The following is a 71367-nucleotide window of genomic DNA, read 5'->3' on the forward strand; positions in this document are numbered from 1 at the left end:
CTGCAGATGTTGAAGCATGGTGGCTCGGAAAAACTCCCTAGAAAGTCCAGAACTTAGGAAGAAACGTAGAGAGGAACTAGGCTCCGAGTCCAGGCTCTGGTCAGTCCTCTTCTGGCTGTGCAAAATGGAGATAATAACAGAACAGCCAAGATGTTCAAATGTTCATAGATGACCAGCGGGATCAAATAATACAAATCACAGTGGTTGTAGAGGGTGCAACAGGTCAGCACCTCAGAAGTAAATGTCAGTTGGCTTTTCATAGCCTCTCATTCAGAGTTAGAGACAGCAGGTGCGGTAGAGAGAGAGTCCAAACAGCAGGTCCGGGACAAGGTAGCACATCCAGTGAACAGGTCAGGATTCCATAGCTGCAGACAGAACAGTTGAAACTGGAGCAGCAGCATGACCAGTTGGACTGGGGACAGCAAGGAGTCATCAGGACAGGTAGTCCTGAGCCATGGTCCGATGGCTCAGGTCTTCTGAGAAAAGAGAGAGAGAAAGAGAGAGAATTAGAGGGAAGCATACTTAAATTCACACAGGACACCGGATAAGACAGGAGAAATACTCCAGATATAACAGACCTACCCTAGCCCCCAGACACATAAACTACTGCAGCATAAATACTGGAGGCTGAGACAGGAGAAATACTCCAGATATAACAGACCTACCCTAGCCCCCAGACACATAAACTACTGCAGCATAAATACAGGAGGCTGAAACCGGAGGGGTCGGGAGACACTGTGGCCCTGTCCGATAACCCCGGACAGGGCCAAACAGGCAGGATATAATCCCACCCACTTTGCCAAAGCACAGTCCCCACACCACTAGAGGGATATCTTCAACCACCAACCTACTACGCTGAGACAAGGCAGAGTATAGCCCAAGAAGATCTTCAAGTCTGCTTCTCTCACATGGATAGGCAGACCATTCCATAAAAATGTAGCTCTATAGGAGAAAGCCCTGCCTCCAGCTGTTTGCTTAGAAATTCAAGGGTCAAAAAGCAGGCCTGCATCTTGTGACCATAGCATACGTGTTGGTATGTACGGCAGGACCAAATCGGAAAGATAGGTAGGAGCAAGCCCATGTAATGCTTTATAGGTCAGCAGTTAAAACCTTGAAATCAGCCCTAGCCTTAATAACAGGAACCCAGTGTACAGAGGCTAGCACTGGAGTAATATGATAAAATTTTGGGGTTGGTTCTAGTCAAGATTCTAGCAGCCGTGTTTAGCACTAACTGAAGTTTATTTAGTGCTTTATCTGGCTAGCCAGAAAGCGGAGCATTGCAGTAGTCTAATCTAGAAATGACAAAAGCATGGATGATTTTTGCAATGTTACGTGGATGGAAAGCCCTTGAAACAGTCTTGAGATGTTCGTCAAAAGAGATATCAGGGTCCAGAGGTCCTTCACAGTTTTATTTGAGACGACTGTACAACCATCAAGATTAATTGTCAGATCCAACAGAAGATCTCTTTGATTCTTGGGACCTAAAACTAGTATCTCTGTTTTGTCCGAGTTTAAAAGTTAAACATTTTCCGCTATCCACTTCCTTATGTCTGAAACACATGCTTCCAGGAAGGGACATTTTGGGACTTCACCATGTTTTATCGAAATGTACACCTGTGTATCGTCCACATAGCAATGAAAGTTAACATTATGTTTCCGAATGACATTACCAAGAGGTAAAATATATAGTGTAAACAATTTGATGATTCTTGGTTGGGGTCTGAGCAGATTATTTGTTGCAATTGCAAACTTAATACAATGGTGGTCCGATAGTTCAGGATTATGAGGAAAAACATTAAGATCCACAATATTTATTCCACTTGACAAAACTAGGTATAGAGTATAATTGTGGCAGTGAGTAGGTCCGGAGACATATTGGACAAAACCCACTGAATCGACGATGGTTCCGAAAGCCTTTTGGAGTGGGTTTGTGGACTTTTCCATGTGAATGTTAAAGTCACCGAAAATGTGAATATTATCTGCCATGACTACAAGGTCCGATAGAATTCAGGGAACTCAGTGAGGAACGCCGTATACAGCCCAGGAGGTCTGTAAACAGTAGCTATAAAAAGTGATTGAGTAGGTTGCATAGATTTCATGACTAGAAGCTCAAAAGACAAAAACCTCTGCCTTTGCAGGATACACTGGGGAAATGGTCACTAGGGTAACCAGGAGGAGAGGCCTCATTTATCACAGAAAATGCATCAGGCTTAAGCCATGTTCCAGTCAGGCCAATCACATCAAGATTATGATCAGTGGTTCATTGACTATAACTGCCTTGGAAGTGAGGGATCTAACATAAACTAGCCCTATTTTGAGATGTGAGATATCACAATCTCTTTCAATAATAAGAGGAATGGAGGAGGTCTTAAGGTGAACACCGCCATGTTTAGTTTTGCCCAACCCAGGTCGAGGCACAGACACGGTCTCAATGGGGATAGCTGAGCTGACTACACTGACTGTGCTAGTGGCAGACTCAGAACCCAGGTTGGTTGTCTTCTGGGTTAATCAAGCCTCAGGTTGGTTGTCTTCTGGGTTAATCAAGCCTCAGGTTGGTTGTCTTCTGGAGGCGTCAGGCCTCAGGTTGGTTGTCTTCTGGAGGTATCAGGCCTCAGGTTGGTTGTCTTCTGGAAGTATTAGGCCTCAGGTTGGTTGTCTTCTGGAAGTATCAGGCCTCAGGTTGGTTGTCTTCTGGAGGTATCAGGCCTCAGGTTGGTTGTCTTCTGGAAGTATCAGGCCTCAGGTTGGTTGTCTTCTGGAGGTATCAGGCCTCAGGTTGTCTTCCGGAGGTGTCAGAACCCAGGTTTGTTGTCTACTGGAAGTATCAGAACCCAGGTTGGTTGTTTTCTGGAGGTGTCAGAACCCAGGTTGGTTGTCTTCTGGAAGTATCAGGTCTCAGGATGCTTGTCTTCCAGAGGTATCAGGTCTCAGGTTGGTTGTCTTCTGGAGGTATCGGAACCCAGGCTAGTTGTCTACTGGAAGTATCAGAACCCAGGTTGGTTGTTTTCTGGAGGTGTCAGAACCCAGGTTGGTTGTTTTCTGGAGGTGTCAGAACTCAGGTTGGTTGTCTTCTGGAAGTATCAGGCATCAGGTTATCTTCTGGAAGTATCAGGCCTCAGGTTGGTTGTCTTCTGGAAGTATCAAGCCTCAGGTTGGTTGTCTTCTGGAAGTATCAGGCATCAGGTTGGTTGTCTTCCAGAGGTATCAGAACCCAGGTTGGTTGTCTTCTGGAAGTATCAGGCCTCAGGTTGTCTTCTGGAGGTACAGTATCAGGCCTCAGGGCAAAGTGATATAGGATACCTGACAGAATGACAAAGTGAGGAAAGATCAGAGGCTTGTCACTAACACCACATTAAACACACATGGAACTCCAAAATATGTTTTCACAGTAACATGTAGGCTACTCCTGTTTTCTATTGAAGCCAGCTGCTCAGTTTCAGGCCACAGCCAATCACAGCTAATGTCAGTGACAAGTGAGCAACATGTGAGATTGTTTGATCTACAGTGTATTGGCATATGTGTTTGGGGGGTTATAGCAACCAGATGATTGATAGTTGTCGCTGTAGTGTGTGGCATCGCTATGGTCCCCACCCACAGTCTGTCATCAGTCCGCCAGGCTCTCCCTCTTCTTCTTTCCATCTGGAAGTTTCTAGGTCTCCATGTCGCTCAAGCAAATACACACCCTCTCCAACCTCAAACACACACCCATACACATACATGTACATGTAACTACCCATACACGCATGCACATGCACACGCACACGCACACGCACACACACACACACACACACACACACACACACACACACACACACACACACACACACACACACACACACACACACACACACACACACACACACACACACACACACACACGAACACACCCTTGACACAGACCCATCCAAACAGTAGGCCTACCCTACAGCACTGAGTCACCTTGCTCTAGTCTTTCAATGTCACTGAAGCATATCACCACACACACCCACACACCTCTCAGTGTGTCCTGGCCCCCGGCCAGGTGTTCTGTCAGTCTGTCACAGAGCTGATCACCGCAAATATAGACACAGCCTGGTACTGTGGCACGCCACTGTTTGACCTGATCTGCAAACACTGATACACATTGGGCAACGGCATAACCAACACTGTTGTCCTATTGGAGCGGGGGCTTATCCAAGCAGGAATGTCAACATGTTGTACTGTTGCCTGTTGTATGTTTGTCTAGAGGGTTCTTTGGATACAGGTGGAGGATTTGTTAGGGATCTACATGGACTGTGTTTGTACACTCACCTACCGTTTAGAAATTCAAAGATCTGCGTTCTATTGCTCAGCTGTAATCTATCAGAGTTGTTCCATTGATCTAGTCTCATGGACCCTACCCATGTATGAGTCATGAGTAGGATCCATGACCAACTGAACTGACCAGAAAAAAGGTCCTAGGTATAGGCATCACCGGAGGTTGGTGGCACCTTAAATGGGGGGGGCGGGCTCATCGTAATGCCTGGAACAGAATAAATTGAATGGTATCGAATGTGTTTGATGCCGTTTCATTTGCTCCATTCCAGCCATTATAATGAGCCGTCCTTCCGTCAGAAGCCTCCTGTGGTAGGCCTAGTTTTCCCTGGCTCACACACATCTAAGAGCTTTCCCACACACACATTTCTCTCATAAACACACAGACTCCACAAGCACACACACACCCTCTCACTCTCCTAGGTAGTGATGACGCTAGCGCCACCCCCCAACCACCATCCCAGCTGTGAGCTGGCCACAGGAGGAGATGTAATAGGGGGGACACAGACAGACAGGCAATCCAGTATAAAGCATTCCACAGGCCCACTAGTCCTCTTGGTGGGTGGTCCAGGCCCCTGTATTGGACCAATCGCCATAGAGACAGCTCAGCTACCTTTACAAGAGGCCCGGCTCTTCTGCATTTGTCTCTACCCATGCAGATCTTCAGTGGATGTCGACGACACTCAACAGGGCCTGCTATTCAAAACCGTGACGAGAGATGAGATATAACAGCTTGTGGTATTTAAATGTCAGACAATATGTTACAATTACTGAACACATTTCATTGGTTCTTCAGACATGACTTTCACAAGAGCCTCATTAAATATTTACAGGCCACCTACTCGTTCAAATAATGATGATTTACCTCAAAAGACCATGGGGAACCAGGAAACTCATTCAAGTGTTTAATGCATCCCTTGATGTATATGGAGTGTCAGACATTTTGTAAAAGAAAGTTCAAACTGCCAAACAACCACAGAATTTACTTTACTGTTGAACTCACTTAAATATTACACTGAACAAAAATATAAGTGCAACATGTAAAGTGTTGGTCCCATGTTTCATGAGCTGAAATAAATGTTCCATACTAAAAAAAACATATTTCTCTCAAATTTTATGCACAAACTTGCTTACATCCCTGTTAGTGAGAATTTCTTATTTGCCAAGATAATCCATCCACCTGACAGGTGTGGCATATCAAGAAGCTGATTAAACAGCATGATCATTACACAGATGCACCTTGTGCTGGGGAGAATAAAAGACCCATTTAAAATGTGCAGTTTTGTCACACCACATAATGCCAAAGTTTTGAGGGAGCATGCAATTGGAATGCTGAATGCAGGAATGTCCACCAGAGCTGTTGCCAGAGAACTTAATTGTTCATTTCTCTACCATAAACTGCCTCGAATATCATTTTAGAGAATTTGGCAATACGTCTAACCGGCCTCACAACCGCAGACCCCATGTAACCACGCCAGCTCAGGACCTCCACATCCGGCCCACCCACTGAGGAGTATTTCTGATTGACTGTGCCTGGCTCATCAATAGGTGGGCCTGGCTGCCAAGTTAGTGGGCTTATGCCCTCCAAGGCCCAACCATGGCTGCGCCCCTGCCCAGTTATGTGAAATCCATAGATTTGCGCCTTTCCTTATATGAACTTATATTTACTGTAACTCAGTAAAATCTTTGAAATTGTTGCATTTATATTTTTGTTCAGTATAAATCACAGAAATGATAGTTTGCTGACTCTACTCTTGCATCCAGAAATGAGGCGTTTTGATTTAAATGGAATTCATAAAACAGTTGAAGTTGGAAAAACAACCAGGAGCAATGGCTGTGTTTTGCAATGACTATGAAACTACAGACGAGGAAGCTGCCTGTCACTTTGTCTGTATTAAAGGCCTACTCCATTTGAAAAACAACAATAATAATGTATCTAGCTTTCTGCATTAAAGGCCTACTCCTTCATTTAAAAACAAACAGCATTCATTTGGATGATCAAAAACGACTGCAAAATAACGGACTGGGCCTTTAAGAGACAATATTATGCGGTGGCCCAGCCAGCTACGGCAAGCAGAGGCACGGCGGTGGCGCTATAACACTTCATCATATTTGGCATCTGAATCACACATGGTGGCAGCCTGCTTTTCACACTGTGCAACCCCAGATCACAGTAGACCGCAACACTGCCGTCCAAACCACCTGCAGACATGTCCAACATTTTTCTACATGCTCAATAATGCCCACCCATCAGCCATACACATGCACACCGCGTACACACACAAGCACACACACCAGTATAAATCAAAGGCCATTCTCTTGTTCTAGTGAAGTAAAATGAGGCGGGAGGGGCCCCAAGACAGGAGAGGTAGTCAGATAAAAGGGAAGTAAGTGTAAGAGAGAGAGACAGAGACAGAGACAGAGCGAGAGAAAGAGTGAGAGAGAGATGTACAGACTCAGTGAGCATAGCCTTGCTATTGAGAGAGGCCGCCATTGGCAGACCTGGCTCTCAAGAGAAGACAGGCTATGTGCAGGCTGCCCACAAAATGAGGTGGAAACTGCGTTGCACTTCCTAACCTCCTGCCAAATGTATAAATAACCATATTAGAGACACATATTTCCCTCAGATTAAACAGACCCAAAAATAATTTGAAAACAAATCCAATTATGATAAACTACCATATCTGTTTATTTATTTTCCCTTTTGCACTTTAACTATTTGCACATCTTTACAACACTGTATATTGCCATAATATGACATTTGAAATGTCTCTATTCCATTGTAACTTTTGTGAGTGTAATGTTTACTGTTCATTTTATATTGTTTGTTTCACTTTTGTTTATCTCTTTCACTTGCTTTGGCAATGTTAACATATGTTTCCCATGCCAATAAAGCCCTTGAATTGAATTGAGAGAGAAAAAGAGAGAGAAAGAGAGAGAGAGCGAGCTAGACTACCCAATATAGAGAGAAAAAGACTAAGGCAGCTCTCAGTGGGGGAGTGTGCCAGTGTGTGTCGTTACATGCTTCCCTCCGGCGTTGGTGCATAGTTTCTCTATTCAGCGTGGAAAGCCCGGCTCTCAACACCAGACAGGCTTATACCCCGTCTGTCAGCTACCGCTCACACAGCCAGCGAAGGGAGATGACAAACGAGGCAGTAAGACGGGTCAGACGGCTACAGGGAAGAGAGAAGAAGAGAGAAAGGGAGAGAGAGAGAGACCGTGGGTGTTATAGGAGGCCTTGGCAGCTGGTTCTCAGGAAAGTTGATGTGTGTGTGTGCGTGTCTTGGCACGTGTACATGCTCCGTGGCTGTGTGTGTTCACACGTGTGTTCAATGTCTGTATGTGTGTGTGCTAACAACACCATGGGGGTGCAGCATGCAGGGTGTCTGACACCACACTACGTCTGGCAGCCCTTCAAGATAGTGGACGTTCCCTGGCTGGTGTTTCCGGATCGGGATTCAGATCTCAACATGTGTCCTGTCTCCCTGTGATGCCGTCTGTCAGGCTTACACAGGAATCTGGCAGGGGGAGGTAGGAGGATGGGGGAGGGGGACAGAAGGAAAGAGGCACCCTGGGGTGCTGTCCTATAGAGGACTCAAGAAAACACAAAAACCTCATACTATGCTGTGGTTGTAATATGAATACAAATATACATCCATACGAATTAGATTTCCATTGGCAGTTAGTCCCCTTATTAGGACGACTTATTTTAAAATGGTAGGTCCTTCAGTTTACATATCTGGCCTGTAAAAAGGTGATGTAAAAAGAGCTTTAGAAATACATTTGATTTATTGAAATGTGTTTAAATACAATAAAAGCTACACATTTCCAAGCTCACACAAGTTAGATGTGTACTTGGTGGAAGGGCAGGACAAACAGAGCATCAAACAGAGCTCTCCTGGTGCTGCTGGGTTAAGGGCCACCGCACAGCATGCAAAGTAGCTCAGTGGGAGAGCATCTGGAGTGCAAATACAAACTCAATTCAAATACAGTCAGTAGCAAACACACATAAAGTGGACAGCCACATAAAGTGGACAGCCTAAAGTGGACAGCCTCACAGAGAATCAGGTGTACCAACCATCCTTCTATATAGAGTCTTGTCTAATATGCTAAGTAGCCACACCTGGGGTCAATCAAGCTAATTCACCTAATTAACCAATCAGCTGAGGGGTGTGGTGGAAGACCAATTCAGGGCTGCATTCAGCAGGGCACAACGTGAAATATATAATGTAGAATGGACATGCCTATCTTCCATTGATATTGTACTGTACAGAACACACATGGGCCGTTCGTACAAACTCTAGTCTTAAGGCCTATAATGATCGCTCATCTTAGGTCTTTGAAGATTTGAAAATGTCAACATTTCAGTTTTACAAACATAGTCATCATGTTCATATTTGAAAATGTATTACTACTTACTTTCCCTCTGATCTTTCTGTTTATATGTATCTACCTCCAAACAGGTCGACAGATCACCCATAGAGGGGTTGGAATGGGGCCAGAAGCTGTGCGTTGTTATGATTCTGAACGGTCAGATAGCTAGCAGCAATGACAAGCTGCCACGTAGGGAATCGTAGGTGGATCGTTTGTTTCAGCTAGTTTTGTCTTGTTCCTGATGCCATGTCTTGTTTTGAGGTGTTTTGACTGATTTCATGTCAATGCTAATATGGCTCAAATTAGCTAGCTAGCTAACCAACAACTGTAACAATGTATTTGAGACAACAAATGCTCATTGTGCAAATATATGTATGTTTTCAATAAACTTTTGGAGACTAAATATAGTTTACATGTTGTCAACAATCTAAGCCAAGCCTGTTTTTCCCCATAGTTGTGCAAGCATGGGTTTTGTTGCTAACCAATCAACCGGTCGGTCTGTAAGGCCCTTGGCTTGAATAACGAGTTTAGACCAGATTTCAATGGCACAGTTAGTCAGTGACTCAACTAAGTCATCTTTTGCTGATGGCAAAGACCTTGACATTGGCCTAATTTGTCAAGCTACTGTGAAATGTCACTAAAGGCTTGTTCAAATTGGCAGTTTGAAGTAACTCAAATCCTATTTATTTGCCTCTCTTATTCGAATCTGTTCTTTTTTCTGCAGTCTGAAAAGCCAAAAAGCACATAGAATTAGATATTTCAAGCCACACTTCAAACCACCTTCGTAGGTGGTTTGTAGTCACATTCATATAGCTACTCTGTTGACATTTTGACAAGAACATGTGGTAGCTAACTAGCTTGTTAATGGTTTACAAACAAATTTGTGAATGTGTACTCCTTGTTCACTCATGACTGCATGGCCACGACTCCAACACCATCATCAAGTTTGCCGCACAACAGTGGTAGGCCTGATCACCGACAACGATGACACATCCAATAGGGAGAAAATTTGGTGCCAGGACAACAACCTCTCCCTCAACATGATCAAGACAAAGGAGATGATTGTGGACTACAGGAAGAGGAGGACCGAGCACGCCCCTATTCTCATCAACAGGGCTGTAGTGGAGCAGGTTGAGAGCTTCGTGTTCCTTGGTGTCCACATCAACAACAAACTAGAATGGTCCAAACACACCAAGACAGTTGTGAAGAGGGCACGACAAAGCCAATTCCCCCTCAGGAGACTGACTGGTTGCATCACTGCCTGGTATGGCAACTGCTCGGACTCTGACCCCAAGGCACTACAGAGGGTAGTGTGTACGGCCCAGAACATCACTGGGGCCAAGCTTCCTGCCATCCAGGACCTCTATACCAGGCGGTGTCAGAGGAAGGCCCTAAAATTGGTCAAAGACTACAGCCACCCTAGTCATAGACTGTTCTCTCCAGTATTGCAAAGCAAGCGGTACCCGAGCGCCAAGTCTAGGTCCAAAAAGCTTCTTAACAGCTTCTACCTCCAAGCCATAAGACTCCTGAATAGCAAATCAAAGGGCTACTCAGACCCCTCTTTTACGCTGCTGCTACTCTGTTTATTATCTATGCATAGTCACTTTAACTCTACCTACATGTACATATTACCTCATTTACCTCAACTAACTGGTGCCCCGCACATTGACTCTGTACCGATACCCCCTGTACATAGCCTCGCTATTGTTATTTTACTGCTGCTGTTTAATTATGTGTTACTTTTATTTTATATTTTTTACTTATCAATTTTTTTACTTAACACTTATTTTTCTTAAAACTGCATTGTTGGTTAAGGGCTTGTAAGTAAGCATTTCACTGTATGGTCTACACCTGTTGTATTCGGCGCATGTGACAAATACAATTTGATTTGATTTGATTAGAAAGCTAAACATCTACCTAGCTAGCTAGTTGACTGCTGTGGCTAGCCAAAAGGGACTTGTTTTGAAAGTTGGATCATGTAATCCTTTTGGGCTCCTGAGTGGTGCAGCGGTCTAAGGCACTGCATCCCAGTGCAAGAGGTGTCACTATAGTCCATGGTTCAATTCCTGTCTAGTACCTGGCTGTGATTGAGTCCCATAGGGCGGTGCACAATTGGCCAAGTGTTTAGCTGTGGTAGGCTGTCATTGTAAATAAGAATTTGGTCTTAACTGGCTTTCCTAGTTAAATAAATGTAAAAATCCTTTGAGGCTTTAAACATGATCTTACCCTACAATTTTGAAAGTTCAAAGGAACTGGGAAATGTCCATGGCATTGTTGTCACCTTAGCTTGTTACATAACTTCCTAGTGATAGGAACCACGAGCACCACCACCAATCAGCCTACACCACTGCACACACACCCATCATTACTATAACAACTAGCGTAGCCATGTCAGAAAATTACTGCTGTCTGTACACACACAAATCTGATCTGGTCACTTGTAACTTGCTGTTTGGACAGTCAGTAGTCCAAAATGGATTTGAAAAGCAAAACTGATTTTAACATTAAGGCCTGCAGTTTGAACAAGGCTTTAGTGTTTCGGGGCTGAGCCCAGCAATGAGTTTCGGTGAGAAAGTACAGGGACGTTTCCCCTCAGAGCTAGCTAGTGGAACCAGTCCTCTGCTGGGTCTCATTCTCCTACAGTAATCCAACTGGGAGTCACACCCATAGAGAAGCATTGTGCTGTGCTGAAAACTCCCTCTACGCATGACCGATCCGTCGGATCGAACACACACACATCCAGACTATCAGACACGCACATACACACACTCACACATGGTTTCGCCCGGCCCTTTATGTCTAACACAACCATAGGAACCAGAGAAAGGAAAGGTTACTTTAATTGTCAGGTTATTCAAATACAGCAGGTCGAGCATCTAAGTACATACCTCAAGCCCCCTACCAACCAAAACACCACCACATCTTAGCAGGCGGTGCCACATGTAAAGCTGGAGGTGAGTCCTTCCTGGGTCAGAGGTCAGCATTGTGACATGTGGAGTGGTGATCCATAATGACATGTTGACCGACAAGACGGGAACTCCTCAGTCGTTCATTTTGTGTCAAAACAGTGATGATTATGTTTGTAACATCATCCACCTTACCTGAGTCCTGAATACCTGCATCAGCTCCCTGAACTAAGGCTTAGGCTTTAGCTCAGCAGGCTAACACAGTGTTATGGTGTGCAGAAGACCCAGGTTTGAAACCCAGTTGGTCACAGTTGCACTCCTGTGGTTTACATTTTTGGCAAGAGTTTGATTATATAAGTCATATAAAGGAAACCGCAATCTAAATAGTCCATAAACTCCCATATAAAACCACACAAAGACCTGGAAGGTAACAAATGGAGTAGCCAGACAATTCAACTATGTATCAATAGAAAAAGGATAATACACCTGCACCTGCAAGCAAAGAGTAATGAGTCGGTGCCTGTTGAGGGAGATTATCCACATTGTTGGGTCACTTCCTACTGTATGTGTGTTTCCTTCACAATGGGCTCACCTTTTCACCCCTGGTGCAGATATCCTTGCCACAAGCCCAAGGCACCTCCGACCACTTAGGAAGGCCCCATAGTAGTCGTCTTACAAAGTGCCTGAGGAATCCGCAATCATGTCATGTATATATGATGTTAATGTAACAGTTATCAATGAAACAATATACGTTCTATCTGTCTGTTTTAAATGGGTTAATCTATGTTTGGAAAGAGTCACATTAAATGAATTCAAAACAACACAGGATCCAAATTGTGGTATAATTAGCCACGTTATGCCTCCAGCAGTGATCTTTAGGGAAACCTACCCACAATGAGAATAAAATGCAGCATACGAGTACCTGAATGCCTGCACACAAGATGTGGCTTGTGTTGGCTCTTTGCCTTGAGTACAGATAATCCACAAGTGTCAGTGATTGAGGAGGTTCAAATCCCACAGCAACAGACTTTGCAGGAGGCACGGGAAAGAAACGTCATGCCAGGAGCTTTGTTTAAGACCTCTTTCCCTTCAAATACTTACCATTCAGAATGCAGAGCTGCAGACCAGAGCGAGCTCCCCCCTGACAAACTGAGCTACAGAGGAATTTGAGACTGACAAGCTGCTAATGCATAACACACACATTTGAAGACACAGGCACGCAAATACACACATACACAGGTCATGTTTTTGCCACAGTAGACTGTTTTGCAGTGCATCCTGTTTGAATGGTCATGGCGAACTCCCAGCCACGTCACAGAGACCAGGTCACCCGGGATACAAGTCAGTATTCGACGTCCATCCATGTCTGAGGACGTCAAGAGATGACGTGGAAACCTGCCACTAGGGGGCGACAGTGAGCGCTGTTACCTTCAAGTAGGTTTCGGTTTTGCTCAGGAGTTGTGGATGGGCATTAAAGAAAAGAAACCTTTATGTAACTAGGGAAGTCAGTTAGGAACAATTTCATATTTACAATGACAGCCTACCAGGGAAAAGTGGGTTAACTGCCTTGTTCAGGAGCAGAACACCAGATTTTTACCTTGACAGCTCAGGGATTTGATCCAGCAACCTTTTGGTCACTAGCCCAACGCTCTAACCACTAGGGTACCTGCCACCCCAGTAGCATAAGCATCTGCCTCTGAATCCAAAGGTTGTTTTAAGCTTATCCCAAACCTTAAGCCTTACCTTAACCATTCAGAGTTAATGCCTAACCTTAAGATTTCAGAGTTAATGCCAAACCTTAACCATTCAGAGTTAATGCCTAACCTTAACCATTCAGAGTTAATGCCTAACCTTAAGATTTCGGAGTTAATGCCTAACCTTAAGATTTCAGAGTTAATGCCAAACCTTAAGATTTCAGAGTTAATGCCAAACCTTAATAATTTGGAGTTAATGCCTAAACTTAACCTTAAACCCTTTGAAATTTGACGTTTGCAACAACATCGAAATGAGACGTTTGAGAAACATGGATGAACGTCTAATTCGGACGTGACACTGTGAGAGCTAGTTGCAGAGATAGCTGCATCAGTCCTGTTGAGAGTTTGAGGATGTATCTAGTCTATACATTATGACTCACAACAAGTCTCCCCCCCAAAAAAACGTGTTTTATTGGTCACAGACACCAGATAGGTGCAGTGAAACATACAACAATGCCTGACATTAGATCAGATTATAATCATGTTTATTACGACAATAAATTGCTTTATGTAACCTCAGGCTACCTTTGAGTCCGTTCTGAGATCAGTATAAAGATGCAGTAGATATCATACACCGATGGTTGATCTTGAGGAACTGAAACCTCAAAAGCTACAGTAAATATTTTGACAGTGTGTCTTGTCAAGTGTGTTGCTATCAAAACACAAGTCTTGCTGTGAGGAAGCATCTGAAGTAATGACAGACAACAACAGCAAACCTACTCAGGTCCCTACTTTGGCAAAGTCAAAGAAAGAAAGGCTAGAAGAAGCCATTGCGAGAGCAATAAACTACAGGTGTAGGATCTTAATTTGAATAGTATTGTCGCAGCAAAATAATCCTGCAGCAACAGGATTTGAACATTTAGTCCATAATGTTGCTTGATCGGTGGCCAAAATTAGGCTACATGAAAAGTGCAATACTGTCAATATGACCATGGGTTATTGCGAGTTTTCAGTGAATTTGTGTAAATCAAGCTCATCTGCGTTTCCTGTGGTGCAGGAAATTTCTCAGCAACAAAATAGTGATCAAATTAGGATCCTACATTTGCATAGCCTACCTGTAATGTGAATAAACATAGAGGTTTGTTATCACACAAGATAATTATGAGGGGCTTACTGTGACTGGGAATTGGCATTAGTTTGCACATAAACACCTGTTGATTAACAGTTTACATATCATTGAAAGAGTGTTAAATTTCTCATAGCACCTATCTGTTTTTCTAAGCAATACTTACCAGTGAGGCTTATTATACAAACATGTTGTGATATCAAATAATTGAACAATTTCAACATCGGATCATCATGACAGATGTGTGAGTACGGAGCCAGAGTCCTTTCCCCAGTCTGTAGGGCTTTAAAGACATGTCAAGGTTTGACAGCTGTGAAAACACAGCACTGTGTTCACAGATCTAAATGGAAACCTGTTGAATACCTGTATCTTCCTGTTTAGGAATTGTGGGGATTTAAGTAGCGGTTGAAAAGCTTGTCAGGAACTGACAAACAAAGATGTAATTGTACACAACCAGAGAGTTGCAACACTTTTGACCAAAGAACCAATTACGGGTTGTATTAGTAGTTTATACCATTGTAATAAAAATGTTCACATACAGTACAAGTCAAAAGTTTATACACACCGACTGATTCAAGAGTTTTCCTTTATTTAACTATTTATGACTCCATATGTGTTATTTCATAGTTTTGATGTCTTCACTATTATTCTACAATGTAGAAAATAGTACAAATAAAGAAATCCCCTTGAATGAGCAGGTGTGTCTGAACTTTGACAGGTACTGTATGTTAAGTTGTGGTGATAAGAGATGATGTCTTATCACCAAGCAGCTGAAATATTTGTGTGGTTACATCTTATTAAACATTGAGCATATCATATCAGGTGTTTGAAGGACCCATGTATTGCCAACTCACTGGGCAAAAACTGGTTGGAATCAACGTGGTTAATTGTACTTCCACGAAAAATAAGGCAGAGACTCAATTTGATGGGAAGCCACTCTTCCTCTCCTTCCCCCCCCCGCTCACCCCTCCCTCCATCCCCTCCGTCTGCTCTGCCCTGTCAGAAACCCAGACGACGAAGAGATAAATCCGTCCTAATGAACTAGAACAAAATAAGGAGTGCGTTACAGCTTCTCCGGTGCTGAACATTTACATGTGTCTCTATTGTGGAACATGAGCCTCCATTCAGGAGCAGGTCAGGGGACAACTGCTGCTGTGAGGGTGGGGAGCCCGAGCCAGTCACTGTGGTTGTGGCAAGAGGAGGCATTAACAAGGTGTTGACACACATGGATCCAAACAGAGGCGTCAGTGAAGCACGGACTGACATCTGCAATCAGGCATGGACTTAATTGTGGGCTACACCACGAGATAGTTAAAGAGAGCTGGATATACTGTCTCTATAGGGTCGGAGTTGAACTCAGAGAGAGAGAGAGAGGGAGAGGAGAGAGAGAGATCGAGAGAGAGAGAGGGAGAGAGATAGAGACCAACAAAGAGAAAGGCAAGAAGGAATGTATGTTTTTTGTATTGTTAGGACGGTGACAGAGTGCAAGCAGAGCTTTAAAAACTCCAGCGATGCAGAAATGTAATCACACTACAATCACAAATTGTCATGGGAGAGCAACATGGCATAAAACTCATATTCATATTATATTCATATTCATATTAGGTGAGACTGTCAAAGTGACAATGGCCTCTATCCCTGGCTGTATTTTCTGTCCAAGGGATACTCACACAGTGAATTAACGGCGGTGGCGGGCCCTGGGCTGCACGCAGCTTCAGTTATGTAAACCGATCCAGGCTGGGAGCCAGTCAACCGTCCACGGGACTTTGCATCAAGACCAGGCCCCATCCAGCTGCAATGCAAACAAGACTGAAGCCCTACTGCTCCTGGGTGTACTGGTTGTGTCAGCACACTAACACACACAGGGTGAACAACAGACACATGTGGGCAAACACACACTGTATGCGGAGTATGCGAACATAATTTGATCAAATACACACACTAATACACATAAGCACAGAGATAACAGATACAAATAGTTACCTCATACGAAAAGTAGAACCAACACAATATCAATTCTGATATCTAAACAAACAAGATAGCCATAAGTGGAATAAGTGGAATAAATGGCCTAGTCAGGAATTAGCCTAATATTTAAATCTAAACTTTTAAAATATTTTTAGATTTAAAAAGTTTAGATTTAAATATTAGGCTAATTCCTGAATAAAAAATGTATTAAATGTATGTATTACATTTTAATGAAGTAACATCAGAACTGGTGTCTGCTAATGTATAGTTAGTTATCTTGTTTTTTATTGTGCATAATATGCTGCGACCCTAATCAAAAAGTATTTAATAACTCAAAATAACAAAACGTATGTTGTTGCAACATTTCAACTTAAAAAACGTTTTCATTTTTTTTGTTGCACCGCATGGATCACCGGTGCGCTTGAATGCAGCATTGCTGTATGGTGCACTTAAAATGTATTGTAATAGGCCCACATCTATCTCCGTTGCGTCGTGTTTTGTTGCAGGTTTTGTTTTTTAGTTATTCATTGTCGAGCTTTAAAAACCGAAGCCAGACTGCAACATTTTAGTAGCCTAGCTAGGATTGTGGCATGTGTCTGTACACTTTCCTTACGCTGCGCGCCGTAAATGGGACACACGAAAGCATTCAGTTAAAATTAATTAAGTAGATGACTCAACGGTTGACTCGTTTATTCTCGCTTGTCTGTACTATTTGGCCCGCGGCGACTTGTGTTTGACACATGTGTGCTAGCCACGTTATGACTGATTTGTGATCATTGCCCTTGCTAGTTTGATGGAATTGACATTCCCAGACGTAGTTACAGTCATCCGCTTTTGTTAAACATATTGAAGTAGTGCATCCCGAAATGAGTGGAGGCTGCAAACAATGTACCAGGCCAGCTGTGATAGCAATATTTTTGGGACTACCTAGAAATGTATTGGTGAATTATATTAATACTGCATCCATCTATTCTGCCAACAATGCCTGACTGTACGACATGTACTTTTTTTTGTAAAATATAAACTATTTTTAAAACCTCTTATAAAGTTGGTTTTGAAGCATAAACTGGGATTTTTATATTTTTTGACTGATTTGACTGTTTCATATCTGCAAAGTAGGTTTTACAACACTGTCAGTTGCACTTTAAACTGTGGCATATCTTACAGAAACTTCACCTCAGTGATCACATGAGAACTCTCTCCTCCAACCTCAGGGACCCTAACCACCATGGAGACCAGACTGAAGAGGTCCTCACCCAGTCCCTGACCATGGCCATTGTTCCCAACCATCAGCGTGGCAAACACCAACCCCAAATAACCCACCTGTACACGGCCAGCAAATGGTTAAAGCAAAGCGCTGACATTCAAATAGCTTGATTTGTTTCTCTTTGTTTGCAGAGAGCCGTTTGTCCCTGTCAACCGGAGTGGTAGTATAGAGACTGGGCCTTGCGCTCTTCATTTGCGTTGGATGGTTACTGCGACGCGGCACAGCTGGACAGATTCCTTCCACGACCAGACAGTGGTCATATTCCTCTCTGGGTTGCAGTGATGCGCTAACTGGACGCAGATGGCGGCCACATCCTCTCGAAGTTGCACCAATGCGTAGCTACAGGCCTCTTTGCTGTGGGGTCCTTTATGTGTCCACTCATGCTGAACTAAAGCACCCTTCAAATTTGACATGAGGAATAGGTTTGAAACTAAAGTTTGTTTTTAAAATAGCTATTTTTGCATAGAAATAAACGTTAATTATAATTGACATAACAATTCACATTTCCTGTTGCTGCAGGATTATTTTCCTGCTGTAGCAAACTGCAAAAATCTGTAAACCACCTTGAGAAACAAGTTCCTATCTAAATACACTTCACTTCTGTAACAATAACTTGAAAGCAGACCGAAAACCACTTGGTCTAGTTTTGATATTGTCAATTGAGAATCACTCTTGCCCACTAAAACCTCACCTTTCCTTTCCTTGTCATGTCCCTATCATTTAGTTGAATCATTAAAACATGAGTAGCCAAGGTTTCAGCTTTCAGATTTAGTAGAAAATGTTGATACTACTAAGTCCTATCATAATTCTCAATCATAAACAAAATTTGAATCAAATATTAAAACAACTGGGGCTATTGTGCGTGAGGGCCATGTGATGAGGCGTTCATAAACTATGGAAAATATGAGCTTGTGCTCATCCCCCACAGTGAATGTCTCTTAAATGAGTCGATCCTATTGTTCATGACCGTGGAGCATGAGGTACAGGCTTATGTGGAAAAAGGTGAGGTCCAATGTAGATACTGTTTAACTTGTTCACCTGTCATCAGTATGTGTCATTAACCATGTACAATAACAAGGCATCTTGTTAGATCTATATATACTGGCTCATACATCTAACATATCCATTAGGAATGAAAATCGACCTTTTGGAATTTCTAAAATATAAAGATCTTTAAACTAAATGCAACACTATAGAAAGTTAGTGCTGGGCAAACCCATACTGTCATCCATGTTTGAATCTATTTTCAAAATGTTAAAGGTCCATTAAAATTCAAAATAGTCCATTATGCATAGAGTACAGAATTAATTTGCATCATTAAAAACACCTGATCTTTCCAGAATTTGCATCACATGATCAAACTATTCTCTCCCTATCTATGAATGGCTATGACTGACACACACAAACAGCCCAACAGGCAGTGAGTGGATGGTGTATTTGCATGTCACCATCTCCTCTCAATGGGTATCCAGACGGGGGTGTCAACCGGCTTTGCATGCACTAAACACACACCCCCCCGTTTTACATACAGCTTCAATGGAGGACCCTGGGGGCCAGTGTGTGGCATCTCACAACGTGCCTTAGATTATCACTAAACGTGCAGTGCTTTTTATCATCTAAATTCTATTTCTATCATTGTAGACAATGACAACAATAAGCTATGTTGATCAGATGATCATGGAATATTTATGACACCAGCTGGCCTATTTTCTTTTACCCATAAAGCATCACTCACATATGGTAGATACATAAACAGTCGTTGTTAACTGACACAGCTTTTGAATATTGAATTAAACATTGTACCATGTACCATGTACAGTCCATTCTCCATATAAATAGAAAAGGGACAAATACGTTCTTCCATAGACCAGTCATTTCACTTGAGGCTCACTAGGACTTACTTGAAAAATGTGACATCAATATCTCTGACTTCCCTAGTGAAATAAAATACAAATATTGTATATTCAGTAGAATTATATAATATTGACCCCATCAATACGCAGGTTATGAATGTCTGTCATCACAGGAGCCTTGCCTCAATGCTGACAAGGGGCCAAGAAGCGGACATTGTGAGATGCCCCGGATAATTCCTTCGGGCGCTAGGGATTACCTGGAAATGACAGCTATGTGGAGTCTTACGGGAACCCAGGGCGTATTCACCTCTGTGGTGATGACACCTCATGGTGTAAGGCCCTTAGCTCCAGAGCCTACAGACCAGGGGACCCACAGCCCCAGCCCACCCCAGGAGGCAGGGCCTTTCATCGGCTGTTGTCTGGGGGCTCCCTCCCCCCACCCCTCTGGATCTGAAACTAGCACTTTGTGTAACTCTGTTAGTGTTGAGTGCTGGGAGAGTGCAGCAGGGGTTTCCCCATTCTGTTTGCTTAAAGGATTGAGTTAGTTAACTCCAGCACTCTGGAGTAGACTGTGACTCATCATCACATACCAAACGGGCTGTTGAGAGGAGTGAGTGAGGTACTGTTGTTGGCGCTGGTCAAATGGCAAAATGTTTTTGTTCATCAAGTTGATGACAAGCGTATCTAATAGCACGTGTATTTCAGTGAAGTAAAATGCCAATCAATATTATGGTCACATGGTCATATGGTCACATGGTCATATGGTCACATGGTCATATGGTCACATGGTCATATGGTCACATGGTCATATGGTCACATGGTCATATGGTCACATGGTCATATGGTCACATGGTCATATGGTCACATGGTCATATGGTCACATGGTCATATGGTCACATGGTCATATTGTACAAACACAAAAATACTTGTAAAAGCTCTACCATACAAACAAAGGAAGAATAGTGAAATGATCTTCAAATAATGATGCTGCCATATATTCACGACAATGAATTAGCAACATTATACATTTTTAAAAATGACTTGTAATTCTGATTTTATGTTTGTCCCTCATTCTCAGCTAATGTCCAGGAGCGTGTTGCCTGCATGGCCTTGCTTTGCATGCATAAAATCACAGGGCAGGTTCAATCTGGACAACATTTACATCTCTTAACACAGCTGGGCCCGGCTCACCACTGGGCCAAAACAAACAAGGAAACACAGAAGAACAACAATCCCTAGGTTAAATCACCACTAAAGAGGCCTTTCAGTGTTCAACATCAAAACAACAAGGCTCCATTTTGGACCTTTTCAAATCAACTTGAGGTGTAACTTTAGAGCTGTATTTGAATGGTTGGAAAGAAAGACAGTTCATTGGTCACAGGGTTTGAAAAGTACCTTAATAGAACCTATTGGAAAGCTGTAGTGCAGTACTGAGATCATCAGATTCATTTATTTACTGGAATCTGGTTCAATTGGAATGAACTAAAAACAGAGAATATACTTTTTATATGTTTTCGTAATTTCAATCGTTTACTGTCTTGTACATGTTACTAAAAAGTCAGTGCTACTCTACATCCAATATTTACAGCAAAAATGATGAAAAAATCCTAAATATACACTTTTAAAAAACTGCCAGTGGCATTACATACATTTTAAAACACATGAACAATAAACCCTTATCCATTTTACTGAGGTGAGTCAGTCCCTGGGAGGGGGTGTGGCTCAGGTGTGCTGCAGAGGTGGTAGTCGAGACCTCAGGTAACTCACTGATACTCTCACACACACAACTGGAAGAACGTGTTTACAGTCACTGTATTCTCTCCTCTCTACCTGACGAGACTATCCTGGATATATAGAAAACTGGGAATGCAAACCATCTTTATTTGTTTGAACTGCTGTTTTTTTGGACTCAAGGACTGAGTTTTTGAGGACTGTGAGTTTTTGAGGACTGTGAGTTTTTGAAGAAGGAATGTTGAAACTTTCCTTTCTAGTAAATATTTTATTGCTCTTCTCTCCCTGCGTCTGCTACTGTTCCTGTCGATGACATACTGCACTTTTGGACAACCTTAGAACGACCTAGACCATTAACTTTGCAAGTTAGTCCGTTCTGTTTTTGGACATTTACAAACTACACTCAACCATGCCGGTGGTCAAAGTGGAGAAAGACAGTCCTTCTGAGATCTCCCTGCCTGCTCCCAACCCCCCTCATACGACCACGACAGTATCGGATGAACCGTCACGGGGCCGTCGCAGGAAGAGACCCCTCCAGCGAGGAAAGCCCCCCTACAGCTACATCGCCCTCATCTCCATGGCGATAGCCAACTCGCCCAACCATAAGCTGACCCTGGGCGGCATCTACAAGTTCATCACGGAGCGGTTCCCCTTCTACCAAGACAACTCCAAGAAGTGGCAGAACTCCATCCGCCACAACCTCACCCTCAACGACTGCTTCATCAAGATCCCTAGGGAGCCAGGGAGGCCCGGGAAGGGTAACTACTGGGCCCTGGACCCCAACGCAGAGGACATGTTCGATAGCGGCAGCTTCCTCCGGCGCAGGAAGAGGTTCAAGCGCTGTGACTTTACGACCTACACGTCATATGTACATGAGTCCCCTGTCTTCTCGCCTGTCCAGATCGCTCGCTCGACCTACTCCAGCTCCGTCTACGGCTCCAATATGGCGGTGAGTCCCCCGTACGGCCAGCATGGTCAGCTACCCTCTGCCTACTACCCATCCTCCTCGCCCCCCGGGTTTGGTCCTCACTGCCAGTCCCACTCCCGCATGTTCAGCATCAACACAATCATAGGGCACCCCTCTGGGGGTCAGGGGCCCGAGATGATGCAGCAGCCCAGCCGGAGCTTCAGTCCGGAGGGAGGCCCCGCTGGGGGCCCCAGCCACTGTAACCTTGGAGCCCCAGCCTTCCAGGCCCAGTCATGTGGAGGGGCCATGCTGTCCCGCTCCTCGGCCCATGTGGGGTTTCCCTACTCGGGCCCCAATGGACACCACCACCACCCACACCACCACCCACCTCAGGGCTCCTACAGCCAGGGACACAGCCAGGGGTATGGAGGTTCAGGGCGCCTCCACTCCCACTCCTCACCCCACATGGCTGGAGATGCTGTGGAGCATTATGGGAGAGTGTCCCCGGGTCAGTTGGGCTCTTTGGTCCAGTATAATGGTGCAGGTACCACCAGCACTGGAGCCTACCTAAGACACCCCACGTACTCGGGGAACATGGATAGGTTCGTGTCTGCCATCTGAGGAACTGTCTTCAAAGAATTATGCATTGGGTTGGTTTTTAGGACAGAACAGTTTCAGTGGACTTTTCCGTTTCAGTCGGCGGCTGTGAGAGACACTGGTGATAATGGGATGGCATGACTCAAAAGGAAAAGACTAAAGGACATAAGATGAACAGGATTCTTCCGTCATGTTTTGGTGTGTTATTTTGACTTGAATCAATGTGCATGTTTTGAGATATAAAATGTCCTTAATTCAGTGGCTGTGACAAATATGATATGGACTGCAATACAATGTAAACACGCTCAAGTATCAAGTGCAATGCTCAGGACACTACATTGTTAAATATACATTGTTTAAATCCATATCATGATGCACCATAATGTGTGTACAGTTGAGATTTGAGTTTAAAGGTTAAAGTATGTGTCTGGACTTGTATCACTTTGTAGCTTCATCGAGTGTATCTCAAAAGCTTGAATGAGGTTTTGCCGTTCGTTTTCTTTACTGTGGTGAAAATCTGTGGTTGCAAAAGCTCAATTTTCATGAGTTGAATGTGTGCAGGGTCTTTTTTATGTAAATGTCTAAATATATTTGTAATGAAATTTAAACTGTGTAAATTATTGTTTCATGTTGTGCATTTGATAAAGATTTTTTTGAAAAAAATGCTTAAGAAGTATTTTGTGCCTTTTTTAAAATAAGGACTCAGAGTTGAATTACATTCATTTAAGCAAAACAACATAATTACTTAAAAGGTAAATGTATCATTGAATAAAATATGCAGATGCCTGTAGTGCAAGTTGTGACAAAAGGAGTTTCAATGGTAGAAATCAAAACCCTTGATTTGGATCCACTTAACACTTTAATAATTGTTGTAATTAAAGTGCAACAATTGGAAATGGTCACACAAGGAGTTATGGGAATGTTTCATGTTTTTATTATTCGCATCTACAGGTCAGGATGCACAAAATGAAATGCTTACTTGCAGGTTCCTTCTCGACAATGCAACAACTATAAGAAACAAAAGATAAGAACACGAATATAAAGTAAATGGCTCAGTAGAATAGAATAAACATGTTAGCAGAAGCATAGTAATAGAATGTGTCACTGAAAAGTCCATAATTCTGTAGATTTACAGCTAAAGGAATGTAGTAGAAATGCATACAGCTTAGAGAAGAGCTAAAGTAAAAGAGCTCTTCAACATATACACTTCAGGCTTCATGACATTAACAAAAAGCCTGCTTCCTTCATTCCTTGCCAGAAACAGACACTTAAGACATTTCAGACTGCATCTTTTGTGCAGCCCATTCCTCCCCTCCAACATTTCAGCTCAGTTGGACATGAAGTGTGTCTGGAGCCATAGAATTATCAGTCACTGTGAACGGCAGGCACAAGTGTCATGTCCAGACATCAGTGTACAGATGTAGGATCTTAATTTGATCACCCTGTTGCAGGAGATCTAAAACTTGTGGTGTATTTGAGGTTTTAAAATGCTTCTGAAGTCTGACATTTCAAAGCGGATATTACAGACTTGCAAAAAATGTCTTATTAACCCCTACAAACATATCCATGAATTACAATCCACATAATAATTCACATTTCCTGTTGCTGCAAGATTATTTTCCTGCTCTAGCAACCTGGCTCAAATTAGGATCCTACATCTGTAGCGCACACTCAGACAGAAAGCCTGGCCTAATCTTTGCTAAGGAACCAGCAATCAGCAAATTAATTCACTTGGAACCTGATATTTTAACTCAGTACACTACGTGTTCAGTGGTGTCAGGTTAAACGTGTGTGGCTCAAAAGGACTTAAAAAGACTTAAAAGGGAGGAAGAGAAGGAAAAAACAGTTTTATGCCATCTTTATGAGGTCGTTTCAGATCAGCTACATTTGAAGTCGGAAGTTTACTTACACCTTAGCCAAATACATTTAAACTCAGTTTTTCACAATTCCTGACATTTAATCCTAGTAAAAATGTCCTGTCTTAGGTCAGTTAAGATCACCAATTTATTTTAGGATTGTAAAATGTTAGAATAATAGTAGAGAGAGTGATTTATTTAAGCTTTTATTTCTTTCATCACATTCCCAGTGGGTCAAAAGTTTACATACACTCAATTATTATTTGGTAGCATTGCCTTTAAATTGTTTAACTTGGGTCAAAAGTTTTGGGTAGCCTTCCACAAGCTTCCCACAATAAGTTGGGTGAATTTTGGCCCATTCCTCCTGACAGCTGGTGTAAATGAGTCAGGTTTGGAGGCTTCCTTGCTCACACACGCTTTTTCAGTTCTGCCCACAAATGTTCTGTAGGATTGAGGTCAGGGCTTTGTGATGGCCACTCCAATACCTTGACTTTGTTGTCCTTAATTAAGCCATTTTGCCACAACTTTGGAAGTATGCTTGGGGTCATCGTCCATTTGGAAGACCCATTTGCGACCAAGCTTTAACTCCTGACTGATGTCTTGAGATGTTGCTTCAATATATCCCCATAATTTTCTTTCCTCATGATTCCATCTATTTAGTAAAGTGCACCAGTCCCTCCTGCAGCAAAGCACCCCCACAACATGAGGCTGCCACCCCCGTGCTTCACAGTTAGGGTGGTGTTCTTCAGCTTGCAAGCCTCGCCCGTTTTCCTCCAAACATAACGATGGTCATTATGGCCAAACAGTTATATTTTTGTTTTATCAGAACAGAGGACATTTCACAAAAAGTACAATCTTTGTCCCCATGTGCAGTTGCAAACCGTAGTCTGGCATTTTTTGGCGGTTTTGGAGCAGTGGCTTCTTCCTTGCTGAGCGGCCTTTCAGGTTATGTCGATATAGGACTCGTTTGACTGTGGATATAGATACTTTTGTACCTGTTTCCTCCAGCATCCTCACAAGGTCCTTTGCTGTTGTTAAACACTATTACTGCACACAGTTTGAGTCCATGCAACTTAAGACTTGTTAAGCAAATATTTACTCCTGAACGTATTTAAGCTTGCCCTAACAAAGGTCTTGAATACTTATTGACTCAAGACATTTCAGCTTGTCATTTTAATTTGTAAACATTTCTAAAAACATAATTCCACTTTGCCATTATGGGGTATTGTGTGTAGGCCAGTGAAACATCGCAACGTAATCCATTTTAAATTCAGACTAACACAACAAAATGTGGAAAATGTCAAGGGGTGCGAATACTTTGAAGGCTCTGTACCGACATGTAGTTGTTGATAGACACATTGACTATATTCGTCATGCATTAAGTGAATCTAAATGGGTGAAGTTAGTCAAAATAAATCTGCAGATAACTTAAATTAGTGAAACTTATCAAAGATCAAGTCCTTTTGACAATACAAATTCTAATATCCTACTGGTTATCAAATATAAAGTGAATATCACAAATCCATACGTTCCTTGGAGCCGACAGCAACTCACGTCTTAGGTATTTGTTACATCTAATTGAGAACAGTGTCCGACAGCACGTGGTTTGGAGACGGTGTATATAAAAGGAAATTAGTCGCATTGAAAAGCAGCCAAGCAGAAACGACGAGGAGCAAAAGGCAGACAGAAATGATTTAGATGACATTTCACAGAACATTTCAGAGTGCAACATCAAGAAATGACCTAATTGTCAAATATGATTTTACTTGTCGAAAGATATATGAAACTGTTGTAATACATCATCGATTTTGCCAACCACCAATTAGGCTATAACTGCATGCTCTGTCAACACTTAACAAGGAGGCCTCTGTCGTTGTCAGCGGGCTAACAAATTATAAAGCATTGAAAAGTAGATCTTTGGAGATGTTCGTTTTTTTAACACCCAAAATGAATTCCACTTTACATCATTGTAATGTCAATCCATCAATCCAGTAATGTATAAAAGTGAGAGTAACATATTGATGTAGCCATACTTGTAAATTTTACATAATAAATACAATGTGTGAATGTACTTTCATGGAAAACCCAGAAACATTTCAAACCAACTCCATTCTGTTCAAGTTTTGATAAAAAAATAAATAATGTAAACTTAGTGGAGAGCAGTTGGAATCATTTCATTGAGTGTTCCAAGTCTATCAAACCAGAACGCTCTGTAATATTAAGATGACTAAATTTGATACCGTTTGCAATTGCAGAAGTGTATATTGTAATGCTGTAAACGTTTACAATACAGTTAACATAAATCAATTCCATCAAAACTACTCAGACGTGTTATCAGACGTGTTACCAGATTTTTTTATTTGTACAAATAGGTTTATTTAAAAAAACATATCAAAAAACTGATTAAAACTACAGTTTATAATACGACATTAACCAAGATATTCGACTAGAGTCTTGAGTTCTTTGCAGTGCTTGACAACGTCAGGAACAGAAGACAAAGTCTGTAGAGAAAGAAAAGGAAAAAGTGTCAAGTCTAATGCCAAACTATCAATATACACCAAGTAACACATATGAATATGACCATTTCTATTAAAGGTAGACTCGGCAAAATGACGTTGCCACAAGCAGCACTGCAGATACTGAGATGAGCAAATTGCAAGACTTCACTCTCACACAGTATTTGCACATGTGCACGGAATCGCATCAGGCTTTTACAACTTGGCAGCCACAGGACCAAAACAGGGGAGAAGTGGAGCCTCGCGCTTCAGTGCTCTTAGTTACTGTGGAAATGGACCCACTATGCTGTTTACTTTCAACATCTGCCATATCGCTGAGTCTACCTTTAAATTTCAAACAGAAAAATGTATATCCCTGTACTCACCTTTCTGACCGTCTCAATCATATCGTCAAGGACTCGAAGTTCCTTCTCCACTTTCTTCTGGTTGGTGTCGTGGATCATTTGCTGCAGAGACAGAGAAGAACATTGAAGATGGCGACTTGTGCATTGGATACCACTTACAGTTGAAGTCGGAAGTTTACCATACACCTTAGGCAAATACATTTAAACTCAGTTCTTCACAATACCTGACATTTAATCAGAGTAAAAATTCCCTGTCTTATGTCAATTAGGATCACCACTTTATTTTAAGAATGTGAAATGTCAGAATAATAGTAGAGAGAATGATTTATTTCAGCTTATATTTCTTTTGTCACATTCCCAGTGGGTGAAATAATCTGTCTGTAAACAATTGTTGGAAACATTACTTGGTGTCATGCACAAAGTAGATGTCCTAACAGACTTGCCAAAACTATAGTTTGTTCACAAGAAATTTATGGAGTGGTTGAAAAATGAGTTTTAAATGACTCCAACCTAAGTGTAAGTAAACTTCTGACTTGAAGTGCTTTCCTTAAAGCTGGAATCCTTAGTTGCAACATCCATTTTTGGACTTATAAATTAATTATTGAAGAATATAACTTATATAAATGACTCATGAGCTTAGTTCAACTGTCATACCCAATCAGAACCCAGAATATAAGCTTGTTTTACTCCAATGTTTGTAAACATTGTAAATGTAAAACAGTTTATAGCCTCATAACATGGTTAAAACTATAATGTTGATATCATAGATGGAGATGCATCCATAGCTCTGCATAGGAATTTGAGAGTGGTTACATTTCTCTAGGCCCATCCCTCAAATGTTCACCAAACCAGAGGCGGGGTGACACACTTGTGTATAGATCGTATAGACACTTACATGTCTCTTGGCTCTCTCCAGAAGCTTTGCTCTTCCTTCCTCAGCTTCCAACAGAGTCCTCTTTAGTCTTTCCACCTGTGGTGGAGACAGTGTTTAAGGTCCTACTGCCTGTCAAATACAACTAGTGTTGGAGGGAGAGGATTGCCTGGTATTTCAAGGCTGCAGGGTTGGTGTGAGGGGATGTATTTGAGATGTAATTGTGGCCAATTTAAAACAACCCAAGGTTGGGTCATGTAGGGCGCTGTGGCGCGTTCAGATCTAAATATTCTGCGCAGAATGCCCAGTGTCTAGCTGTGGGGACAGCAGAGACATGGACACCGTAGGGTAGCCCTAGCAGTTCTTACAGGGATAACAGGCAACCTATGGTCTGGATTGTACCTCTTTCAGTAGGCGGATCTTGTCGTCCATGGAATGCATGCTGTGTGCTGATTGGTTGCCGGTCTTTCTTAGCTCGTCCCTTAGAGCCTGGGACTCCACCTGTGATTGGTGCAGTGAACGGCGCAGGTCTGCCACCTCCCTACGCAGCTCCTACAGAACACAGCAGCAATAACAATAGGCTAAATGGAAGCACATCATGACATATAGGTGACAATTCACACGAGGATAAAATGTTGCCTAAGAACTTTTAGGAAGACGAAATAAAGTGAATGTAGACAGTATTTTTTGGTCGAAAAAGTGATTTACTTTGTTCTCAGATTTGTGCTTGTAAAGAAACTCCCTGGCCTCATTCACTTCACTGCAGATCCTCTTCATAGTGTCTACCTCCTGGTAAAACAGAACAAATGACCTGGGTTCAGCCTCAGTCACACAGACCACTATTCACCAAAATACCATGTCAGTCAAGTAATCAGACATGTCTCATGTCCTGTAGCCAAGAAAGTAATAAAAAATGTGTAGATTGCTCAGTAAAATAATCTATAATGCGCAAGTATTGGCAGCACTTTGCCAATATGCTCATAAATACAGGGGTTAACACAGGTAAGAAGTTAAGTGTAACTAAAACTGGTGTTTTTAGTTGTACGGTCTGATCTGAGAGCAGTGTAGTGTCTCACCTGGGCTTTGTTCTGTAGAGCCACCTGGTCCCGGCCTAGCTGGGTCTGGAGATGGCTCAGCTGGCCCCTCAGCTCGGATACCTCAGCCCTGTGTCTGTGGGCCTGGGCCTGCTGCTCCCTCTGCAGCCCACAGCTGGTATCGCAACACAATCATTGGTTAGGTTTACTCAGCGTATCCCAAACCCTGTGCACCAAAGTGTGATGATTAGTTGATTATTTGAATCAGCTGTGTAGTGTTAGGGCAAAAACCAAAACGTGCCCCCCTTAGGGTCCCGAGGACAGAGTTTGGGAAACCCTGGGTTTAACCCTAATATGATGGAACTTGACATAGGGCAGGCAGTGTTTCACACACTGGATTCAACTTCAACTAATCATCAAGCCCTCAACGAGTTCAGGTGCGTTTGCCCCGGGGCTACAACAATGTGTGGTGTTGGGGTTACTGGAGGGCTGGAGTTGGGAAACACTGACTTATGGTGACCAGAAAGGTAAATAAAACAGTAAATAATTGAATGCTTAAAGGAGAAATTGTAAGCTTCACATCTCAACACAAAATAAATGCCACACACGTCACAGTGCTTACATGGTGTTGTTCAGTGCCTCCTGCTCGGTGTCCTTGCTCTGTCGTAGCTGTGTGATGGTGGAGCTGAGCTCAGAGACTGTGTTAGCCAGGTCTGCTAGCAGCTCCACCACGCTACTCTGCTCCTCCTCTGGAGGCACCACTGGAGACCAGGAAGGGAGGGCATTTAGTGACTGGGCCCAGGACACATCAATACAGACAAACAAATGGGTTGTGTCCAGTAGGTACTAAACGTTTTGAAACAGTGAAAAGGGGGAGGTGCTACGAAATTGTCCAATAAGAACACAGACTTTAGTTTTTCGTTGTAAGGTTTGCTACAGGGTACCCTGCTGAACAGAACCCAGATACCCCCTGGGGCTACCAGCAACCCCCCTGGGGAGATGCGATGGAGGCCTCACCCTGACACTTCTTAGGAGTGATGGGTGCGAGGCGAGTGAAGGCGCTGGTCTCGCTGCCCAACCCTTCAGCTTGTGGTTCCTCTGTCATGTCTAAGGGGGGATGTGTGTCATTGACCTGGGCCAGGTCAGTGGTGATGGCCACCATGATGCTGTCCACGAAGGAGGTGGAGGGATGACGCTCAACATGGAGGGAGGGCTGGGACACCTCGTCTTTACCACAGACCTCTGGCTTCTGAAATAACGCCACACATCACAACAGACTGAGTCTTCTATGGACTGGTAAAGGGTGTGTGCAGTGTGTGTGATTACCTTGGTGGTCAGAGCAGTGTGAACATCATTGGTCAGTGGTCTCAGTGTGTGGTGTAACAGGGTGTGTGTGATTACCTTGGTGGTCAGAGCAGTGTGAACATCGTTGGTCAGTGGTCTCAGTGTGTGGTGTAACAGGGTGTGTGTGATTACCTTGGTGGTCAGAGCAGTGTGAACATCGTTGGTCAGTGGTCTCAGTGTGTGGTGTAACAGGGTGTGTGTGATTACCTTGGTGGTCAGAGCAGTGTGAACATCAGTTGGTCACAGGGTGTGTGTGATTACCTTGGTGGTCAGAGCAGTGTGAACATCGTTGGTCAGTGGTCTCAGTGTGTGGTGTAACAGGGTGTGTGTGATTACCTTGGTGGTCAGAGCAGTGTGAACATCGTTGGTCAGTGGTCTCAGTGTGTGGTGTAACAGGGTGTGTGTGATTACCTTGGTGGTCAGAGCAGTGTGAACATTGTTGGTCAGTGGTCTCAGTGTGTGGTGTAACAGGGTGTGTGTGATTACCTTGGTGGTCAGAGCAGTGTGAACATCGTTGGTCAGTGGTCTCAGTGTGTGGTGTAACAGGGTGTGTGTGATTACCTTGGTGGTCAGAGCAGTGTGAACATCGTTGGTCAGTGGTCTCAGTGTGTGGTGTAACAGGGTGTGTGTGATTACCTTGGTGGTCAGAGCAGTGTGAACATCGTTGGTCAGTGGTCTCAGTGTGTGGTGTAACAGGTGTGTGTGATTACCTTGGTGGTCAGAGCAGTGTGAACATCGTTGGTCAGTGGTCTCAGTGTGTGGTGTAACAGGGTGTGTGTGATTACCTTGGTGGTCAGAGCAGTGTGAACATCGTTGGTCAGTGGTCTCAGTGTGTGGTGTAACAGGGTGTGTGTGATTACCTTGGTGGTCAGAGCAGTGTGAACATCGTTGGTCAGTGGTCTCAGTGTGTGGTGTAACAGGGTGTGTGTGATTACCTTGGTGGTCAGAGCAGTGTGAACATCGTTGGTCAGTGGTCTCAGTGTGTGGTGTAACAGGGTGTGTGTGATTACCTTGGTGGTCAGAGCAGTGTGAACATCGTTGGTCAGTGGTCTCAGTGTGTGGTGTAACAGGGTGTGTGTGATTACCTTGGTGGTCAGAGCAGTGTGAACATTGTTGGTCAGTCGTCTCAGTGTGTGGTGTAACAGGGTGTGTGTGATTACCTTGGTGGTCAGAGCAGTGTGAACATCGTTGGTCAGTCGTCTCAGTGTGTGATGTAGCAGGGTGACGTCAGTAACAGCCTGGGCTAGCTGCTCTACCAGGTCCAATTGGACTGACTGGGCTCTGGCCTGACTGTCCTCCAGCTCTGCCTGCAAAGCCTCCCTCTCAGCCCTGACACACACACACACACACAAAATCAGCTAAAGACAATTGTTAAATTGCTTGTAATAACCACGTCCCATGTAGTCATATGAGACAACCCCACTCCCACCCCCCAGAACTCATCACAGCTCAACACTTTAAAAATAAATAATGTCTAATAACTAAATGTACTATGACTCCACAGTGAGTGGTACTGGGTCTTACTGGAGGTGGCTGAGGGCTCCTTTCAGGTCCTCACACTGGATGTTCCTCTCCCTGAGCCCCTGTAGATTAGCCCGGAGTGTCCTCTCGCTCTCCACCACCTGCTCCCTGGCCATATCATTCTCCATCTGTAGGAACTACACAGGGGAGGAGGAACAGAGCTGTTACACACAGCACTCACCACAGCTGAGTTTAGGATCAGCACACAGGAAGAGAGGGAGCTCTACAGAGTAAAAGAAGGAGAGAGAGACTGGTAAGGAACAGAGAAAGAGACAAAAAGGTAGAGGAACTCAAAACAAGAGAGAGCACCACCACATACAGTACTGTAGAGAGATATCCAGAGGTCCACCTACCTCGTTCATCTCCATCATGCTGTTGAGCTGCACGTGCACTTCATGGAGCTTCTGCAGCTGCAGGCTCTGACTGTGGGAGTGGCTCTGCAGCTGGCTCAGCTGCTCCTCGCTGTGGGCCAGAGCCTGGGACAGCTCACATACACGCTGCTCTGACTGGACCAACGCACCCTCCAACCTGGACACAGGAGGGGTTCAATGAAATGTTATAAAACAGGTTGTTTGGATCCTGGATGCTGATTGGTTGCTATGCGGGAGTTGTGGGACAACTCCTCCCACAAAATAGCCTGTGCTAATTCCACTGTCTTGCAGCCCAGGCAGGAAATCCATAGACTTTATATCCCTCGGGGTAAAAAAAAGCATCTCCACATTAGTTTTCCATGCTACTATTTGGTTTGCAACAGTTAGGGTTTGTATAAAACAACCTGTCTGCCTCTATGACCTTGCAACAATGTATCATTTTACACATGGATTTCTCCTGTGCCAGTAGGCTTGAACACAAAACTAATAATTCACCATGGAAACCGTAAACAGTCAGAATTCCATTCATTCCTTTAACCAGTGCAGTGCTGCCTATGTAGGCCTATTGGATATTTAATAAATCATTATTTATTACAGTTCTTGTATCTCATCATTGAATCTCTACTAGCTAGCTACATGCCAATGATTTGTTTAGCATAGCATCGCGGAATGAAAAGAATGATTCTAATTAACGACTGGGTCAAAACATGAGAAAATAACTAATGACCAGAACACAAAAACAAATTTACCCATTCAAAATAATGTTTAATGAAAATAAATATTTTTTATTTATTAATATGCTGGCAACTGTTTTATAAAAGCAATAAGGCAATGAGAATCCGGGGATTCTCATGTGATAACTCCCTCCTAAGGGCTGTTCCCTCTGCCTTGATTCAGGCCTAAGAACATCCCATAGTCAGGAGTAATCCCTGGGTTCTCATGCCTTATTGCTTAATTAAACTCAATGGCTAAACATGCCTCAGTAGTTAAACCAATGTGCATTATTGATTACAAATAGCAAAAGGTCTGCGTGTCTTAGTTCATGTTAAATCATCTTTATAGCTGCAATGTGATGGGGCTAAACAGAAAAATACATCCGAATAGCCCATTTCAATGGTAAAATACAGATTTAAATAGTAGTGATGATAAGAGAAATGAGGTAACTGAGTTCACTTACTGGTTGGCCCTGTCGGTAGCTTGCTGGACTTCTTGCCATGACTGTTGCAACCTGAAATAAGAAAGTTAAGGTTATTTTTCTCTATATATAAAAATATGTTTAATTGACAACTGCCATAGTTGAAGCACCATAACAGCTTAGAGTGAACTTTGAACTGACTTGGTGGACTCTGCAGCCAGGGCCTGCTCTAGGAAGGCATAGGAGGCCAGGGTAGATGAGACGGTGGCAGACAGCTCCGTGACCTTCCTCTCCAGCTGAACTCGCTCCTCTTCTCCCTCACTCAGCTTCTGACGCAGAACACCCAACTCTGAGAGAGGGAGAAGGCGGGAGAGCAAGAGGGAGAGAGAATGACAATGCTAGAAAATAAACACATCAGCACTTATTTTTAAACTTACCACAATAACACTTTAAACTCAAATGCTATCTTCAACTGTTTGTTTAAATCCCTACCTGAATTGATGATGGTGGCCTGCAGATTCAAGTCCCCAACCTCCTGCCTGGCAACTTGGAGACTCACGTTGGTTTGGTCCAGTTCCTCCTGGATCTATCATGTAGAAGTGAGCCATTAGAATGAAGCCATAACATTGTGGAGAGACGAGTTGCAGAAGATAACAGAGAACAGAGCAAATAGAACAGGCAGTAGAGACATTGTGAGTTGTGGGAGATGAGGGAGATGATAGAGAATACGGAGGTCAGACCTGCTCTCTCTCCTCCACAGCTTGGTCTCTCTCTGAGAGGTGCTGGTCTCTCTCTCCTATAGCGTTGGCTGCCTTCTCATTCAGCTTCACCAGTATAGGAGTTGTCCTCTGGAGGAGACGCCTGGCTGTTTTCAGCTGGGGAGAATATGACATCTTACACACGCGTCGTACAGAACAAAACGACACATTGCAACCTTTTGGATGTCTTTTCTTTCCTGACAAGACAATGTAGCCTCCAGGTTAAGACATACCTCTTGATGCAGACTGTCGTGACCGCTCATGGTTCCTCTCAAGAGCTCAGATGCAGAGTTGAGGGATTCCACGTAGGCCTTGTTCAATGCAACCTGAGTAAGGACACACACATGAGCATGGGAAAACAAATACACAGCACCAAAATAAGCATAAGCCGGGAACCAGGCGATTGCCTCTAGCCCTGACCTCAGACTGTGTGGGGTACCTGTTCTGGGTAGGTCTTGTTCAGGGCAGCCATCAGCTCCTGGTGAGATCCCACACTCTCCTCCAGCTCAGAGATACGCACGGCACAGTGTGCCCTCAGCTGCTCAGTTACACTGAAGGCTGCGTCCTTGGCGGTGAAAGCCTCCTCCATCCGTCTCCTCATGTCCTCTCTCTGCTGCAGGGTGTCTCTGACCTTCTGCACCATCCTGCCCTGGGTCTCCTTGCACTTCTCATAAAGGGACTTCATCTGACCATACTGTGTAACCAGGCTCTGCTGGTCCTCTTTAACCAGGTCTCTTATCTGCCTCATGCTGCTGAGAGCAGCCTCAGTGTCTCCACTCAGGGCTGTCATGGTGCTCCTGGTGTCCTGCATGCTGTGGAGCAGGTTCTGTAGAGTGGTCGGGTCCAGTTCTAGCTCCTTGATCCTCTCCAGGGCCGTCACATACAGGTCTTTGTAGGTTACCGTCTGGCTGAGTTCAGTGTGGTCGGTCTGGACCAGCTTGTCCCTGAATTCTGAGGGCCCGGGGCCCTAGAGTGGCCCTGTTCCCTGGCTGTGCACAGCTGCTGCACCAGGGCCTCCACCATGATGAGGGTGGAGGTCAGCCTCTGCTCCAGCTCCTGTCTGGGGACCCCACACAGGCTCCCAGGGGCCAGACTGACACAGAGAGAAAATAGTCAGTTCTCATACCACACACGGGAAATACTTGTGAACACTTCTCTCAGACAAACACCAAAAAACAATATTTACATGGTTCATATTACATAAACACAGAACATTTGACAGAGTTCTCACTCACAAAAACACACAGGCCATTACTCACTTCCAGAGCAGAGTCTCGGTGCTGGTGCAGGCGTCAGACACAGAGAACTCCCTCTTCCTCTCAAACTGACCAGAGGTGTTGGCACTGCGGTCTGCCTGCCTCACTGGAGTGGTGCCAACACACATGCTGTGGCACTCCACAGCCACGGTCCCCGCTGTAGTTTCCACTACAGGAGGGGCGGGAGCGGGTGTAGGGGCTAGGGCAGGGTTGCTAACAGGGTCCATCTTGCCCGATGCCAGGATGAGAAATTGGGCCATCTGGATGAGTTGCTGCTGAAAGGGCTCCTCACAAACCAACCTTGGTAAATGATCAAAAAGACCCATCTTTACATTCTCCACCTTGGGTTGGGATTTTACATGAGGTACATCCACTTCTGGCCTCGTCTCCACAGTCTCTGTGACTGGGTCTGGAGGAGGAGGGGGCTTGCAGGTCGATGCGGCACCCACTGCCGTCGAGTTGAACTTGGGCAGAGGCATGGGGCTCTCCAGGACGGCCCCCCAGAGTCGGCTGTCTGGGTTGGCGGGGACAACGGAGCTACCCTCAGCAGAGTTGAGGACACAACTCCTACCGTTTTCCAGAGCGGATTCCTCCATTTGGGCGAAAGACGATTTCTGAATGCCCCTTCTTCTGGTCATGGGGGTAGTGCTAAGAACGGGGCTGAAGATCTCAAACTGTAAAGCATCACCAACGCCGGCCCACGTCGCTACAGAGGGGATCTTGGGTAGCTCAGTCAACATGTCAGCAATGTTCTCAGAGCTCGCTTTGTCTGTAGTGTTGGAGAGAAGAGGAGCGTTACTGCTTGAACCCAGCACACTGTCTGTGGCCCCATTGGACTCCTGCATTGAACCATGAGAATGGGAGTGAGAGGCTATCGATGAGTTGTCCTCATCTACAGGTGTGGAGCTCCTGGCCGAGGCTCCAAACTCATTGCAATGGGAGCGGTCAGTTTCCAACTGTATAGCTGGAACCACGGCGCTGTCTTCATCATGAGAATAACCCTGTTTGGGGCCTTCAGGGAAAAGCTGACAGGCGACATCTTCCAGGTCCTTCAATGACCTTAAGGATTCATTTCCCATTGAGGGTTCACTTATGGCAGCGGCGTCCGCTTTCCACACGGCACCTTCACTTTCCACATGGCTGTAAGGGTGTTTTGCATGATCGGAGGACTGCTCCTCTATGATGTTTGGGTTGACCCTGTCGTTGTACGGTAGATGACTTGTCACAGTCTGATTCTCAGGTAGGAGAATAGTGTCTTTGGACACTCTGGTGGACTCTGAGACTTCAACCTCAAGCCCAGTGCAGATGAAGGATTTGAATGTCACATGTCCTTGTCCGCCAGTGGCATTTTGAACACCAATTGACTCTTCATTGGTATGTACCATCTCTATGGATTTCATAGTACTACAATGTGTAGGTTCTTTGAAGGAAAGGTGTGCACTAGAGGCCACATTACAATAGAGGTGATCTGCGTGGTCATCGATGGACTGCATGTCCAACTCATCTACTATAACACTTTGATATATACTGTCGTTGTATGGCTGATGGTGGTTTGCAGGCTGATCCGTTGGTAGGAGTATAGTCTCAAGTGCCACCCTGGAAGCCTCTGAAACTTCCACCTCTCCTCCGGTGCAGATGAAAGACTTAAACGTTACATCTCCCTGTCTGCCAGTAACAGTCTCAGTGATGTGGGCTATATCAGTGAACTGTGGAACACTAAGACTGGCGTTTGAACCCCCATTAAAGGACAGGTCAGCTTTAGTTGTGGACAAATCTCTTTCCAAATCACAATAGACGTGATCCACATGGTTGTCACAGCATTGAGTAACCATACTGTCAGAGAGACATGTGTTTTCATCATCATAGCCAGGAAGAGAAGAGATGTTCAGTTGATTCTCGGGTAGCCGGATGGTTTCGTCTACAACCCTTGAGGGCTCTGAAACCTCAACCTCACCCCCAGCACAGATGAAGGACTTGAAGGTAATGTCTCCAAGTCCACTGCTTGTATCAACAGCTCTGTCCTCAGTGGTAGGAGCTGTATCACTGGTAGTAGTTTTATCACTGGGCTTTGGAACACTAGGAGAGCATAAGACCTCAGCTGGTGGAGTGTAATGTGTTAACGGGTCTGTGTAGATGAACACAGCATCATTCTGTAGGGAGAATGGGAGAAGTATAAGGTAAAGTTTAAATGTCAAACAACAGTTCAGTGAACAGGATCCATAGGCCCATAGCTTGGCTGTTCGTCATACCTTGGGTGTTTTGAGGATATTGCTGCCCGACCCTGATCTCGATTTGAGTCTAGAAGATGGGGTTGAGACATGGCGCATTTCATTCTGGACACACCTCAATGGGGTGCGTTCTCCAGATCTTGTTGAAGGCTGGGTGCATTGAGAGAAGCCAACATCCAGTTATTGATAAACAACTTAGCTAGTTAATGTTAGTGACTGCTATCCACAATTATGGTCGAAAGTTCTGTTCAGTAACTTCATAATACATGTGTGAAATGCAAATCTTATACCATGGTCTCTCCAAATGTATGCGATCTTCTCGTGGACATGAGGGCTTGCGTGGCTGGGCTACTGTCAGAATACAAACAACCTGGCATTATTGTTGGAGCCATATCAGACCTGTTACCAACTTGCCTGGCTAGTTAGCGTTCAGATAAAAGTGATGGGGTGTATTCATTGGTCGGATTCAGTTGCAAAACGTCTATTGGACTAATTCAAGTAAGTCCCTCCCCGTTTCGTTCCGTTTAATAAACGTTTTTCAACAGAATCGCCGGAATTAATACACCCCTGATGTAGGTAGCTATGTAACGTTAACTATGGAAAATATAACGTTATTAACGTTGACTGAAATTAGCTAATAGGCCTACCATTGAGCATATTATCCATTGTGTTAAATGACAGAGCTCATGCAGAATTTGAGTTTCACGGGGACATTTGTGTAACGTTCGTTAGCTAGAGTTATCCCATAACGTTAGCTGGCTAACGTTATGAGTTGTGACCCGATTTAAAATATTCGGCTACAAAGCGCTGTAAATAAAAGTCAGAGCTATTTCATATGGTTATTATTAACAGCTACTTAAACTATTTGCTAAAGAAAATGTTTTTGAATGAAGTAAACAAACCTGCTATTGGAGTAAACGTCAACCGCCTGTTCTTCATTCAAACATGAGTAGGTTCGCTGCTATTGGCTATAAACCGTAAACGTAAACTCTCCAACGCCTTCACGTAAATCTATGGGTCGCCTTTTACTCATTACTGACACCTGCTGTTGTGTTTGTTTATTGTATGGTATTATTTTCAAACGTTTCAGATGCTGCATGTTCACAAAGACAAAATTCAATGGAAGTCACAGCCCTGCCCATACTGGATTTTAGTAATTTTATTCATAAGACTGTATTTTATTTTCATACAAAATATTTAACATTCAAACATTCCAAATCAAGTTGTATACAAAAACAAACTTTTAGGGAGATTACAGAAATGCCAGATGGATCAACTGCATCTAACCCTCATTGCATCTGTCCCACTCAATGATTGGTATTAACTTTTTAATACAGACACAGCAAACTTCAATATATTGAATACTGCACTATATTCCATCACACAAAAACGACCATCCATATTCCATCATCATCAATAAACCTTCAGATAAGCAAAATATACATTAATTTCTGTCTGACTAGCTGAACTTTTTCAGCTCCTGGATCCTGACCAGTGGTTTAGAAGTGACCCTTGTCTCCCCCCCTACCCTCTAGCTCTGTGGTGCTGGAGCTCTTGCTTGTCAGCCCCATCCTGATCATGGGTATCACGGTCACACTGCACCGACGGCGGAACGAGCCAATGGCCGTCCTCTCTTTCAGCAGGCTGTCGCTGATGGCGTCCAGGGACATCTTCCTTCCCTTCCCCCGGCGCTGGCGGAGCAGGGCCCCCACAGTGGGGCTGGCCCCCAAGTGAGGTGTCCTCCTGCGGTGGAGGAGAGAGGAAGGAGGCCGGGGCAGGGCCTGGGGCCGGTAGGAAAGGCTGATCTGACCCAGTAAGGCCTCGGTTAGACTCCTCATGTCTAACTTCCAGTCCTTAGATGGGGAGGGGGTGGTTGTCTTCCCTTCCTTCCCCTTCTTAGACCCTCCAGTCAAGGCCTTCTTTGTCTCAGGTTTTGCCTCTGGTGGCTTCACTGTTTTATAGAAGTTCTCCCTCTTTGTCCATAGGGTTTCTGGAAGGGGCTTGAAAGGCAAGTCCTTTCGGAACAATGGAGGTAGACCTTTCTCTGGCTCTGGCTTCGGGTGACCTGTGACCTTGTGGTCAATGGCACAATTAATGGCATTCTGCTTGACTGCTGTCTGGTGTTTGACCAGAACTTGACCGGGTTTATCATGACCACAAAGCCTGGGGACTGCGGCCTCAGATATGTCAGTGCTCAGACAGTACTTCTTCATGGTTTTCAGCAGCAGGTCATTGATAGGACCGTTACCTACCTGAGCTGAATACCACAGAGCCTTGTGACCGTGCTTGTCGACGTGGTTCAGGTCATAGTCCAGAGCTTGGAGAAACAGCCGAACCAAACCCAGACGGCCGTACAAGACCGCATACACCAGAGCGGTTCGACCGTGGCGGTCACAGAGCCCCACATGGCCTCTGTGAATCAGGAGCATGCGTGCTACACCGAGGGACCAAGACTCCCCATCATGGAGGCAGCAGAGCATTAAAGGGGTCCTCCTCTCCTCATCCCTGCTGTTGACGTTAGCCCCAGCCTCGATTAACCTTCTAGCTAGGATGAAGTCAGCCTTTAATATAGCCTGGTGGAGATTCAGTGGTCCCATTGCTTCCTAGGCAATTCAAGTCAACTGGTGAAGGCGTAGCTGTTTTCTCTCTGTTCAGTGAACTATTTACATCCAATTTAACAACACACAATTCATTTGTTGTAATTTGCTGACCCTAAAAACAGCGTCTCCTCAAACGAAAATACCCACTGTGTGTGTGTTACTCCGAACCTCCAACTCTCACAAGAATACAAAGTAGTAGTGTGAAAGAGCGATTTGCTGTTGCTATTGGAAAGGGGAGTGATTCTAGTAGTAAATCTATGCCAGACAATGAAAGGCCCACCACTCCACTCCATCCAACAATGACAAGTTGACCAATCGCACAGACTGTTGTCACACTGGATATAGACAGAGGGCAATTCAGTTCCCAATAAATTCCTGAATTTAAAAGACTTTGTACTGGACATTGGATTACTAAAACTGAGAGGTTGACAAAGGTCAAGGGAAATACTGGAAGCAATTTTGGAATCCATATCCTACCATAGCGGAGTCGATGTTAAAACTGTGCAACAAACTAACTTAGATAGTAAAGGCGTGTTCACTACCATTACTAAACATAACTCAACCATAAAGATTCCATCTGATAAGTGATAGTGTGCACTGCAGTGTACTGAGGTGCTCTTTCCCAGCCTAGAAGTGCTTGGAATAAATGCTCTATAATGTAACTTACTTAGTAAAATAAAGTGCTATGATCATACGGTATAACCAACCATTTCAACAAGCACTCTATCTTCACAGGAAAATTAAAACAATGTTTTAATTAAACAATTTTAAAACAAAAATATAAATGAAACATGTAACAATTTCAAGGATTTTACTGAGTTACAGTTCATATATGGAAATCAGTCAATTGAAATAAATAAATTAGGCCCTAATCTGATGGATTTGACATTCCTGGGAATACAGATATGCATCTGCTGGTCACAGATTACTTTAAAAAAGAAGTAGGGGTGTGGATCAGAAAACCAGTCAGTTTCTGGTGTGACCACCATTTGCCTCATGCAGCGTAACACATCTTCTTCGCATAGAGTTGATCAGACTGTTGATATTGGCTTATATCCAATGTGAAGAAGAAGAGTCTGTTCTTACAGCGGCTCCTCCAATACACTGACCTGGGGTCAGCAGATTGGACCCCCCCTTAATGGCGGCCTCAGCCTCCTATGGATCGTGCAGGAACCGGAACCTGGGTCGGTCACGAGATTCTAGAGAAACGGGGACATTCATAGAGGAAGAAGCCAGTGAAAATAGATCTACTTGAACAATTATGGCAAAATGGATGACGGAGAAACATGTCTTTTTTTTAAAATACCGTTGACTTTAATTTGGTAGAATAGTTTAGGCATGAGATGCAATGGTATCTATACAAACCTGCTGCAAAAACAATTGGCGCCACAATGGAGCTCTCTGGTGGATGAATGCACAACTCAGTCCTTTTAAAAAGCAATAAAGCTCTCAAGTCAACCTCAGCTCGGGGAGAATTCTATAGGCTTACCTGCACTGATGGGGTAAAAGGAACTCCCCCAGCTCTCTCTCTGCATGGGGTTGAAGTGCACCTCCAGACTGGTCACAAGAGGCTCCCTGATCCAGCTGGGAACTCGGGGAAAAAAACTTTCCTCTTTTCCAAGTTCCCAGTTATCTTGAAAGCACCATAAATCCAGAGAATGACAGACTTTGGTGAAAGTTTCATGACAAATTCTTCCCTAAAGAAGGACCCCAGTGCCACCTTCCTGTTCAAGTGAGCACAGCACAATGGTGAGTCCAAAAATGTATTGTATACTACTGCATAAATTATGTAATATGCCAGGGAGATAAGTATACTGTAGCTAAGAAAGTAATACTAAGTGTATGTTGTGTAGTAGGCTGTTAGTAGCCCATATGCCTCACCCTAGTCATTTGGTCCCTTTCCCCCTCAAAACAAAGCCTACTGTTCTGACTTGGTGGTGCACATTTAGCATATACCCTGTTTTAGAAAAATGTAATAATTGAATATTGTAAGGGCTTTCATTGTCTGCTTATATGCCCCCTTGTGACTTGGTGTACAGGGAAAATACTATAAGAATGGCCCATGTTCTGAATTCTGTTGCTGTACATTTCAAAAGTGCTGAAAAAATAGATTTTTGACAACGTCTGTTTTAGCTTGCTCATTAATGTCTTAATCGAAATTACAGATTGCCTCTTATCCGCTCAATGTTCCCTTATGCCATAGTTTGCACATCTCAATTGTCAGTAGAAACCACATTTGTTCAGCAAGGCAGCCATATCAGCAGTTTTTTTTAAAGCAGTAAATGAGGCTGAATGAACTGTTTCGATACCAGACAGGGCTCCGTTGATAGGCAGGTGTAGCAGTGGTAAGGATTCATTCACTCCATGGTGCTGAAAAGAAAGCTTTGCTGTTGGGACAGTTTGTGGGCACCGTTTGTCACCGTTATAGTGGAGTTAAGTATTGTTTAGTGTTGTGTTGTGTAGTGGCTTTGCTGGAATGCATCTACAAAAAGGTTGAGTTTGCCCCACCAAGATTTACATGCTAAAATGATTTGACAACTTGGAACAGCGCATCATGCCATTTAGGCTGGCACATTTTCAGTTTGCCTAATCTCCAACAGCCTACTGTCACTCACAGATTCAGACTTGAGGCAAATAAGGCTATTTTCTTGCCTGCCGAAATCCCCCCCCTTCTATTTTGGACACTTATTCTTTGGACACTGTGTTAATTAACAAACCGCCAGACGAGCTTCAACGCCATAAAACACTCCTTCCGTGGCCTCCAACTGCTCTTAAATGCAAGTAAAACTAAATGCATGCCCTTCAACCGATCGCTGCCCGCACCCGCCCACCCCGTCTAGCATCACTACTCTGGACGGTTCTGACTTAGAATATGTGGACAACTACAAATACCTAGGTGTCTGGTTAGACTGTAAACTCTACTTCCAGATTCACATTAAGCATCTCCAATCCAAAATTAAATCTAGAATCGGCTTCCTATTTCGCAACAAAGCACCCTTCACACATGCTGCAAAACATACCCTCGTAAAACTGACTATCCTACCTATCCTTGACTTCGGCGATGTCATTTACAAAATAGCCTACGACACTCTACTCAGCATGCTCTTGTTGGCTGGCCCTCACTTCATATTCGTCGCCAAACCCACTGGCTCCATGTCATCTATAAGTTTTTGCTAGGTAAAGCCCTGCCTTATCTCAGCTCACTGGTCACCATAGCAGCACCCACCCGTACTATGCGCTCCAGCAGTTATATTTCACTGGTCACCCCCAAAGCCAACTCCCCCTTTGGCCGCCTCTCCTTTCAGTTCTCTGCTGCCAATGGCTGGAATGAATAGCAAAAATCACTGAAGCTGGAGTCTTATATCTCCTTCACTAACTTTAAGCATCAGCTGTCAGAGCAGCTTACTGATCATTGCACCTGTACACAGCCCATCTGTAAATATCCCACCCAACTACCTCATCCCAACATTATTATTTTTGCTCTTTTGCACACCAGTATCTCTACTTGCACATTCATCTTCTGCACATCTATCACTCCAGTGTTTAATTGCTAAATTGTAATTATTTCGTCACTATGGCCTAATTATTGCCTTACCTTCTTAATACATTTGCACACACTGCATATTGATTTTTATATTGTGTTATTGACTGCACGTTTGTTTATCCCATGTGTAACTCTGTGTTGTTGTTTGTGTCGCACTGCGTTGCTTTATCTTGGCCAGGTCGCAGTTGTAAATGAGAACTAGTTCTCAACTGGCTTACCTGGTTAAATAAAGGTAAAATAAAAATACATTTAAAAAGTAACATTTTGCGACTGCAAGGCCGGGCATACTTCAGAATCATGTTGGTAGCTCATGTGGACAAATAGCCAAACCGAAAACTGCAGACATTACTAGTGCCTCCCCCGCTATCAAACCGACATAAAACATGAAATGATTCAGAAATCTCAACTAGCAAGCAAGTCGCAGCAATGAAGAATTGAGTGCGTGCGCGTTCAAGCAAGTCGCAATAATGAAGAATTGAGTGCGTGCGCGTCCACGCGAAGAGGGGTGGAGAATTCTGGCAAGGGGGGCTTTTCGGCACAACACCGGAATGTTTTTATAGTTTCTTATTTAATACCCCGTCCAGCTGGTGGCGGTAATGCACCGTTAACTTTGGATGCCAACCGCGGTTAAACCTTAAACCCCATCGAAGAAGAAGTAGACCGCTCCAGCCCAAGTTACACCACCCCATTCCCGAAAATGGATCGCTCCTACAGACAGTGAGTCACGTGGCCTGCTATATAAAGCAGGCAGGCAGGCAGGCAAGCAACCAACCAGCTATACTGCTCGATTGAACGTAACAATGGGTAAAACGAGTGACCTAAGGGACTTTGAGCGTGGTATGATCGTAGGTGCCAGGCGCGCCGGATCAAGTGTCTCAGAAACGGCCGCCCTCCTGGGCTTTTCACGCACGACAGTTTCTAGAGTTTACCGAGAATGGTGTGACAAACAAAAAACATCCAGTCAGCGGCAGTCGTGTGGGCGAAAACAACTAGTTGATGAGAGAGGTAGAATGAGAATGGAAAGAATCGTGAAAGCTAACAGGCGGGCCACAAACAGACAAATAACAGCGCAGTACAACAGTGGTGCGCAGAACGGCATCTCGGAACGCACAACTCGTCGATCCTTGTCACGGATGGGCTACAGCAGCAGACGACCACGTCGTGCAAATGAGGAGTGGAAAAACATCGCCTGTGTAGATACGGTAAGGAGGCAATAGAATGTAGACTGTTCTATTGTCATTGACCAGATTGGCGCACATTCAACAAATCTGGTCTAACTAAGTGGAAAGTCGTCAAATCCGTCATGATTTATTTGTAACTGGCCCACAGTGGTTAAGTCCGATTTTAATATAGTTGGTTGTTTTCGCTGCATAACATTTAGAAGTGACCCCTTTTCAGGTTTAGAAGTGACTGCCAAATTCTAACTCCCTTTCCTATAAACTGAATAGCGTAGTTAGTATACAAAAATCGTGTTAGTCAGTCGTTTTTAACTGTAATGCATGTGTTGGTTGACATCCATACAAGCATTATACTCAAAGTTTTACCTCGACACACAGTATAGTGTGAAATACACATAAATAATATCCTAAATATAGGCTATTTTGCTGGGGGACGAGGAGATTCGGGATCTTCCTTCACTGTCCTTTCACTCACGTGTTTCCATGGCAATGCCATTGTTTGTTTTGGTTGGATTGATTGACCTCTTTACCACGTCAGCTGGCTGTAATCTCCAGGAGACACGTTTGATGTCAGCAGTGCTGTAAAAAGTACTCACTACATATTCACCGCCAAACCTACTGGCTCCAGGTCATCTACAAGTCTCTGCTAGGTAAAGCTCCGCCTTATCTCAGCTCACTGGTCACCATAGAAACACCCACCTGTAACACACGCTCCAGCAGGTATATTTCACTGCTCTTCCCCAAAGCCAACACCTACTTTGGCCGCCTTTACCTTCCAGTTCTCTGCTGCAAATGACTGGAACAAATTGCAAAAATCACTGAAGTTGGAGACTTATCTCCCTCACTAACTTCAAGCATCGGCTGTCAGAGCAGCTTACCGATCGCTGCAACTGTACACAGCCCATCTGTAAATAGCCCACCCAACTACCTACCTCATCCCCATATATATTTATTTATTTATATATATTTATATATATATTTATATTTATTTATTTATATATATATTATATACAAATACATTATAATATATATATTATATATATTTATTTGTATATATATTTATTTATATATATTAATGTATTTATATATATTATATATTTATATATATATATATATATATAAATATATAAATATATATGGGGATGAGGTAGGTAATGTGGGGATGGGTGGGCTATTATATATATATATATATATATATATTAGCTAAAAAAAATAAAGGCAACACTAAAATAACACATCCTAGATCTGAATGAAATATTCTTATTAAATACTTTTTTCTTTACATGGTTGAATGTGCTGACAACAAAATCACACAACAATTATCAATGGTAATCAAATTTATCAACCCATGGAGGTCTGGATTTGGAGTCACACTCAAAATTAAAGTGGAAAACCACACTACAGGCTGATCCAACTTTGATGTAATGTCCTTAAAACAAGTCAAAATGAGGCTCAGTAGTGTGTGTGGCCTCCAGGTGCCTGTATGAACTCCCTACAACGCCTGGGCATGCTCCTGATGAGGTGGCGGATGGTCTCCTGAGGGATCTCCTCCCAGACCTGGACTAAAGCATCCACCAACTCCTGGACAGTCTGTGGTGCAACATGGCGTTGGTGGATGGAGCGAGACATGATGTCCCAGATGTGCTCAATTGGATTCAGGTCTGGGGAACGGGCAGGCCAGTCCATAGCATCAATGCCTTCCTTTTGCAGGAACTGCTGACACACTCCAGCCACATGAGGTCAAGCATTGTCTTGCATTAGGAGGAACCCAGGGCCAACCGCACCAGCATATGGTCTCACAAGGGGTCTGAGGATCTCATCTCGGTACCTAATGGCAGTCAGGCTACCTCTGGCGAGCACATGGAGGGCTGTGCGGCCCCCAAAGAAATGCCACCCCACACCATGACTGACCCACTGCCAAACCGGTCATGCTGGAGGATGTTGCAGGCAGCAGAACGTTCTCCACGGTGTCTCCAGACTCTGTCACATGCTCAGTGTGAACCTGCTTTCACCTGTGAAGAGCACAGGGTGCCAGTGGCATATTTGCCAATCTTGGTGTTCTCTGGCAAATGCCAAACGTCCTGCACGGTGTTGGCTGTAAGCACAACCCCCACCTGTGGACGTCAGGCCCTCATACCACCCTCATGGAGTCTGTTTCTGACCGTTTGAGCAGACACATGCACATTTGTGGTCTGCTGGAGGTCATTTTGCAGGGCTCTGGCAGTGCTCCTCCTTGCACAAAGGCGGAGGTAGCGGTCCTGCTGCTGGGTTGTTGCCCTCCTACAGCCTCCTCCACGTCTCCTGATGTACTGGCCTGTCTCCTGGTAGCGCCTCCATGCTCTGGACACTACGCTGACAGACACAGCAAACCTTCTTGCCACAGCTCGCATTGATGTTCCATCCTGGATGAGCTGAACGACCTGAGCCACTTGTGTGGGTTGTAGACTCTGTCTCATGCTACCACTAGAGTGAAAGCACCGCCGGCATTCAAAAGTGACCAAAACATCAGCCAGGAAGTATGGGAACTGAGAAGTGGTCTGTGGTCTCCACCTGCAGAACCACTCCTTTATTGGGGGTGTCTTGCTAATTGCCTATAATTTCCACCTGTTGTCTATTCCATTTGCACAACAGCATGTGAAATTTATTGTCAATCAGTGTTGCTTCCTATGTGGACAGTTTGATTTCACAGAAGTGTGATTGACTTGGAGTTACATTGTGTTTAAGTGTTCCCTTTATTTTTTTGAGCAGTGTGTGTGTGTATATATATATTCTGCTCTTTTGCACACCAGTATTTCCACTTGCACATCCTCATCTGCACATTTATCATTCCAGTGTTAATTTGCTAAATTGTAATTATTTTGCCACTATGGCCTATTTATTGCCTTACCTCAATTTGCTCTCACTGTATACAGATTTTCTATTGTGTTATTGGCTGTACGTTTGTTTATCCCATGTGTAACTCTGTTGTTTTTGTCGCACTGCTTTGCTTTATCTTGGCCAGGTCGCAGTTTTAAATGAGAACTTGATCTCAACTGGCCTACCTGGTTAAATAAAGGTTAAATAAAAAAAACTCATCTATTGGGTGAAATACCACAGTGTGCCATCAAAGTTACACGATTTATGACCTGTTGCCACAAGAAAAGGCTTTTATCACTTTATCACTTATCACTTTTGTTTTATTATATATTTCACTTGCTTTGGCAATGTTAACATGTTTCCCATGCCAATAAAGCCCTTAAATGGATTGCTAACAAAAAGCATTGCATGTGTCATTAGTGACTGAACAGCGGCCAAGTGAAGGTAGAACCGTATTGTGCGGTTCTTCCTCGTGGCAGCTGGTTTAAAGAAACAACCGCGGCGCCTCGACAAAAACATTATGCAACCAAACACTTTTATAGCCTTCTCAATGTTTGACTTTGTCTGTGTGCAAATCATGATCGTTTGACGTTCAACGTTAACTTTCTTCAACCTTTTCATCAAGCTTTTGATTGAGCAACGACTGACCCTGAATATTAGTGATGTAACATTTTGTAGCTACGACCTGAGAGTTGCAACTGTTCATACAAAAGTCAGGAAAACCATCAGTGGAATAATAACCACACATCATTGAAGTCCATATTTTGTGTATTGACCTTTTTTTTCCATCATGAAGTTTAGATTCAAGCTTTGTTATGGATTCAAATAAAAAAATAAAGTATTGATGCAGCAAGTTATAGTTGCCGAAATGTGACCATTCTAAACATGTTTTCCACAACACTTTTGCATAATGGGTGGCAGGTAGCCTAGCTGTTGGAGCATTGGACAAGTAACCCAAAGGCCGCTAGTTTGAATCCTCGAGCTGACAAAGGGAAAAATCTGTGGATGTGCCCTTGAGCAAGGCACTTAACCCCAATTGCTCCACTGTTGACATTGATGATGGCAGACCTTGGCCGTTACCCGACTCTCCAAGGATGTCTCGGGGCGAGTGGGATATGCAAAAATAATAATAATTCCAATTCATACATGTGTATGAATACACACTGATATGTGGAAAATAGGACAAATATAAGCCCTCAAAGTATTATATATGCATAAAATTACATTTGAATGTGTTTATTCTCAATTTTGAGTGTTTGTAGTGCAGCTGTAAACAATGTCTGCAAACATTAAAACACATATTCTGTCTTTTGAATTACATTTTTTTTTATCCTTATAGGTACGAGAACTTGTCCTTGACAACTGTAGCTCAAATGAAGGAAAAATCGAAGGCCTCACAGCAGAATTTGTCAGTCTGGAATTCCTCAGTTTGATAAACGTTGGTTTAATCTCTGCCTCCAACCTTCCCAAACTTGAGAAACTCAAGAAGGTAAAGTTTTTATTTTTTGACACAAGCTTACATTTACAGTAAAACATTTTACACATTTTGTGGTGTTGGGGAGAAGGGGTAAAAAAAAAAGCCATTGACTACGTTCCTAATGACACTTGTATAATGCACTACCTTTTGAGGGCCCTGGTCTAAAGTAGTGCTCTATGTAAGGAATAGGGTACCATTTGGGACATAGTCATTATTTTCTGAAAGGCTGTTACTTGCTTTGGTGTTTTTGGACAGAAGTGACTGATATCTTCACATTATGTTGCAGTTGGAACTCAGTGACAACAGAATCTCTGGTGGCCTTGACGTGCTAGCAGAGAAACTCCCCAACCTCACACATCTAAATCTAAGCGGAAACAAACTGAAAGACATCAGCACGTTGGAACCTTTGGTAGGTACACAACTCCCGGTAGAGCACAATACAGTGCGACGCAATCTCATTGGCTCAGGCTGTCTCAAATTACACTTTTCCCTTTTTTTAGAGTTTTGACCATAGACCTAGTTGGCAGTGTGATGTTTGTTTCCCTATGTTAGTAACGTTAATGCTGACAGACACGGCAGCTCTGCTTCTAGCTCCTAAGCAACTTTGCAGTATTTTGTTATTAGCCCAGAAAGTTTTTGTGTTCATACATACAGCCTGAAATAACTTTTGGATAACAGAGCAGCGGTCACTCACCAGCATTACGACCACGAATACGACTTTCCCAAATTTGATCCTTTGTTCGTACCCACCAGGGCAATTTAAGTTATCCCAGAGGCTGCTCCAAGACACTACCGGCGGAGAAGAGGTATTCGGAGTGGACTTCTCGTCCGACTCATGAGGCGTGCACACCATTCACCGCTTCTGAGTATATTACTCGCTAATGTTCAGTCTCTGGACAATAAAGTAGACGAGCTCAGGGTGAGGATCTCCTTCCAGAGAGACATCAGGGACTGTAACATACTCTTTCACGGAATCATGGCTCTCTTGGGATATGCTGTCCCTGTCCATACTGCCAGCTGGGTTCTCAGTTCATCGTGCAGACAGGAATAAAGAACTCTCCGGGAAGAAGAGTCGATGGTGTATGTTTCATGATTAACTACTCATGGTGTGTTTGTGATAACATAGATAAAGTCCTTTTGTTCACCCGACCTAGAATACCTCAATCAAATGCCGACTGTATTACCTCCCAAGAGAATTCTCTTCAGTTATAGTCACAGCCGCGTATATTCACCCTCAAGCCGTTACCACAAACTGGAAACCACATCATGTGGCTGCATTTATTGTAACTGGGGTTTTAACAAAGCAAATTTGAGCAAATCGGTACTAAAGTTCGATCAACACATTGACTGTAGTACTCGCTTAGGAAAAACACTAAACCACTGCTACTCGCCCTTTCGCAATGCCTACAAGGCCTTCGGCAAATCAAATCACGACTCCATTCCTTCCTAGGAGGCAGAAACTCAAACAGGAAGTACCTGTTTTAAGGTCTATTCAACGCTGGTCAGTCCAATCAGAATCCATGCTTCAAGATTGTTTTGATCACGCAGACTGGGAAATGTTCCAGGTAGCCTCTGAGAATAACATTTGACATATACACAGACACGGTGGCTGAGTTCATCATTAAGTGTATTGGGGATGTTGTTCCCGCGGTGACGATTTAAAACCTACCCTAACCAGAAACCGTGGATAGATGGCAGCATTCACGCAAAACTGAAAGCGCAAACCACTGAATTTAACCATGGCAAGATGATTGGGAATATGGTTGAATAAAAACAGTGTAGTTATTCCCTCCGTAAGGCAATCAAACAGGCAAATCATCAGTAGAGAGACAGTGGAGTCGCAATTCAACGGCTCAGACATGAGCCATATGTGGCAGGGTCTACAGACAATCACAGATTACAAAAGGAAAACCACCCACTTCGGACACTGACGACTTGCTCCCCGACAAGCTAAACACCACCATCGCCCGCTTTGAGGATAACACGGTGCCACCGACGCGGCTCGCTCCCAATGATTGTGGGCTCTCCTTCTCCGTTGGCTGAGGTGAGTAAGACATTTAAGAATGTTAATCCTCGCAAGGCTGTCGGCCCAGACGGCATCCCTAGCTGCGTCCTCAGAGCATGCACATAGCAGCTGGCTGGAGTGTTTACGGACCCATTCAATCTCTCCCTATCCCAGTCTGCTGTCCCCACTCCTCACTATTGGTCCTGTACCCAAGAAAGCGAAGGTAACTGAACTAAATAACTATCGACCCGTAGCACTCACGTCTGTCATCATGAAGTGCTTTGAGAGGCTGGTTAAGGATCATATCACCTCTACCTTACACACTAGACCAGGCCTGTGCAAAGGCCGACCCGGGGACCGTATGCGGCCCGCAACCTGATTCAATACGTCCCGTGGAATCATGTTCGGATCACAAAGAATTTGCAATAGTAACGTTTTGAAAAATGTGTTTGTTATTCAAATTAAAAACCCAATGAATACAATCCTTTGTGTAATGATTTAACTCCCACCGCTTGTGGGACATTTATTTTGAAGGCATGTATAAATAACAACTGCACGAGGACAGACAGTGACTGACAGGCTGACACACACTTCCTGTTAGCTAGCTAGAAATTGTGCAAAAATTAGTTTTTCAAAGAAAAGGAAAGTAGACAATGAATGTAGGGTGTTCCAGCAAGAGTGGACATCAAAATATTTATTTATTGAGGTATCAGGAAAAGCTGTATGCAAAGAGTGGATCGCTGTCCTGAAAGACTACAACTTGTTCTGACACGTCCAGACGAAGCATGCAGAGAAATATAGGAATATGTTTTCTGAGCAGCGGGCAAGTGCATCGAAAGAGTTGCTTTGTCAGTTGCAAAAGCAGCAAGGACTTTTCACAAAACTGCATTCAGCAAATGACAGAATTGCAAGAGCGAGCTATGTACTGTCTCACAAAATTGCTAAACATAGCAAGCCATTTGCTGAGGGTGAATTCATTAAAGAATGTTTAATTGACTCTGCAGCAATACTTTGCCCCGACAAGAAAGAGCTGTTTGAAAATGCTTCCCTGTCATGACGAACAGTGTTGAGGACATCACGGAGAATATGGAACAACAGTTGAAAGACACGGTAAAGGATTTCACCTATTTCTCCTTGGACCTTGATGAGAGCAGTGATGCATGTGACACGGCACAGTTAATATTCTTACGAGGCATAACCCCAGACTACAGAGGAGCTTGCTTCAGTGCAGTCAATGAAGACGACAACCACAGGGAAAGATTTATTGGGGGAGGTTAATAAGTGTGTGGCAAGGCTGGGACTGAGTTTTGACAAGTTATCCAGTGTGACCACTGATGGATGCCCAAACTTGACAGGAGAAAACTTTGGCCTTTTGAAAAGGATACAAGATCAAGTAGCTGAGCTGAACCCAGATCAGAAAATTATTTTCCTGCATTGCATTATTCATCAGGAGGTGCTCTGTAAATGTGTACTGAAAATGAGCTATGTTGTGGATAAAGTCACTAAAGTAAGCGCAAAAATCATAAGCACAAAATCTTTAAACCACAGGCGGTTTGTCTCACTGTTGGAAGGGTCATGCAAATCTCCCCTACCACACAAATGTGAGATGGCTGAGTTTGGGGAAGGTGCTTAAAAGGGTGTGGGACCAGAGATTGCTGAGTTTTTGCAAGTGAAAGGAAAATATGTGGATTTCCCTCAACTGCAAGATAAAGAATGGTTGGCAGATTTTATTTTTGTTGCCTTCACTGTGGACATCATGGCACTCCATGAATGAACTGAATTCCAAACTATAAGGGAAGGGCCTTTTTGAACATCAGATGTACAGCCTGATCAAAACCTTCAAGGGAAAATGACTCCTGACACGCCAAGTAGAAGCCAACAATCTTACCCACCTTCCGACACTACTAGTCTGTTCTCTATCAGATGACCAGTGGGAGAAGTGTACATCACTGCTTTGAACAGTGAGTTCTCATCGTTTTGAGGATTTCAAAGTGTTGGAAAATGACATGCTGTTTGTTTCCTCTCCTTTCACCTTCAATGTGGATAACGCTCCCACTGACCGGCAACTTGAGCTTATTGAACTTTAGTCTGATGCAGTGATTGTTTTGAATAGTTCTGTAATGTCACTGAGAAAGTTCTATGTATGTCTCGAACAAAACTTTCCAAAGATGAGGAGTTATGCTCAGATGTTTGCACTCTTTAGGTTAACCTATGTATGTGTCTAGAAGAAAAAGAAACGCACACCTATTTAGGCGAGGTGCTGGCTATCGGAGTAGAAAACTTGAAAATAAAGGAGCCGCTCACTCTAGGAGCTCAGATGCAAAAATGGAATATCCAACGTTTCGACAGCCAAGCTGTCTTCATCAGGGTATAATCAAACACTGCGGGATGACTCGTTTTTATAGTGTCAAAAGACACAGGTGTCTGTGGCCTAATATCATTGGTTAATTCTCAAATATTAAAATGGCATACAAAAAACAAATGGATAGCATACGATTTATAAATGTATTTTAGACTACACAAGCTTACAAACAATTACAATGGCAAAGTCACAAGAATGGCTTCAGATCAAAGTCTACGTTGAGACCGAAGGGAGCAAGGGTCTTTAAATTAAAGTGCCAGGCAGTCTCTCGTTTTAACAATAAATTAAAGGTCACGCCCTCTCCTAGGGAGGGTGACATGTTTGATGCCAATATAACGCAGAACCTATGTATGTGAACATATTTTCAGTGATGAAATATAACAAGTCAAGGCACAGATCATCTCTTACTGACTCCCACCTTTCAGCAATCCTGCGCACAGTGACGTCAGAAACTATACCTGACTTCACTGCTCTAGTCAATGCCCATCAGACTTCACTCCTCACACTGAGTAGTTTAAATGTTATGTTGAGTGCTTTAACATCTGTTTTTGTGCATACCTGTTAACAAGAGTTCTGTCCGTGGTGCTGAATGCACAGTGTACTTTTCCCTCCATATAGTTAATTGTATGTTTTAATAATAAATACCTACCAAAAGGTGAACATGGATGTGGTTTATTTATGTGCATGTTAAAGTAAAATAAGTAGCATATCTGGATGTGATTTACAGTAATATCTGTCACAGTCATACACATGATGTATAATCCTGTAATATGATTCTGGCCCACGATGGCAAAAATATATTCTGTCGCCCTCCATGGGAAATAATTGCCCAGGCCTGCCCTAGACCCACTTCAATTTGCTTATCGCCCCAATAGATCCACAGACAATACAATCACCATCGCACTGCACACTGCCCTATCCCATCTGAACAAGAGGAATACCTATGTCTGAATGCTGTTCATTGACTATAGCTCAGCCTTCAACATCATAGTACCCTCCAAGCTCATCATTAAGCTCGGGACCCTGGGTCTGAAACCCTGCCTTGTGCAACTGGGTCCTGGACTTCCTGATGGGACACCCCCAAGTGGTGAAGGTAGGAAATAACCTCCACTTTGCTGATCCTCAACACTGGGACCCCACAAGGGTATGTGCTCAGTCCCCTCCTGTACTCCCTGTTCACCCATGACTGCGTGGCCACGCATGCCTCCAACTCAATCATCAAGTTTGCAGACAACACAATAGTAGTAGGCCTGATTACCAACAATGACGAGACACCATACAGGAAGGAGGTGAGGGGCTTGGTGGAGTGGAGCCAAGAAAACAAAACAAAGGAGCTGATCGTTGACTTCAGGAAACCGCAGAGGGAGAACGCCCCTATCTACATCTACGGGGCCGCAGTGGAGAAGGTGGAAAGCTTCAAGTTCCTTGGCCTACACATCACTGACATTCTGAAATGGTCCACCCACAAAGACAGCGTGGTGAAGAAGGCGCAACAGCGCCTCTTCAACCCCAGGAGGCTGAAGAAGTTTGGCTTGGCCCATAAGACCCCCACAAACTTTTACAGATGCACAATTGAGAGCATCCTGTTGGGCTATCTCACCGCCTGGTATGGCAACTGCACTGACCGCAACCACAGGGCTCTTCAGAGGGTGGTGCGGTCTGCCCAATGCATCACCGGGGGCAATCTGCCTGGCCTCCATGACACCTACAGCACCCGATGTCCTTGATCTTTTTGGCCTTCCTGTGACATCAACCACCCGAGCCACAGCCTGTTCACCCCTCTATCATCCAGAAGGCGAGGTCAGTACAGGTGCATGAAAGCTGGAACCGAGAGACTGAAAAACAGCTTCTATCTCAAGGCCATCGGATGGTTAAATAGCCATCACTAGCCGGCTACCACCCGGTTACTCAACCCTGCAACTTAGAGGCTGCTGCCCTATATACATAGACATGAAATCACTGGCCACTTTAATAATGGAACACTAGTCACTTTAATAATGTTTACATACTGCTTTACTCATCGTGTGTGTGTGTGTGTGTGTGTGTGTGTGTGTGTATATTGTATTCCATTCTACTGTATTTTAGTCGATGCCACTCCGACATTGCTCGTCATATCTATAGATTTCTTAATTCCATTATTTTACTTTTAGATTTGTGAATTGTTAGATACTGCTGTACTGTTGGAGCTAGGAACACAAGCATTTCACTACACCTGCAATAACATCTGCTAAATATGTGATCATTTGATGTGGCACTCTGCTATAAAATCTAATGAGAGATTTATTCAGGCAGTGTTGTTCACCCCCTAATTACCCTACACCCATTTGGTCCCACAGAAAAAGCTGGACAGCCTGAAGTCTCTAGACTTGTTCAACTGTGAGGTGACCAACGTGAACGACTACAGGGAGAGTGTGTTCAAGCTGCTCCCTCAGCTCACCTACCTGGACGGGTACGACGTGGAGGACCGAGAGGCATCCGACTCGGACAGAGAGGTGGCCGGTGACGATGATGAGGGTGGGCAGCCATTTAGTTTTCTTGTTGCGGGAATATGAGGAAGTGCAGATGTGGAATGGAGGTGTTCTGTAGCTCAGTCGGTAGGCCGTGGCACTTGCATAGTTAGGATAGTGGGTTTGATTCATGGGACCACACATACATAAAATGTATGCTTGCATGACTAAGTCGCTTTGGATAAAAGCATCTGCTAAATGGCATATTATATATTACAATCCAGATTAGTACATCGTGGGTATTTTGTCATTCAAGGGAATTCTATTGTGTATTTGGTAGGGTTTGTCAGCATGTATCTGTGTGACTGACAATGGATGTGATATATATTATATATATTTTTTTTTAATTTTAGAAGGGAATGAGGATGGAAAGGAGGAACACTTTGACAAGGACTGTGATGAAGAGGGAGTAGTAGAGGAGGTAAAACCTTTTTTGGTTTGTTTGTGACTCAATAGTTTAATGTGGGGTATAGTTTGAGAGCTCTGTGGATGCTGACCTGCTCTGTCACTTCTCTCCAGGAGGAAGACCTCGGCATTGATGATGAAGATGGTATGTAAATGTTCATACTTTTTGTCACAAGCTCATGTTAAAGCTCATGTTTCACATTTGGATACTTTACTAAGTACAGCATCATAGTATAATAAGCCTTTCCCATTTCTCCCAGAAGTCAAGGCTGTCCAAGGAGAGAAGAGAAAGCGAGAGCCTGACGACGATGACGATTAAGAACAAAAAACGAAAGCATAGCGTTACCAACTCCTTCCCTCTCCAATAGTAGTTACATAGGATGAGCCTTGACTAGAATACAGTATATACATATGAAGTGGGTAAAACGTTATGTAAACATTATGTAAACACTGTGACCAGTGTTGAAAGACTATGTTCATAGCGCAGCAGTCTCTAAGGTGCAGTGTTGAGTATCGGGTGGTAGCCGGCTAGTAACAGTGACTAAGTTCAGGGCAGGGTACTAGGTGGAGGCCAGCTAGTGGTGACTGAGTAACAGTCTGATGGTCTGGAGATGGAAGTTGTTTTTCAGTCTCTCGTTCCCAGCTTTGATGCACCTGTACTGTCTTCGCCTTCTAGATGGTAGCGGGTTGAACAGGCCGTGGCTCGGGTCCTTGATGATCTTCTTGGCCTGTGACACCGGGTGCTGTAAATGTCCTGGAGGGTAGACCGTGTGCCCCCTGGTGATGCGTTGGGCTAACCTCATCACCCTCTGGAGAGACTTGCGGTTGCGAACTGTGCAATTGCCATACCAGGCGGTGATGCAGTCAGACAGGATGCTCTCAATGGTGCATCTGTAGAAGATTGAGGGTATTAGGGGTCAAACCAAATTTCTTCTGCCTTGTCATACGTTTTTTTCGTACTGAGCACAGCCCTGGAGATTTCTACTCCCAAACTAATGAAAATAAAATGGTGACACCATTAAAATATCATTTTTCCCATCCAAAAATGAGCCAAACAATATATTGGTCCGTATTATCATGCTGGTGTTATTTGACAATACGCAAAATCATCACCCCCCCAATATGCCTCCTCACCTCCCTCAATTGAACAAACTGCTATTATTGTTACACACAAATGGTATAGGAATTACCTTCCATATTGAAATAAAGGAGGAAATTGGCTAACTGCTGTGCAATTTCTATCAATAAGGCAATGGGATGGGACAATTTCATGAGTGCTTTTCCCCCATAAATGAGGAGAGGTTGCTGCTGCTGGTCAGTCTGAGACTGGCAGGCTGCTCATGTTTAAGGGAAGGGCTACTTTAAAAAAATGACACGTTACGAGCTACAAAAAAAATGTCTGGCTTTCAAACAGGCACGATCTTCTCTTTTCTTCCCTGCAACTCTTCTCCGGGTCCTTAGTGTACAAGAGGAAGTAGAGTGCCCTGAGTGGCTGTTTGATTTAAGTCAAAACTATGTAAATACCTGAAAATGTTTGTTTAGCAACGATCAACAACAACAGGGGTGTTTCTATAAGTATTTAATTTTCAATAAATTTGCAAACATTTCTAAACTTGTTTTCACTTGGTCATTATGGGGTATTGTGTGTGGATGGGTGAAGGGAAAAATGATTTAATCCATTTTGAATTCAAGCTGTAACACAATGTGGAATAAGTCAAGGTGAATGAACACTGTAAATAGTGTGATATTACTCTTTCTACATACCAATGTTTTGTATTGCAACAGTTGTGAAAGAATGACATACATGAATAATTCACCAAACATGGTTAGGCATCTGTGATAAGTTGATGTAATACATCTATTATTCAGGTTCCCCTAGTACCCGAGTCCTTGATTGATGAACCTGACAAGGAATCATCTAACAATTAAAAATAATATCAGACGTGAGTCACATTTGAAATATATTGAATTATCTATTTCTCTCTATGCCAGGCTATGAAGAAGACAAATGACATTGTCTCCTGAGGTGTTGAACTGTCGCTCACAGCAACCCTGGTTATTATCTATGAACGTTGGAACATCTTGAATATTGATAAGGCCTCAATGGTCACATGTACTATTAAATCTGCACCCAGCACAGCTAGAAAGGACTAGCCACCCCCCAGAGCCTGGTTCCTCTGCACCCAGCACAGCTAGAAGAGGACTAGCCACCCCCAGAGCCTGGTTCCTCTGCACCCAGCACAGCTAGAAAGGACTAGCCACCCCCAGAGCCTGGGTTCCTCTGCACAGCTAGAAGAGGACTAACCACCCCCAGAGCCTGGTTCCTCTACACAGCTAGAAGAGGACTAGCCACCCCCAGAGCCTAGTTCCTCTGCACAGCTAGAAGAGGACTAGCCACCTCCCAGAGCCTGGTTCCTCTGCACAGGTAGAAGAGGACTAGCCACCCCTCAGAGCCTAGTTCCTCTGCACAGCTAGAAGAGGACTAGCCACGCCCCAGAGCCTGGTTCCTCTGCACCCAGCACAGCTAGAAAGGACTAGCCACCCCCAGAGCCTGGTTCCTCTGCACCCAGCACAGCTAGAAGAGGACTAGCCACCCCCAGAGCCTGGGTTCCTCTGCACAGCTAGAAGAGGACTAACCACCCCCAGAGCCTGGGTTCCTCTGCACAGCTAGAAGAGGACTAACCACCCCCAGAGCCTGGTTCCTCTGCACAGCTAGAAGAGGACTAGCCACGCCCCAGAGCCTGGTTCCTCTGCACCCAGCACAGCTAGAAAGGACTAGCCACCCCCAGAGCCTGGTTCCTCTGCACCCAGCACAGCTAGAAGAGGACTAGCCACCCCCAGAGCCTGGTTCCTCTGCACCCAGCACAGCTAGAAGAGGACTAGCCACCCCCAGAGCCTGGTTCCTCTGCACAGCTAGAAGAGGACTAGCCACGCCCCAGAGCCTGGTTCCTCTACACCCAGCACAGCTAGAAAGGACTAGCCACCCCCAGAGCCTGGTTCCTCTGCACAGCTAGAAGAGGACTAGCCACCCCCAGAGCCTGGGTTCCTCTGCACAGATCCAGCACCCCCAGAGCCTGGGTTCCTCTGCACAGAAGAGGACTAACCACCCCCAGAGCCTGGTTCCTCTGCACAGCTAGAAGAGGACTAGCCACGCCCCAGAGCCTGGTTCCTCTGCACCCAGCACAGCTAGAAAGGACTAGCCACCCCCAGAGCCTGGTTCCTGCACCCTGCACAGCTAGAAGAGGACTAGCCACCCCCAGAGCCTGGTTCCTCTGCACAGCTAGAAGAGGACTAGCCACCCCCAGAGCCTGGTTCCTCTGCACAGCTAGAAGAGGACTAGCCACGCCCCAGAGCCTGGTTCCTCTGCACCCAGCACAGCTAGAAAGGACTAGCCACCCCCAGAGCCTGGTTCCTCTGCACCCAGCACAGCTAGAAAGGACTAGCCACCCCAGAGCCTGGTTCCTCTGCACAGCTAGAAAAGGACTAGCCACCCCCAGAGCCTGGTTCCTCTGCACAGCTAGAAAGGACTAGCCACACCCCCAGAGCCTGGTTCCTCTACACCCAGCACAGCTAGAAAGGACTAGCCACCCCCCAGAGCCTGGTTCCTCTGCACCAGCACAGCTAGAAAGGACTAGCCACCCCCAGAGCCTGGTTCCTCTGCACAGCTAGAAGAGGACTAGCCACCCCCAGAGCCTGGTTCCTCTGCACCCAGCACAGCTAGAAAGGAAAGGACTGGTTCCTCTGCACAGCCACCCCCAGAGCCTGGTTCCTCTGCACAGCTAGAAAGGACTAGCCACCCCCAGAGCCTGGTTCCTCTGCACAGCTAGAAAGGACTAGCCACCCCCAGAGCCTAGTTCCTCTGCACAGCTAGAAGAGGACTAGCCACCCCCAGAGCCTGGTTCCTCTGCACCCAGCACAGCTAGAAAGGACTAGCCACCCCCAGAGCCTGGTTCCTCTGCACCCAGCACAGCTAGAAGAGGACTAGCCACCCCCAGAGCCTGGTTCCTCTGCACCCAGCACAGCTAGAAGAGGACTAGCCACCCCCAGAGCCTGGTTCCTCTGCACAGCTAGAAGAGGACTAGCCACCCCCAGAGCCTGGTTCCTCTGCACCCAGCACAGCTAGAAAGGACTAGCCACCCCCAGAGCCTGGTTCCTCTGCACCCAGCACAGCTAGAAGAGGACTAGCCACCCCCAGAGCCTGGTTCCTCTGCACCCAGCACAGCTAGAAGAGGACTAGCCACCCCCAGAGCCTGGTTCCTCTGCACAGCTAGAAGAGGACTAGCCACGCCCCAGAGCCTGGTTCCTCTACACCCAGCACAGCTAGAAAGGACTAGCCACCCCCAGAGCCTGGTTCCTCTGCACAGCTAGAAGAGGACTAGCCACCCCCAGAGCCTGGTTCCTCTGCACCCAGCACAGCTAGAAAGGACTAGCCACCCCCAGAGCCTGGTTCCTCTGCACAGCTAGAAGAGGACTAGCCACCCCCAGAGCCTGGTTCCTCTGCACCCAGCACAGCTAGAAAGGACTAGCCACCCCCAGAGCCTGGTTCCTCTGCACAGCTAGAAAGGACTAGCCACCCCCAGAGCCTGGTTCCTCTGCACAGCTAGAAGAGGACTAGCCACCCCCAGAGCCTAGTTCCTCTGCACAGCTAGAAGAGGACTAGCCACGCCCCAGAGCCTGGTTCCTCTGCACCCAGCACAGCTGGGTATTATTATGTTACAGGTGAGACATACCCAGAAATGGTCAACGTCTTGTCGAGCTCTCAAACCCAGGCCTTATGGATAAACCCTCAAAACGACTACATTAGCTTGGAGGAGCTGAAAGTGAGTGGTATTGGGAAAAAAAGCTCTCTCAGACCCAGACAATCATGTTGCTCCAATTTACAAGAATGGGTTTACAGGGCAGTGATGAAAGCAGTTTATATGAGCTCTACACAGCATTGGGAATTCAAACATAAAATTATATTTGATCCAATTACACATTCAATACTGTTTCAAAAACATGCACTAAAGCATGTCAAGATAAATATAATTACTTCAAGGTTTCGCAAACATAACTGTCTAGTTGATGTTTTACCGACTAACACCCTGCTGAGTTTCCTATTTACTAAAGAACAATCATTCAGAAAAAACACAAGTTGTAATATCTGTATATATGTCATACTATATTGAAAACATACTGAAAGAGTATGTTGATGTGATAAGACCATTTTATTCAGGTCAATTTAGGATAACTATTTATTTTACTTAAATGTTTGTATTTATGTTGTCTTATACCATGCTAATACGTTACCAAGTAGATTTGGAGTGAACCCCAAAACTGGTGTCTCTTTTTGGATCAAGATTTGATCCAGAATACCAAAAGGCCTGATCAGATCCTCTTTCTTATTCAGGCATCATCTAATGCACAGCCACATGCAAATCCTCTGCCAGTAAAACATTAAGAACCTTAACGTGACTACTCGCAATGTCATTATTTTCATCACCATCCATCAATGCTTGAATTGCATTCATTTTCTTTGTACACGCACCAAGCTTCCATCGGCTGGAGCCAATCAACGTGGTCCATGAAAAATATCTAAATCAAATGTATGTGAATAGTTTTGGTCAAAGTAAAACGTGGTACAAAAATTGTACGGTCTTCCTAACATTTGTCATAACTAGTAAGCTTCATATCCTGACTCTATATGGGCTAACAAATTTGCACCTGGGCACACATGGGAAGGGGTGGGAACAACATGCACTTCTAAGTAATTGAGGCCAGAGAGAATAATTGCTATATTCTAATTCAAATCATAGACCCATAAGATAACACGACCAAATCAATGCATGGGCCATATAGAATTAAAACAACATTATTCTTAATGAGAAATATGATCTGATAAACAAATGTTTGCATAACCAAACATAGGATGTTCCCCCATGATGGAAGGGTGGCATGACTGAAAACGTTTGGGAAGCACTGATCTAGCTAATGATAAGCACAAATACAGATGGGCATGCTTCAGCCTATTCATGTATAGCCACTATGCTGCATCAGTTGGGTTACAGGTGATAATGCAGTAACACTTTATTTGAATAGTCCATCTGTAGATGCTCTTCAGACTATCAGTAACATTTCAACTAACCAGTGTTGGGGAGTATTAAACTATATGCGGTTCAACTAGTAATTGAACTACATTTTGCATCAGCTTTGTGGTAGTCGAATTAAATTCATATCATGTTATGCCATGTAACAGTGCTGTTCTGAACGACCAGTTGAAAAACGTGGAGGTGTTCGGTTGTGGGTTCAAAATGCACAACTGCCCTTCAAATACGCCACTCATTGCTTCAAGCCACACGGAGCAAACGTAGGAGATCTCAAAGTCTGTTCAAGAACATTGAAGAACGTTTTGGGGAAACGTGTCGTTCAGTACAAGCCATTACGCAATGCAGCAGACATTCAGTTGAACTGAGCGCACCCCCGAACTGACTTTCTCACAATCGCTCTACAAACAAATTGCCCAGCATGGTTCATTTCTGAACTGTTAGAGTTAGACCAGTAGTTTAACGTAACACAAAAATGGTTATTTCAGTTGTGATTGGGATATATTTACCAAATTATCAGGAACATTTTAGATGTATTTTCCCTTCAAAATGCACCAGAAACAACCATTTCACAGCTATTTCTTTTAAAAAGTTATGACATGGGGGCATGCCCCGGCCCCATTGACCTTGACCCCCCCAATGGGCAACACAAATTTACACCCTTGATGTCTATAGTCCGAAATTGTAATTTATTTCACCACTATGGCCTATTTATTGCCTTTCCTCCGGTATCCTACCTCATTTGCACACTGTATATAAACTTTTTTCTACTGTATTATTGACTATGTTTGTTTATTCCATGTGTAACTCTGTTGTTGTGTGTGCTGCACTGCTTTGCTTTATCTTGGCCAGGTCACAGTTGTAAATGAGAACTTGTTCTCAACTAGCCTACCTGGTTAAATAAAGGTGAAAAGAAAATAGCAGCAAAGGGGGGACCAACTCCATGATGTTCCACGAGCAGATGTCCACATACTTTTGGTCATGTAGTGTATGTAACCATGGTTCCACTTAAAAAATGTGGCACAACATCTTCCTGGTCCAAATGCTTATACTATGGCCCATTCTTAAATGACGGCCTCCCGAGTGGTGTAGCGGTCTACACCGGGGGGGGGGGGGATCATTGTAAAAATAAGAATTTGTTCTTAAAGCTACAACGCAACTTTTTGGGCACCCTGACCAAATTCACATAGAAAAGTGGGTTATAGATCTTTCATGCTCATCGAAAGCAAGTCTAGGAAGCAGTAGATCTGTTCTATGTGCTCTATTTCTATGATTCATGTTAAGTTTAGTGGTCTTTACCTTTCGGTTTTGTGCACCGTCTTCAAACAGCTGGAAAAAAACTCTGGTTATTGAGAATATATTTCACAGCGGTTTAGATGGCACAATGATTCTCTACACAGGTAGTATTCATCTCTTACCCTGAGGTCCGGCACCTGCTGGATTTCTGTTCTACCTGACAATTAATTGCACACACCTGGTGTCCCAGGTCTAAATCAGTCCCTGATTAGAGGGGAACAATTAAAAATAAGCAGTGGAACTGGCTTCGTGGTCCAGAGTTTAGGCACAAACTGAAATTAGGCAAACTATTAGAATTTTAGCAACCAGGTAATGGCGGTGCGATTTCTGCATATTCTACTTTTAAGTAGTTAACCACATAGCTACCCCGTCTATCTGCAATAACCATGACTCACCACACTGCTGCTACGGTCACTTTATTCCTAGTTATATGTACACATCTACCTCGTACCCCTGCACAGACTTGGTACTGGTACCTCTTGTATATAGCCATGCTATCGTTATTCATTGTACATTTTACAAAGCATGTGACAAATAACATTTGAGTTGCAGTGAAACTTCTGTTCCTATTGCTGTCTTTTCACCTTCCCGCCCATTCAAAATTAAATAAGCTGCAACATGTCATCTCGTGGAGTGACTGAAGTATCCATTGAGGAATTTGGTGCATATTGTGTGATATAAATATGAGTTCTAGACTTGTCACTAGCGCAAAACGTAAACATTTTATTTACAAAGCTTGGTCATACAGAGAGTAAAAAAAAAAAAGTAGCTATAACCTTGATTTGTGCAACAGGCGGCCACACAAAATCACAGCTCGCTTGTCACACAGTTGCTATAGCAATTTTATTTTGGGGGGAAAAAAATAAAGAATGCAGACAAAGGGGTAAGAAATAAACCTAACAATGTATTCATAATTCATCCAACAAAAATATTAAAAGCGCAGACCCAAAATGAAATACCAATCCTGAAGTCCTCACACAGGTATACATAAAGGGGGAGTTGACAGTGAAATTGTGGAATGCGGAGTAGTGCGCTGCTTGAGAACCTTGGGAATGTCTCTGGATTCCATGGGGCGGAGGCAGCTCCACTCTGACCAACCGTCTGGTACAGCCTTGCCCTAGACTAGAGGTCGACCGATTAGGATTTTTCAACGCCGATACAGATTATTGGAGGACCGAAAAAGCCGATACCGATTAAAATCGGACGATTTTCTATTTATTTATTTGTAATAATGACAATTACAACAATACTGAATGAACACTTATTTTAACTTAATATAATACATCAATAAAATCTATTTAGCCTCAAGTAAATAATGAAACATGTTCAATTTGGTTTAAATAATGCAAAAAAAAGTGTTGGAGAAGAAAGTAAAAGTGCAATATGTGCCATGTAAGAAGGCTAAAGTTTCAGTTCCTTGTTCAGAACATGAGAACATATGAAAGCTAGTGGTTCCTTTTAACATGAGTCTTCAATATTCCCAGGTAAGAAGTTTTAGGTTGTAGTTATTATAGGAATTATAGGACTATTTCCCTCTATACCATTTGTATTTCATTAACCTTTGACTATTGGATGTTCTTATAGGCACTTTAGTATTGCCTGTGTAACAGTATAGCTTCCGTCCCTCTCCTCGTTCCTCCCTGGGCTCGAACCAGCAACACAACAACAGCCACCATCGAAGCAGCGTTACCCATGCAGAGCAAGGGGAACAACTACTAGAAGGCTCAGAGCGAGTGATGTTTGAAATGCTATTAGCGCGCACTAACTAGCTAGCCATTTCACTTCGGTTACACCAGCCTCATCTCGGGAGTTGATAGGCTTGAAGTCATAAACAGCGCAATGCTTGACGCACAACAAAGAGCTGCTGGCAAAATGCCCGAAAGTGCTGTTTGAATGAATGTTTACACGCCTGCTTCTGCCTACCACCGCTCAGTCAGATACTTAGATACTTGTATGCTCAGTCAGATTATATGCAACGCAGGACACACTAGATAATATCTAGTAATATCATCAACCATGTGTAGTTAACTAGTGATTATGATTGATTGTTTTTTATAAGATAAGTTTAATGCTAGCTAGCAACTTACCTTGGCTTACTGCATTAGCGTAACAGGCAGTCTCTTTGTGGAGTGCAACTAGAGAGAGGCAGGTCGTTATTGCATTGGACTAGTTAACTGTAAGGTTGCAAGATTGGATCCCCTGAGCTGACAAGGTAAAAATCTGTCGTTCTGCCCCTGAAGAAGGCAGTTAACCCACCGTTCCTAGGTTGTCATTGAAAATAAGAATGTGTTCTTAACTGACTTGCCTAGTTAAATAAAAAAGGTATAAAATTAATAAAATAAAAATTAATAAAAAAATATATTTTTAAAAAATCAATAAAATCGGCGCCCAAAAATACCAATTTTTGAGAAAACTTTAAAAAATCGGCCATACCAATTAATCGGTCGACCTCTACACTAGACGGGCTCAAAGATGGGAGAGAGTCGTGGCGTAGGTAGGGTGGGTGTCAGGGTGGAGAGGGAAGGGGTTGGTAACTTGATAGGCTGTCGTTTTCTGCTCATAATCATCTTTGTCAGGCTCTTGCTTTCTCTTCTCTCCTTGGACAGCCTTGATTTCTGGTAGAAATGGGAAAGGTTCATTATACTATACTAGTGATGCACTGACATGACATTTTTGGCCGATACCGATATGCAACATTTTCCTTGCCAAAAAAACCTGATACCGATAACCAATATTTAAAATTTTAGCAGCCTTTTAAGCATTCTCGTACAGTTAAATAGTTAACACACACAAACATGGACGCAGCGGTCCAAGGCACCGCAACTCAGTGCAAGAGGCATCACTACAGTCTCTGGTTCAAATCCAGGCTGTATCACATCCGGCTGTGATTGGGGGTCACATAGGGCGGTGCACAATTGGCCCAGCGTCGTCCAGGTTTGGCCGGGGTAGGCTGTCATTGTTGTTCTTAACTGACTTGCCTAGTTAAATAAAAGGTTACACACAAACTGACCAAAAAGTTATTTTGATGGCACTTAAGCATGTCTCCATTACCAGTAAAACATCATAAAAACGCATTTATTTCACTTACTTGCTGTGTCGTTCATTTGTTTAGTCGTTTCATTCTCAACCAGGATTGATATGGAACTCCATTTGGGTCTTTGCACCGCAAAAAAGATACATATCGATGATTTGTTGTGACATGAAATACAAGTGATAGTGTAAAAAATTTATGAACGCGTTAAATTATTGTGACATGAAGTCATATTCAGGTCCTGATTGGTCACACCATTTGACGTGTCAAATAAGCTTGTTGCCCAATCAGGACCTGAATATGACTGTACGTCACAATAATTTAACATGTTCATTAATTTACGTAGTTCCTAGTTCCTATTTCATATGTCACAACGATTCATCGGTACGTATGCTATGATGCTGGTAAAGTTGTCTCGCACAGTGCTGATCATAAAAAAAAAATGCTTGCTAGCTCATGGATGCAAACAATGTTCTTCCCCAAAAACATAGCAAAACCACGTTTCAGTAGCATAGCTAGGTGTCATCTAAAATAACCCTAATTTATAAGACAGTTCTTATTTGATTAATGGTGGTCGGACCCATCTATGTGAAGCTAGCCACAATAAGGATTAGCCACAATAGTGGACTTTGCGGTTAGCCTTCAAAATAAAAGTTTGGCATAATGCTACTATTTGTATTAATTTGCATCACTGTCAATGACACTTATTTTGAAGGCAAACTGAAAATTCCACTATTGTGCCTAATCCTTATTGTGGCTAGCTTCACGACACATAACCCGGTCCGGTCGAGCATCACTAGCCAGATGAAGTTAACTGGCTGCTTATAACGTTAGCATTGGGCAACAGGGTTAAGTAGCTGGCTAGCTATTTATTTTCATGAACTGAAGTTCAATTTCAATAGGGGAACAACAAGTGGCTACCTAGCTAATACTTACAATTCCTAAATCCTTGCTAAGAATTATGAAAATGACTGCAGTTTCTACTGTTATTTCTTTTCAAGCTGGTTGTATTGGTGCTACCTAAAGCTAGCTACCCCAGAAGATGCGGTCAAACAAATGATGCTTTATTAAACGCGGTATTGTAAACATCGTTCATGGCCGGTGTTTGCAGACTTTTTTGTAGAGCTTTGACAGTTCTACTGTATCATTTTTGACACGCAAAGACCCAAACGGCGTTCCATAGTATGTATGTCGTAACGCTACTACTGTGTAACTCCGGTAGGAGCTATTCTGAAAAATAGCGCAATTGGTAGTGTGTACCAGTGCTCGACCAGTCGGCGAAAGCCAACATTACCCACGACAGAGAACGGTTGATTGTCAAGGGCAATGAATTCCATTATCTTGGCTTTAATGGATTTCGCCTTTGAGTTGTCTTGTTGAAATTCTTACTCTTTCAAATAACTGCTCGACTTGTTGACTACTCGATCCACACAGCAGACATTGTGGGCTAGGTTAGGAATGCTGTGTTGCGCAAAATGTTTACATGGCGTCATTAGCTCATGTACCTACTTTATAGGTATGCATGTCAGCTTTGACATCGGTTTTGCACATTGGCGTTAACCAGATATGTTCACCGATATATCATGCATCCCTATACTATATGGTACTGTACTTAGTAAAGTATCCAAAAGTGAGCTTGTGTCAAAGTATGAATGACATACCATCTTCGTCAACTTCATCATCAATGCCGAGATCTTCCTCCTGGAGAGAAGTGACAGAGCAGGTCAGCATCCACAGAGCTCTCAAACCATATTGATCTTTTTAAACTATTGGGTCACAAACAAACCGAAAATGGCTTTACCTCCTTATCTCCGCTGAGCTCATCATCCTCTCCTACTACTACTCTCTCCTCTTCATAGTCATCATCCTCCTCGTCAAAGTCTTCCTCCTCTACGTCCTCATCCTCTCCTAAAAAACAAATACACCACCTCCATTGTCAGTCATCACAGAGAAATGCCGACAAACCCTACAAATACACAACAGAATTGCCTTCCATGACAAAACATATGGATTGCAATATATAAATATTCCATTTAGCAGATGTTTTATAGTGATGCGAGCATACATTTTACGAACGGGAGGTCCTGGGAATCGAACCCAGTATCCTGCCGTTGCAAGTGCCATGCTCTACCAACTGAGTTACAGAAGACCTTCCAGTCAACGCACATCTGCACTTACATTTCCTTGTATTCCCTCAAACACACAAACTAAATGGCTGCCCACCGTCGTCATCGTCCACCTCTCCGTCCGAGTCGGTCGCCTCCCGGTCCTCCGCGTCGTACCCGTCCAGGTAGGTGAGCTGAGGGAGCAGCTTGAACACACTCTCCCTGTAGTCGTTCAGGTTGGTCACCTCACAGTTGAACAAGTCTAGAGACTTCAGGCTATCCAGCTTTTTCTGTGGGACCAAATTGGTCAAAACTATTTGGGGAAATGAAATTTGAGGCATAGCCTGAGCCAATGAGATGGTGTCACACAGTATTGTGCTCTACCGGGAGTTTGGTGTACCTACCAAAGGTTCCAACGTGCTGATGTCTTTCAGTTTGTTCCCGCTAAGATTTAGATGTGTGAGGTTGGGGAGTTTCTCAGCTAGCACGTCAAGGCCACCAGAGATTCTGTTGTCACTGAGTTCCAACTGCAACATAATGTGAAGATATCAGTCACTTCTGTCCAAAAACACCAAAGCAAGTAACAGCCTTTCAGAAAATAATGACTATGTCCCAAATGGTACCCTATTCCTTACATAGAGCACTACTTTAGACCAGGGCCCTCAAAAGTGCACTTATATAGGGAATAGGGTGCCATTAGGGACGAACAAATGGCTCTTTCTATACCACCCCCCGGCAGAATTTAAGGTATTTTTCAAAAGGAGTTAACACAAATGTTACTGTAAGTGTAAGCTTGTGTTAAAAAATGGAGAACCCCCACCTTTTTCAGTTTCCCAAGTTTGGGAAGGTTGGAGACTGAGATTAGGCCAACGTTTATCAAACTGAGGAATTCCAGATTGACAAATTCTTCTGTAAGGCCTTTGATTTTCCCTTCATTTGATCTGCAGTTGTCCAGGACAAGTTCTCGTACCTATAAGGATAAAATAATTTGTTCAATTGTAATCCATGTAATTCAAAAAAACAAAAAACAAACATGCATGAGTTGTTTCAGATGCATTAAACACTCAATGGATAATGCACCCATATTATGAAAAACATTTTATGCATTTATATAAAAGTTGTGGGAAACCTGTTTAGAATAGTCACATGTTGGCAACAGTAACTTGCTGCATCAATATTTTTCATGGATAAAAACAAAAAGCTTTTAATCTAAACTTCAGGATGAAAAAGGTCAATACACAAAATATGGACCGCAATGATAGGAGTGGTTGTTATTCCACTGACAGTTTCCCTGACTTCTGTATGAATACTTGCAACTGCTCAGTTCCTAGTTACAAAATGTTACATGTAATTGTTTAAAGAGCAGAGTTCACATTTAAATAGTCAGGGACAGTCGTTGCGCAACAAAAACGTTTAAGAAAGTTAACATTGAACGTCAAAGGTCATGATTTGCACACTAACAAAGTGAAACATTGATAAGGTTGTCGAGTGGAGCCATCAATAAAAGGTATTCGGTTGCATGATGTTTTATGTCGAGGCACCGCGGTTGTTTCTTTAAACCAGCTGCCACGAGGAAGAACCGCACAATACAGTTCTACCTTCACTTGCCCGCTGTTCAGTCACTAATGACACATGCAATGCTTTTTGTTAGCAAGCTCGCTACAGGCTAGCCATTGCCCTTTTAAGCGCTGCCGTGCAGTTGAAGACCTGCAAGAGGAGCTTGACTGCCCGCAAACGCTCAAAAGTAGCTGGAGCGTTGCACAGGCCGAAGCACATAATGGTGCCAGGTTTCCTCCAGACGTGACGTCACGCTTGGCATTCAGGCCAAAGACTTCAATCTTGGTTTCATCAGACCAGAGAATCTTGTTTTCCATGGTCCAAGAGTCCTTTAGATGCCTTTTGGCAAACTCCAATTGGGCTGTCATGTGCCTTACTGAGGAGTGGCTTTCATCTGCCCACTCCAGCATG

The 71367-nt window shown here is 43.8% G+C and overlaps 5 protein-coding genes across 6 annotated transcripts in view; 2 read left to right on the forward strand and 3 right to left on the reverse strand.

Annotated features, from left to right (window-relative positions):
- The first annotated feature begins 21244 nt into the window (after positions 1 to 21244).
- Positions 21245 to 23381, forward strand: foxe1 (forkhead box E1). The gene has a single exon (XM_024407132.2). It carries the CDS (start codon positions 21622 to 21624, stop codon positions 22738 to 22740), a length of 1119 nt encoding a protein of 372 aa, XP_024262900.1. The 5' UTR covers positions 21245 to 21621; the 3' UTR covers positions 22741 to 23381.
- Positions 23382 to 26908: 3527 nt separating this feature from the next.
- spag5 (sperm associated antigen 5) lies at positions 26909 to 35417 on the reverse strand. Its single transcript, XM_042316807.1, has 17 exons — positions 34906 to 35417; positions 34700 to 34792; positions 34449 to 34583; positions 34201 to 34294; positions 33910 to 34057; positions 33751 to 33801; positions 32556 to 32730; positions 32206 to 32339; positions 31842 to 32010; positions 30355 to 30586; positions 29960 to 30098; positions 29380 to 29512; positions 29012 to 29092; positions 28706 to 28855; positions 28328 to 28402; positions 27454 to 27534; positions 26909 to 27073 (listed from the first exon to the last, which is right to left on the reverse strand). The coding sequence occupies exons 1-17, from the start codon at positions 35275 to 35277 to the stop codon at positions 27002 to 27004; spliced, it is 2334 nt and encodes a 777-aa protein (XP_042172741.1). The 5' UTR covers positions 35278 to 35417; the 3' UTR covers positions 26909 to 27001.
- LOC121845433 lies at positions 35364 to 38939 on the reverse strand. The gene is made up of 5 exons (XM_042316806.1): positions 38853 to 38939; positions 38241 to 38301; positions 37972 to 38100; positions 35726 to 37872; positions 35364 to 35559 (listed from the first exon to the last, which is right to left on the reverse strand). The coding sequence occupies exons 2-5, from the start codon at positions 38277 to 38279 to the stop codon at positions 35364 to 35366; spliced, it is 2511 nt and encodes an 836-aa protein (XP_042172740.1). The 5' UTR covers positions 38280 to 38301; positions 38853 to 38939.
- Positions 38940 to 44773: 5834 nt separating this feature from the next.
- On the forward strand, positions 44774 to 58496 carry LOC112238556 (acidic leucine-rich nuclear phosphoprotein 32 family member B). 2 transcript variants are annotated; one of them, XM_024407126.2, is made up of 7 exons: positions 44774 to 45296; positions 49468 to 49617; positions 49892 to 50014; positions 56309 to 56486; positions 56833 to 56900; positions 56999 to 57029; positions 57148 to 58496. In XM_024407126.2, exons 1-7 carry the CDS (start codon positions 44895 to 44897, stop codon positions 57201 to 57203), a joined length of 1008 nt encoding a protein of 335 aa, XP_024262894.2. In that variant the 5' UTR covers positions 44774 to 44894; the 3' UTR covers positions 57204 to 58496. The 2 variants fall into 2 exon arrangements, with proteins under 2 accessions (XP_024262894.2, XP_024262892.2); XM_024407124.2 differs by having other exon boundaries at positions 44775 to 45296; positions 57145 to 58496.
- Positions 58497 to 66614: 8118 nt separating this feature from the next.
- Positions 66615 to 71367, reverse strand: part of LOC112242584 (acidic leucine-rich nuclear phosphoprotein 32 family member B) — a 10248-nt gene continuing 5495 nt past the window's right edge. Inside the window, 7 exon segments of the mRNA XM_042316776.1 lie at positions 66615 to 66815; positions 66817 to 66878; positions 68956 to 68995; positions 69096 to 69202; positions 69518 to 69689; positions 69804 to 69926; positions 70220 to 70369. Of these exon segments, the coding sequence (XP_042172710.1) occupies positions 66720 to 66815; positions 66817 to 66878; positions 68956 to 68995; positions 69096 to 69202; positions 69518 to 69689; positions 69804 to 69926; positions 70220 to 70369 (750 nt within the window). The 3' untranslated portion in view covers positions 66615 to 66719.

The sequence above is a fragment of the Oncorhynchus tshawytscha genome, unplaced genomic scaffold, assembly GCF_018296145.1.
Source record: "Oncorhynchus tshawytscha isolate Ot180627B unplaced genomic scaffold, Otsh_v2.0 Un_contig_6829_pilon_pilon, whole genome shotgun sequence".
NCBI classification, from domain to species: domain Eukaryota; kingdom Metazoa; phylum Chordata; class Actinopteri; order Salmoniformes; family Salmonidae; genus Oncorhynchus; species Oncorhynchus tshawytscha.

Excerpts from the sequence above, each read along its gene's own strand:
- foxe1 (XM_024407132.2), top strand. The coding sequence starts at position 21,622 with ATGCCGGTGGTCAAAGTGGAGAAAGACAGTCCTTCTGAGATCTCCCTG.
- spag5 (XM_042316807.1), bottom strand. The coding sequence starts at position 35,277 with ATGCAGGACACCAGGAGCACCATGACAGCCCTGAGTGGAGACACTGAG. Across the intron at positions 34,058-34,200 it reads GGCCACCATCATCAATTCAG|AGTTGGGTGTTCTGCGTCAG; the intron begins GTAGGGATTTAA and ends TCCCTCTCTCAG. Across the intron at positions 30,099-30,354 it reads CACTCCTAAGAAGTGTCAGG|TGGTGCCTCCAGAGGAGGAG; the intron begins GTGAGGCCTCCA and ends CCTGGTCTCCAG.
- LOC121845433 (XM_042316806.1), bottom strand. The coding sequence starts at position 38,279 with ATGTCCACGAGAAGATCGCATACATTTGGAGAGACCATG. Across the intron at positions 38,101-38,240 it reads ATACATTTGGAGAGACCATG|CCTTCAACAAGATCTGGAGA; the intron begins GTATAAGATTTG and ends CAATGCACCCAG. Across the intron at positions 37,873-37,971 it reads ATATCCTCAAAACACCCAAG|AATGATGCTGTGTTCATCTA; the intron begins GTATGACGAACA and ends TTCTCCCTACAG.
- LOC112238556 (XM_024407124.2), top strand. The coding sequence starts at position 44,895 with ATGGGTAAAACGAGTGACCTAAGGGACTTTGAGCGTGGTATGATCGTA. Across the intron at positions 49,618-49,891 it reads AACTTGAGAAACTCAAGAAG|TTGGAACTCAGTGACAACAG; the intron begins GTAAAGTTTTTA and ends ATTATGTTGCAG. Across the intron at positions 50,015-56,308 it reads TCAGCACGTTGGAACCTTTG|AAAAAGCTGGACAGCCTGAA; the intron begins GTAGGTACACAA and ends TTGGTCCCACAG.